A 72,089-nucleotide genomic window follows, 5' to 3' on the forward strand; every position below is an offset into this window, starting at 1 on the left:
CAAGTTGAGTGCGATGCTGGGCCTTGCGATGAGAGCGATGCCGTGCGTTGTGATCACAGCGATTCAGTACCACATCATGGGAACTTTGCTGTGACTACTACTGCTACTACCACTACACCTACCGTGGAAAGTGATGCTGTGGGTATCAAACCTGATGGATGCGAAAGGGATGCCACTCTTTACAGAACAGCTTATCACTTTACTGATTTTCATTGTCAATGTCATCCTCCTCGTGAAACCATGCAGCTAACACCTTACGGATGTCCTACAAAACTGAGCAAATTCCTGCGGATTTCACCATACCCTCGTCGAAATGAACATGTGAAAGACGAATATTCTTTCTCTGTGCGTTTGCCTGAATACTGCGTCTTTGAAAATCGATTCCAAACGTTCCAAGGAAAATGGCCTAAATATCTGGGAGGACTTATACCTGAAGAATTAGGCAGAGCCGGATTTTTCTTCTTAGGCGAAGGGGATAAAGTCAATTGCTTCATTTGCCGTGTGTCATTACACCAGTGGGAGCAGAAATATTCGGCTTACCTGGAACATGCTCGATGGTCTCCGCATTGTCACTACTAACCTTTAATAGGACTATAGTCATTGAAGTGGCATACCATGTCGTTTAAGAAACTAGCTTGGCTAGGAGTCAAACGTTGGACAGCACCGAGACAAATATTTAAACCCCATTTGAAAAACAATATTCAAGGATTATCAAACGAGCTGAAAGAGAAGATCCACATGGATGTTTGGCAGGGACTTGCCTGAGCAAAATCTCAAATGGTGACTGTAGAACGTTTGTGTCGAGAAATTCACAAGAGGAAAGTGAAAAAAGTCAACAAACTCGTCTCTGGATCAAGCCTGTGTTTATCCAATTATTCCGCTTTAGACCGTTCACATTAGAAGATTTTATTGACATTCTTGACCGTTACCCTGAATGGCAGTGGTCAGAAATTACTCACTATGTCCATTACTTTAGTTTAGTAGATTTTAAATAAATTAATACTGTCTGACATGATCATGGATACTTTACAAGAGAACATTCGTGGTTTGCCTGTGGAGTTGAGAGAACGCATTTACCGAGTGCTGGTCAAAATACAAGTTCAACGCAAAGAACAATTGTATCCGTCACGTCACCGATGTTAAATCACTGGTACCTGAATGCTATAAGAGAACTGATTCAGATGAAAGTGTTCCAGTGGTCAGACATTGTTAAACTGGACGTGGGTGGGAAGGATTGGTTTGTTGTGACTCATTCTCTTTACTACAAGATAAACGTACTGCAACGAATTCCTAAGGAAGGGTTAGAGGGTTAACAAAATAATTTGCACAACGTAAACTTAGTTCAAGAAGAAACTTCTGAACGGTGTGTTGTGATGTGCAAGTTAGTGACTATACCATTTTAATTCGCCACTTGTGCAGAAAGTACGCTTACTGTCTTCGACAAAAAGAGGTATAAAAAGGACTTACCATGCCACTAACTTTATCAGTGGTGATACAACAGATTCCGTTGAACTAAATCAATGAGAGTATTCAAACGGTGGAGGATTACCAACACCTATTACATGAATTGTGTCCATTGTATTGGGGTCTATGTGAGGTGTGTGTCTTAGTGATTTGCTTTCTTGGATTTCGTTTACTAGTCGATTCCTTGTGGACTCTTTACGAACAGTACTCACCACCAGATAAAACATGAAAGTGGTCCCTTCAAAGGATCACGACAGACTCATTTTGTTAAAAGCCTTGCGTTTTCATCTGGATACTTCTCGACATGTACGGGAATAAAAGGTTCGTCAACTTTTAGGTACTGAAGATGTGTACGACGATTTGTGTGTAGCTTGTGATTTACACCTTCACTGGACAGATGTACGTGACTGGAACAATTGGGGGTTCGAGGCTTGGACCAAAGAGGTGGCCAAAATATGCCCAAGAATTGTGATCCTCAATTCAAACGTCCAGTGAAAAAAGTAACTTTTAAGCCTGTATTAGTGACAGTCTCAGAAGAAACAGAACCAGAGACCGAGGAAAACCACTCCCTTCAGGAATTGACTGTCATCGCCGTTCCCGAAAGACCATTCCGGGAGGACACCTGTGTGACTGTACCCAATGTAGAGATTGTAAGAACATTCCACACTGTCCCTTGGACACCTTGGTTACCAAAACATGTTGTACAGAGACTTGCTTATATTCCACTTTGATCATTGTAATGTGTAATTTAATGATGTACTTGACCATTTGACTTTTATGTATTTTCGTCTTTCGTGTTGTTCTATTTTAAAAAATCAATAATCGTATCCTTAAAAAAGTATAAAAGCTCTTGTCTTGTCTGTCTTCGTGTCAAAAGTGACATTCCCTGCAATGCTATGGCTACCTTTACTGTCTCTGCTCCCTGTTCCTCCACTTTTAAAGTCATCGACGAACACTTATATCGTGCCAGTTGGGAGGACTTGTATCTTCACCATCCCTTTAACATGTTAGATGCTGGACCTAGCGGTTCAGGCGAAACCGAATTTGTCATACGTTTGATCGAACATAAAAATCATTTTATCGATCGTCCACCTCAACGGATTGTGTGGTGTTACAAAGAGTGACAATCGGCGTACAGTCTCTTGCGAGAAAGTAAAGGCCATTCCATCGTGTTTGTGGAAGGCATTCCTGGCGAAGACGACGGGATCGTGTCTGACCAGTCAATCCCATCTGGTCATTTTCGACGTCATGTTAGACATGTTAGAAGAAGACGAAGAAGAAATTAAACTGTGATATACGCGCAAAGGGCATCATCGTAATGCCAGTGTCATTTACATGACTCAAAATTTATTTCAACAAAGTAAAGCCAATCGTACCATCAGTCTCAACGCTCATTACGTGGTCTTGTTAAAAAGCCCTAGAGATAAATCGCAAGTGGAAGTCTTAGCCAAACAGTTAGGAACGCGTTGGCTGACTCATGCTTACGACGACGCTACTCAAACCCCACATCCCTATTTGCTCGTGGATTTACCCCCCTCCCCGATTATTTGCGATTTCATACCAATCTGTTTCACGACTGGTGCCAAGACGAAGGGACTGTCGTGTATACGTTCCCGTCGTCGACTTAACAACAAAAAATCTATAAAAAAACATCGGACACTTTGCGTCTGTCTCATAGAGCATCAACATGACGTCCCTTCAGTCTAATCTTCCCGTCAAATTGATTCGTGCCTAGTACGGCATCAGTTGCGAAGAAAATCCACAAATACATGCTCGTGTCTGACAAGTCAGTCTCAAAGAAGTCTTACGATGGTTTACGGTGACATAACGTCAATTACTACAAGGCATCATTCACATGCATCATCAAACTAAACGCTTTTTTGAGAGAAACAAAGTAGCCTGGACGCAACTGCGTCGACACTCAAACGAAAAAGCAAATAATTTTGAAACCTGGAGGTAGCCGTTCTCTAGGAGGTGTTATTATTCACTCATTCTTAAAATGGGATCCTAATGCCCCCAAAGTCCTCCCCAAGAAAAAAGCCATCCCCAAAAAGCCAAACGATCTCAAAAGAAGAAAAAGACCAGTGGTGGCAAGACCAGGTCACAACCCCTGAAATAAAGCCCACAGAAAAAGAAAACTCCGAGAAAGCAGTTTCTACCCGCAAGAGAAACCACGACATGCAGCAACGATGACCGTGTCTCCAGTAGCTTCAGGGTCTTCCACAATTTGACACCCGTTCTTCCTCAATTGATGAAACAATGGAAACCCGCGTCTCCAAGAACTTCTTTTCCAGCTGTGACACCTTCCTCCTCTTTAGCTTTAGTGTCAGCAGCTCACAAAGTACCTGCCCCCAAAATTAAAGTCCAAGAGAGATCGGGCATGTTATAGAGTCTACTGGATTTGTCCAAGCAAGAACTGTCCCGATTTAGTCATTTGCGAACCCCTCCACGACGTGCGATGCCTGTCATCAAGTTGATACGACGTAAGGACAATCAGTGGCGACGCATTCCAGTATAAAAAGACTGTGACAAAAGGATGGGTCTCGTTGCTTTTGTGCTCCTGAACACCCAAAGATGCCCCCCCCCCCCAAAGAAGCGCACACTGTCACCATCGTCGGTCTTTTGTCCAAAAAACAAAAGTAAACAGAAAAGGACAGTCTCGTCATACGACAAACCGCTTAGCCAAGCATCGATGTTACCCCTTGAAAAGACACAGTCGTCCAAAGAAAAAGAGGATCAACCGAAAGGGCGGATTCTCTGGCGATTTCAGAAAATACATCGTTACCTTTTTGACGAAGCGATAGTCAGAAAAAAAGATAAAAGTGTGTGTGCCAAGTCATCGACGACAGTGTATTTATCGTGTATGCCCTGAAACCGACAAATAAAGATGTTACCCCCAGACGACATTCCTCTTCTACCCCTAAAGGAAGGAAAAGGAAAGGATTGCCTCATCGTATTGCCAAATATTGGGGTATGTTGTCCGCCCTGTCCAAAGCCTCTCCACCCATGCGAAAATAAATCATTCAAATCGCCCGTGTGCGAATGTTGTTTGAATGTCTTGAAAGGTACGATACCTTTGTCTAAACAGCAGAAAAAAATGCTTACCGAATCATCGACAGGTTCTTCGCCAAATAGTCCAAAAGAAAATTCCCATTAGTAAAAAGAAAAAGATGTTGGTGCAACGCGGAGGATATTTACCTCTGTTAGGACTTCTTACCAAAGCAATAGTTGGACCTACGTTGGGACTCATAGGAAATGTTTTAGCCATGCTTCCAGGAAGATAAAAGGGATCTCTGTAGTCCAAGATCTCATATGTGACCACTGAAATCGATTGGAAGGACGAAAACTGACTTTAATGCTTTACAAACGATGGATGGAATACCATCGTTGGCAAGAACAACGGACCCCGCATTTACCTCCCAATCCTCATTTTTCCTAGATGTCCCAGTTACAGCACGAATTACAATCGTTGATGGATCTCAACGATTTTTCTGAAACGGAAAAGTTATAAAAGTACGGTCAACTATTGCAACAACTGCAACTCTTTCACCAGAAAGCTTTAGACGAAACAGCTCTGCCCACTCTGAACGATTTTAAGACCCTGATGAAAAGTCCATCATCACCACCACCACCACTATCAAAGCACAAAACAGACGCAGCGCCACGAATTCCTGAGGAAGAAGAGGTACGAGAGGTCTTTCAAACACCGTCAGCAACTCCCATTCCTAGTAAGATTTCAGCGTCCTTGTTGACCCCTTCCCCCACTCTCCATCGAGAAGAAATGAACGCATGGGTTAAAAAGACGATGACAAATGCTACTTCGACAGAAGTGAAAAAGACAGAAGAGAAACCAGAGGTCAACAAAGAAAAGAAGACCAAAGCCATATCATTGCCACCACCACCACTAACCTCGACTTCTACTCCCTTGGCACATCAGACACGTAAAGCCGTTTCCAAAACACCATTTCGCCCCATCCAAAGTAGCATCAGCGAAGAGTGGGTGATTTATTAAAAAATATAAAAGGCGTTAGGCAGAATTTATTACGATTCATCCCATCCTGCAGGTTACAGAGGAGTTAAGAAATTGCATCATGCTGCCAAAACCCGTCTGAAAAGTCTCCGTTTACCTCAAGTGCAACGATGGTTACAAGAACAAGCCAAGTACACTTTACACAAATAAACAGTAACACTAGAAACAGCGAAAACAACAAGCTTTGAAAAATATAACAAATAATTTATTTCCCCGGAAAATACTGTAAAAATGAAAAAATATGAGAACTTACTGTTTCGAGAATCAAATCCTAAAATAATACAAGAATAATCCACGAATAAAATTTGTGAAGTCCTAATATTGAAATGTTCTAATGAGTCCAAGTTCAAGTCCCGACGAAGAATCCAAGATGGAAGGCGATGACGTATGCTGTAGCCTGTACTATATTGACGTCTACAGTTCCTTGTACAAACACAATAATTTATCCTCCGATTTTGGAAATCCAATTTTTTTCTTCAAGAAATGTCCTTGTTCAAGAAAAGTCTGCATCAATACAATAATATTTCCAGAGAAACGAATTAATCTTTTAGAGTCCAAGTAATCTGAAGAAAAATTAACATATAACTCAAAAACTCAAAATCTTCAATGCTTCAATACTGGTCACAACAGAAGAAAGCAACTTGACATCAAGTGTTTAATAGCCAGGACTCTGAGATCTCTCTCTCTCTAAACATCACTTTTAATACTAGGTATTTCGGAATTTCGGAAATGTCTAATTGCGAAATAGAGGATGACGTGATCATGTTTACATGTAAAAGTCACATAGTTTCTGTATGTCCTTGATAAGAGCCAATCATTTTACTCCCAGAAAAAAAGTTGTTTACTTGACCCTCAATCAAGACCATGAACTATGTCAAACATAGAAACAAGAGTTTCTATTATTATGTATCTAAGGAAAAACTCAGGTCAAACTGAATTTTCTGGTAAATCTAAAATTCATAGTAAACAAAATTACATTACATTGACATGTAAAGAAAATAAAAAAGATTCCAAAACCCACAAACAATCAAATCAAACCAAGCCAATTAAATCAAATATAACTTAAATCAAATATATGTAACACCCAATAATACTTTGTGGTGTTACACGGCCAAATTACCTCAGGCCACCCCATTAAATCACGAAGACCATTGGGAAGTGGCTTTGGTGGAAATGATTCACCCTACACACATAAAAAAAATCACTAAAATGCAAGACACTTATCAGTTCGAAATCCTGAAGGCCCAATTGCAAGAAGAGACGAATAAAATCGGGTTTTCAGGTGACACAAAGCCAGCAAGCAATTCATCATTCAGTATCTACACGTTGAAAATTCCTTCAAGCTATTATTTTATCGGTGAACATTTGGGGAACAGAATTGCTGACAGGTTCGAAGTGGGGTTTGAAAAAGCATTAAACATAGCCTCCCAAAAAGTGTTAAGATTGAGTACCATAAAGTGGCATGTCGCCTATTGATGAAATTTCAGGATACCCGCACGTTGTCCATCAGGTTTAATGGTAGTTTGTTTGAAATTTTTGGGTGGACATCCACATATGGTAGCACACAATCTGAGCCCGGACATCAACAGTAATATGGATTTTTAGAGGGCTTTTGGATCCCCTGTAGAACTGAATGAAGGACTCAATTTGACCTTTGTGTACTCCGATGTGGTGGAGTACAACGTGGTGGAAAACACCTCCGTACCGTTACTGTGTGTCATTCCTTTTAAAGCGGATTCTACCACGGTCAATGACCAGGAAGGTGAAAATACCTATCACGTTCACCGCGAATTTGTACATCCTCACTCTTTATCCGCCAGTAAGTCGTATTTCGACATTTTTTACATTACTATAAAAGCAGATCTGGGACAAAATATTCCTATCCCCAAAGGAAAAGTCACGGTGAAAATCCATTTTAGAAAACGATTCTCTGACGAGTTGTAAGTCATGTATCCAGTGTACCGAGAAGTCGTTCGACAGCGAGGACATGATTTAGGAGACACGAGGATTGCACGCTTTGAAAGATGCCTCATTGACGCACGGCAAAACATTTCTCCGAAATGCCATCATTGACAAAGAAAATCCTAATGAAGCTTTCTTGAGAGCAGGCAAAAATGTCTTACTTCAACCGGGCAAAGACATTTTGGGTCGGCGAGAAACACCTATAAATGCTCTGGACGCTGCTGAGTCAGGCATTCCTCCTTCCCTGACGCCACAGCAAGGACAAGTCAGAAAGAGGCGACGAAGACACCCCACCAGTGGTTTTCACACTCATAAAGCTAGAAAGACTAAGAAAAGAAGAATTGCTCGAGACTTAGACGTTTTTGATTATTAAAAAAATCACAGAGAGAAAAAATGGTGCACCGATAGTTTTGCGTCTTTTCCAAGTAGATCTCTTTGCCATGCCACCCACCATGACGACGATGCAAGAATCCAGTGGGTCGCATTTCATCCCATCTCCTCTATCAAGGACTCAGCATCAACTTCCATTGAGTTTGAAATCAAAGGACAGCCCGAAGATTACATTGATCTGAATAGCAGTTGCATGTACTTGAAAGTGAAAGTGATCGACACATCGACGGACGGTCCCGGTATAAAGGACGAAGATAAAGTAGCTTCCTTCAATAATTTCACGCATTCCTTGTTCAGTGGAGTGGACTTGTACTTAAAAAACAAACTGGTCAATATCAGCGTGGACACTTAACCTTACCAAGCGTACCTGGAAAATCTCTTGACGCACGGAAAAGAAGCAAAAACACACAACTGGATGCTTGCGTGGTATGGAAACTTGACACGACATGCAAGTCTGACGATACCGATTTGATTACAGATAAAGAAACCAATCAGAATGTGGGATTCAACGCCCGACGAAGCAAAATCAAAGGAACCAACAAAACAATTAGAACCGATGGACCGTTTGCATTTAGACGTGTGGTTGCAAGAAAAGCATTTGCTGAACGAAGTGAATGTCCACCTGAGATGAATCGTAGCACTGCAGCTTTCCATTTGATACGTGATGCTGTCTATTACAAAACCATCATCCAAGACGCCAGGCTCTACGTGCGATGCGTGGAAGTGTTACCTTAAGTGGGAAACCACATTAATCACACTTTGAGCAGAACTACCGCTAAGTACCCGATACGACGCGTGGGAGTGAAAACTTTCACTATTTCCGCTGGACATCAATCCATGATTGAAGATCATCTGTTCCAAGGGCAGTTACACGAACGTTTGATCATTGGTATCATCGAATATATAGCCTTCAATGGAGCCTTCGAGGAAAACCCTTTTGAGTTTCAGCATTACAATGCGTCCAATATCGAAGTCAGTCGAGATGGCAAAACACTGTGTACCAGTCCTTTCAAACCTGACTTTAGTGACGAGACGAAAATTACTTGAGATCGTACTTGTCTCTGTACGAAGCCACGGGACAGTTAGAAACCAACACCTGTCACGGCATTACGTACGAGGATTATGCAGAAGCTTACATTTTGTGGGTCTCTGATTTCACCCCAGACCAAGGCAGCGACGAGGGGACGTTTCTACACTATATAATCCGACCAGATTCGTGTGGAACTTCAGTTTGCAAAGCCAGTACCCGTAAACAAAACGGTGAACGTCATCATGTATGCCAAAATCGATAATAATATAGAAATAAACAGTTTGAGAGAAATCATTCAAGACTATTAGAAACTATGGAGGCCTTGTAATCCGTCTTTAAATAGTGGAGAATCTATAAAATGGAATCGGAGGATACCGTGGACGCAGAACCCCAAGACAAAGATAAAGAGGACATAGTGATGAAGTTCAGATGGCCAGAACAAGAACAACATTTGGTTATTTGTTTTGCCAAATACCTGGCAGAGAAAATTACGGAATTGATCAAGAAAGATTGCTATGGAGGTCAAAACGATCATCCCAGTCAAATTCAAGACGATAAATATCTGATGCTGAGTCAAGAATAAAAATTGGACGAGTATCTGGACGAAGCTTGGAAGAAGCCGTGTTGCACCAGTGGTATAAAGACTTGCGTGATTGTCTTTTTAACCACAGTTTGTACACTGCTTCTTGGAATCCTGTGGTGTGTTGTAATGATGAACTGCCTCATCGCAAACCTCAAGACCATCAAGCTTATTTCATCAACACGAACGACAGTAATCTCCCAGGAACCCACTGGATAACCTTTTACTTTCCCCATCATGATTGTGTGGAGTATTTTGATTCTTATGGATTGCCATCTTTGGAAGACGACATCATCGACTTTATGAGAAGAAATGCCCAGAAAACACGATTCAATACTGTGAAATTACAAGGCACAGATTACATGGTGTATGGACAATATTGTGATTATTTTCTTCATCAACGCAGTCTTTGATATTTTTAGAACATTTAGTGACTTATTTTGATCGTCACTCTTCTAGAAACGATGACAAAGTTGATCGATGGTTTTGTGAGCAGTATAGTTATCTTTTGTCTTGGCTAGGAAACGTAGTGTACATCAATGGCCCAATGACTTCCATCAGTGGAAGTCTATCTTCACTTCACACAAAGTTGTCAGTCTTGTCAAAAATAATATTTTTGTGTTATTGATAATTGTTAATTGTTGGTTGTTATTTGAATAAAAATTTGTTTTTTGAAAAATGTGTATGTTGTTTGTTTTCAGTTTTTATGATGGTACATGCTCTTTGACTTCTCTGTATCCCTCACTCTCATATCAGCTATCATAGTGTTCTGACTCTAAACAGTGTATGGATGTTTTCTATCTTGTCCGCGCTGAACCATATAAAGTGGGGTAGTCTCCAGTCTGACCATACGTTGTTAACTCTTCCTTCTATGAAGATGTGCTCAAGACTAGCCAAGCTGAACGAAGCTTATGTGAATTTATATCGTGTCAGACAGAGCCCGATACCTAAGCCTGAAGAGATAGAGCATGTCAGAATGTTGAAAGTGACAGAAGACCTGATAGAAGAGCTCTTCGTCGAGGAAATTAAGGAAGAGAAAGAAGATTGGACCGAGAAATACAGACTTCAGAAGCAGAGAGAGAGAGAGAGGAAGGGAGGAAGAGAGAGAGAGAGAGAGAGAGAGAGAGAGAGAGAGAGAGAGAGAGAGAGAGAGAGAGAGAGAGAGAGAGAGAGAGAGAGATCAGCAGCAGCAACAGCAGGAACCAGACAGAGGATTTGTGGACTGTCGTGTAGGCAAGACAGAGTTCTCCTTGTATTTCCGAAGAAGCAGGCCATATCCTGTATGAAAGCCAGTCGCCAGACTGGGACACAATCTTAGACGATAAATATTGCCTATACTCCTCGTCCACAAAAAAACAGCCCTTTTCAGGGCTACTCCAATACTCTAGAAAAGAAATACTAATTCAATTACCAATTGTATGCTAGTAAGTTAACAAAATAGAATTGTGTCTATAAGCACTTCATTTCTTTGTTTTATGTCAAAAATAAATAGAAGCGTACCTATAAGCACTTCGTTTCCGTAGGTTGTAAAAATAGTCTGTATGTGTTGTTGTTTTTAGTTAGTGTTTGTAATTAAAAAGTGAGTAAGTGATTCTTTTAGGTCCGCACGTTCCATGTTTTGTTTGGGTGATCATATGAACCTTGTGATATTTGGTGTCAGTAGATGTTTTCCTTCACGTCTGCGCTTCACAAAAATAAAGCGAAATCGTTCGTCAGTCTGGCTACCCGTCGTCAACGAGACAACTAAAAGAAGATGAGCAGAATTTCAAAATTGATCGAACATCAGATGCACCTGGAGTATGCTGGTCATGGAGGCAATACAAGAGGAAGCAAAGCTTGAGGAAGAGGAAGAGAAGAAAAAGAAAGAAAATGAAGAAAGGATCCTGCCTCACCTCATTCTGAGGCCTCTGTGTGAGGTCAAACCTGAGGTGAGAACACCTCCACAGACAGTACCTGCACCACAGCCACATCAGCTACAATAACAGCTACCACCAGTCCCAAGAGCCATTATCCCCCAGACGGGAAACTGGAAAAATTAAGGAGGCCAAAACATCCACGAGTGTGGAATAGGAGCCGGGAACGAGTCTTTACTACCCCTCAAACGGCGGAGTGAGATAGTGAAGCCACTCAATCCCCGTCTGCGCTCCCAAAAACAACTGTGAATTGGGACAACGATTGAAGCCTCTGATGTGTTTGAGGTGCCCGGCCTGGGAGGTGCCAGCATTAAGCTGGCATCTGAAGTTCATTAAAAACAGCCCTTTTACCCAAATCTCTAGAAAAGAGACTATTCAAGTTGCCAATTTGCATGTGTGGAGTAGTGTGACTCTAAACACTCACTCCTTTTCTTATATATATATATATATATATATATATATATATATATATATATATATATATATATATATATATATATATATATATATATATATATATATATATATATATATATATATATATATATATATATATATATATATATATATATATATATATATATATATATATATATATATATATATATATATATATATATATGTGTGTGTGTGTGTGTGTGTGTGTGTGTGTGTGTATGACTGAGCGTACGTTTGTGAGGATGGTAGATATTGTGTTGTATGTAGTAGCGTATGATTTTGTGATATATGAGTGTTTTTTTTTTCCCTTTACTTCTGTGTGGATAGTAGAGTGTGCGCTTTTATGCGTTCACTTACGTTTGTGTGGATAGTATATAATAATATTTTCTTCTTCCCGTGTGTGGATAGTAGATATTAGGGTTTTTAATAGTATATTTTGGGTTAGTATGAGTGTGCGTACGTTGTGTGGATAGTATATTTAGATGTTTTAGTCTTCCTGTGTGTGGATAGTATATTTTGGGTTTGTATGAGTGTGACTACTTTGCGTGGATAGTATTTTTAGGATTTTTTCTCTTCCCGTGTGGATAGTAGATTTTGGGTTTGTATGAGTTAGCGTAAGTTTATGTGGATAGTAATTATTGTGGGTTTTTTCCTCTTCCCGCGCCTGGATAGTAGATTTTGGGTTTGTTTTTCCCTTTCCCCTGTGCGGCCAGTATATTTTGGGTTTCTGGATAGTATATAATAGTTTTTTCTTCTTCCCATGTGTGGATAGTAAATATTGTGGCTTTTAACCTTTCCCTTCTATGTGGATAGTAGATAATATGTGAAGTTATTGTAAGGGATGTTTTCCTTCACGTCCGTGCTTGACGAATATAAAGGGAAGCATTCATCATTCGCGCCATTATATTACAAATACCGGCTGGTGGCAATACAGTTCGTCGGAGTGGACCCTCAAGTGTGGTTTGGTGTGGGCCTGACAGAGTGGAGCCAACTGACCAACTCAAAAGCGCTGTAAGGAGAATGGCCAAACCGAATTTCAGTTACTGCCACACTCCGGATAGCTCCCTTCTTGGACTCTAGGTTGAAAATATCGAGCAACCATTTCATACTGCCGTTCAATATTACCTAAGTGAATTATACATTTTCCATTTTGGCTTGGAAACTATTTTCGATGAAATCTTTATCATTGATTCTAATTTGATCTTTTCGTTACCGCCATCAAAATTTACTCTAATTCTATTATGCGTGATACCAAAATGTATTAGTCATTCTGACTAAACTGAATGCCACACTTTAAGAATATTTAAGTAATCTTTGTACACTTAATTCCAACTTTGAATGTAATTATCACGAAATTTAGTAACATATTCAATTTGGTTAATTGCACAGGTGGCTTACACATTATTGGATGAATATTTACATGTCCATTAGTAGTATAACTGGACTAAATTTTAAAATCAATATCGAATCGAGTTTCGGGGCTTCACGACATCCATGTTCTGTTATGTAAAGTCAAATCTGATTGGGAGTTGAAATCTTCGGTTCGTTGATAACTTGTTAGTGCCAGTTATGTAAAGACAAATTTGATTGGGAGTTGAAAACTTTGGTTCGTTTCTTGCTTGTGCCTGTTATATATTGTCAAATCTAATTGGGAGTTGGGTCCTTTGGCTTGTTTTCTAACTTGTTCGTGTTGGTTATGTTAGGTCAAATTTTGATTGGGAGTTGAATTCTCTGGTTGGTTAACTCTGAACTTTGTGATTATTGTGGTGAAATAAAATGCTTAATTTTGTCTGATTGGTTACGTTTGTGAACTTTGTGATTATTGTGGTGAGACATTAAGTTTGCGTATTTTCCTGGGTTCCTTTCCACCTAGCCTCTGATGACAGCATATAAAAGCGGAACTGTCGTGGCTCCATTCCTACAATGCGGACCAATTGAAAATCTCGTCATTCGAGACTTAACCAGTCGCGAAAGCACTCGGTGCATATGCGACTTAAATTCTTTTTGATTGATTGATTGATTGATTCGCGCCATTCAACACTGAGTAAACCAAAATGTTTCAAACCGCCTTGACAACATGAAGAAGTTAAAAGACGTTCTAGACAATATGGGAATGATAGAGGAAATGTTATCAAAACTGGATGAAGATCATTACTCATATAGCCCCTATCGAGTGAAGATGGAAATCAACAACTTGATGAAGTGTAAGGAAATGTTGAGGGAGATAATAAAAGAAGAAAAGAAGGAGAAGGATGATGAAGAGGACAAAAGGAGGATAAAAGAATAGAATGAAAAAAAAATAGAAAATGAGAAGAGGAAGAAAGAGGAGGAAAAGGAGAAAGAGGAGGAGGAAAAAATGAGAAAAACACAAAAAGTGTAGGAGAGAAAATAATAAGCTGGTGGAGAAAAAGAAGGAATTAGAACAAGAAAACCAAAGGCCCTTTTTGGGGCTACTCATATGTCTCGAAAATATATTTATTCTCTTTGCCATATATGTGTTTGATGTTCATCAATCTACGTCAGACTCTGTATGTGTCTATGTCCTGCCAGTCCCACCCGGCCAAGCGTTCTAGGTTATTTCTCCGCTGTTTGGTCCGATTGAGGCCAGCCCCTTGCCACATTGTTGCCAATAGCCAGTACCGTGACGTCACCCTACCTGTTCCATTCCTATTGTCCCTATACAGTCCCAATACTTTTTTGTCCCTCTATAGTCCCACCCATGTTAAAATTCCCCTTGTCCCCAAACGTTCCCACGACCTTTTTGACTGCGATTTACATTGTCCCTAGGGTATCCCAAATAACTACTATTGTCTCATTTGAATAATTGATTTGGCATATATCCATTTAGCTCCTAGGACTTCGTTTCAAAAATATGAGTTTTAGCCAGCGCTTGGTGTAATTATGTTTGTTGGAAGTTCGTTTCATTGAAAGTATTATTGTTACACCCCCACCCCCAGTTTTCTGCTGTTTATTCCAAGAGAAAATCTCTATATCTTGCAATTTCAAAGTGACTAACTTAATTATTTTTCCTCTGTTTACCGTTTATACAACTGACAAAAACTTCACGCCATACAACAGGGGTCTCAAACTCTCACCCTGAGGGCCGCATGAGGGCGTTTTCGATGGCCAAGAGCCGCACCATATTTGTTTTCTGTTATCTCTCATGACACCTTGTGACGCCAATCATTTTGCGGGCCACATGATACGGCTTGGCGGGCCGCGTGTTTGAGGCCCCTGCCATAAAATGATTGCTAGGCGGTGTAAATACTCAATTGATGGAGACGACGTAATAGCGGCATTTCATAGAAAATTGGGAGAGGAGGGAGGGGGGACGAGGAGGCGATTGAATCAGTGCATGAAAACAGTGGACCATTACTAAGGTAGCATATAATATTTTAGCACGTTTTTTGACGATAACTGTTTTATTTGTCATCTGATAGACAGGTGCCGGAGAAAGCGTGTGTTCAGGGCGACTATCGCCAGCTTTTCAAAAAGGTCCGATCTTAACAGAGCTTCAACTTGCGCCGATTATCAGATCAAATGTTGGCACATTTTGACATTTTCTAAGAAACACTAAGTTCATAACAACTCCCATGATTTACGTTGTTTTGATTTTAAGTAATGATATTTTCCAACATAGTATGTACTCGTATCTTTCCGCATATATAACTCGTTCATTTTAACACACTTTGCTTTTGCCATAGAAATTCAGTCTAGTCTTGACATGCGAGTGAATTCTGTTTCCTAAAATAAACACACGATTTACATAAGTCAAGAATGTTATTACTATTATCTCTAATAATAGAACTGACGCAGGTTTTGAACGTGGTTTACGGCAGGGGTCTCAAACTCAAACCAGCCTGAGGGCCGCATGAGGGGATTTTCAATGGCCCGAGGGCCGCACCACCTTTGTTATCTCTCATGACACTTTGTGACACCAATCGTTTTGCGGGCCACAGGATACGGCTTGGCGGGCCGCGTGTTTGAGATCCCTACTCTACAGTCTTATAGCGAAACTTGCTCTTACTGAATCTTCGTTGCACTGACTAACATTGATAAAGAAACTTCTTTGTTTGCATAATGCTGATTTAAGTTGCATAACTTTATCCTCTCTAATTTTGCCCGCGTAAGCGTCATATTTCTCACGGTGCATTGTTTCGTAGTGCCGACGCACGTTATACTCCTTCGGAACAGCTGTTGTTTGTTGACAAACGAGACATTGAATTTTATCGCTGACCTCAGTGACAAAATATAAATCCTCCCATTTAACTTGAAAAACTCTCTTTTCGTCCGCGAGTTTTGTTTTTTTCGAAACAGAAGACATTTATACGGGCTTTTATGTTTATAAAAATGTAAAAACATCAACTCGATCACTTTACTAAAAAACCGGAACCGGAAGTCTGCATTAAGGGCGACAATTAATAGAAAGACTACGAATAAATAAATAAGTCAGAGTTTCTTATGGTTAAAATGGCGCTAACGTTAAAGTTCAAAAGGCGGCGAGAGTTAAAGAAATAAATGAATAGTCAATTTTTTGAAAATCCCAAATTGCGTCACGGGCCGCACAATATGCCCTTGCGGGCCGCGTGTTTGAGACCCCTGGTTTACGGACTTGTTATTTTGAGGAGGGAGATCGCGGGGTCGAACCCCTGCTGAGTCATAACAAAGACTTATAAAAATGGTACTAACAGTTGCCTAGAAATGAGAGGTTAGTATTAGGACTGGCCTACCTGGTGTCAGGATAACGTGACTGGGTGGGACATCATGCTATAAGCACGACGTCCCAGTGCTAGACATCACTATAAACTGCCACACTGCAGACATCGTAGCCATATTGTTAAAGTTAGGTTAAACACACACACACACACACACACACACACACACACTTCTGAGAATGTAAAAATGTAAACAAAATATGCACATATGCTATCTAATCAGCCACGCAAATTCATGTTCTTTTAAGATAAAAAAATTATTAGTTGGTGCTTTTAATTAATATTGTAATTCGCTATTTGGTTAATTTGTAGTAAACTAGTGCATTTATTCATGTGATATTCTAGATTTTGCAATTGTTGAATTGAATTGTAACTTTGGAAATTGGTTGCAGTGTGTAAAATTAGTTAATATGGATATTTGAATATTTGTGTACGCTTGTGGGAGTGTAATGTACAGAGATGTGCCTGATTGCTGTGCTATTGTTCAGTTTACTGAGATTAAGACAATGTATAAATATATATATATATATATATATATATATATATATATATATATATATATATATATATATATATAGAGAGAGAGAGAGAGAGAGAGAGAGAGAGAGAGAGTTTTGACGCAAATATTGATGCCTGTATGATTAAATAGTTGATACCGTGCTTTTATTACGACGTTCTTTACCATACAAGAGCGTATGGGTATTTCGATGTGCACGAATGCGTGACCGAAAAATATAATAGCCTTCATCTGATGATCGATTGTTGGTTTAGTGTGAGACGAGATGGCAATGGAATTACGCTAACGTCACTGTGTTTAGGGGACAGACTTCCGGTGTGGTTAGTCCAGAGTCTCTAGGAGAGAGACGGAATAGAGACTAGTGGAGATGTCGATTGTGGATCGAAGGCTAGTCGTAGAGCAGAGTCAAGGAGGAGGAGGAGAAATTGGAGAAGGCAGTCAAGGAGAAGAAGTTAGGAGCGAAGTCTGAAGGAGATAAGGAATTTGCGGGATAGGAGAGATACAGATGATTAGAAAACAAGGACAGGTGGAAAAGCGATTTCACAATATAAATCACAGGTCGAGAGGGAGAAGAGTGATTGGGAAATTATTATTTGAATATTGAATTGTATTAAACTGTTATTCTTTTGAATTTCATCTTTGTGTTCTCAATAATTTAACTGTCGGCATTGCTGGCTGGGGGCTCGGAACTCTACCTCTTTCTATCAATAATTTCGCTTCCTACAACATCGAGCCTAGGTGGGACTTCCATAGTAATTTAAAAAATATATTGGGAGCACCCCACCCCACCCCTACCAAACCCCACAATAATACGTGTGCAATAATGTATTCGTACAGAGCTCAGTACAATGTGCAGCAAGTGCAATGCTTCATTAATAAGATAGCCCTAGGCCTGGAGTGTGTCTTAATTTTATACATGCCTGTATTGCTCTAAGAGCTAAGTACCTAAGTGCAACTTGATTTTGTTAAACTGTGCAATAAACGTTGTTTGGTCTATTAGAATATTATATTGGACATAATCTACATAAGTCACTTGCCCTGATCTGTGTATAAGAATAATATTTTGCAACGCTGAAGGAACGTTTCGCTGTATATAAAGTATGAAATCGCTTATAAGTCGAATCCAAGTGCTAACTGCACAAACCCATATCTGTCGTCGCATGATACGCCGCAGATCCGAGTCACAGTAGTTTGTTATAGTATTAAATAGAAAAACAACGTCGTGATTTTCCCGTGCATTATCCGACAGCATATCAGGGTCAATGTTGTTTGCAGCTGAACTCTACGTATAAGCGAGTATAGACGGTACCCGATAACTATTGATTCACATAGGCGACTTCATAATTTTAATAAGTATACTGACATAAGCTGACGATTACCCTCAAAAGTCCCCGTCGAGCAAAATACCGTCAAATCACAGAAATCCCCTTCGAAAAAAAGTAAGATCAAACCCCAAAAGTCCCCCTCGAGATGAAATAGGGTCAAACCCCAAAAGTCCCCGTCGAGCACGGTCATACAGTGAATAAATCTGCTTGTACTAAAGTCCCTGTGGAGAATAAATACGATTTCACAATGAAAAGAGTTGCTTGTACCACAAAACGTAAATTTTTATTTTGTCAACATTACATGATCACTAGTCAAAACCCACTGGCTGTACCGGTTTTCTCAGTTAGGGAAATTCCCTGTTTCTTACACCTGAAAAATGATAATTTTCTCCCATTTGAGTCATGAGCCATTTGTATCTGATTACCTGTACGACTTAGAATATTAACCTACATGTTGTGTTTTGGACGGTTATTGAGTATAATTCAAGTCGTTTGACAAAGTTACGTAGACCGTGAAATCTTGGTCGAAGGTAATATGAAGCAATCATTTTGAATCATTAGTGGAGAAGAACCTGGATCACAGGAGATATGAAAGGTACATATTTAAATACATACATACATACATACATACATACATACATAGTGAATTGTGATCTTGTGGGGTTTAACGACATTTGTAGCTCAGGTAGGCCTATATTTGGTGGAGGATGAACCGATAGAAGAACCACCTACCCACCGGAAGCTAGTGACAATCTTTCTCACATATCTGCATTAGTCGAGCCAAAAGCGAGCGCCTTAGGCCACTCGGTCACCCGGGGACACGAAATACATATATATACATACAAACATTTTACCAAACTTCATTCACATACACACACGCACGAACGCACATACATACATAAACACACACACACACACACACACACACACACACACACACACACACACATACATACATGCATATATGTTTGAAAGTAAAGACTGACATATTAGGGTATTTTCGAATGCTCTTCAGATATATGGTCTATTTTCATACTTGTTCTTTCCTTTAATCTTGCATCTCTTTTTTTCCGGACATTGTACGAGGGAAAAATATTCTCACTGAAATCACTTATTAGAATCCAGTACCATCATAGAAAAAAGGATCAACGTTTGGATTAAAGTTGTTCAACCACTCTCACGTCTCTGCTATATACTTGGTCATTTAAATGCTTCATCTTCGGGCACAACGATACATGAGGTCAACACGGGTACAACGTAGCTACGCTGTTGTAGCCTCAACCATGATCGAGGTTTCGATCTGATCCTATACCTTACAATGGAGCAAATAAAACTAATGTCAAATAAAAAAGGTGACTATAGTTAAAATCTACTACCTCAGGAGAGTTATATGTTTCAGGAAGTTTGGCTAATGATAACGTTATTAAGATTATATCAGGTAAATTATATTGGATTGTTGACGCTAACCTGAACTTATCCACCATTACAGATATCACGAGATTCTCGCGGTAATTCGTTTTCCATATAAGGCTTGCTATGTCATATTTGGATATTATGTGATACATTATTCAGTGATACCATATTTACCAAGATCTATTTATTGGTTGAGTTAATATGGTAGACGATCCAAATGAACATATTGGATAAATAAGCTAAACCATATTTTACACGTATTTCTACAATTATGTGCAGCAGTATGGTATTAAATGAGATGAATATTTAATTTCTTTCAGGATATGTATCGGACATGTTCAAAGTTTTCTATAGTTGGCTGAAAATCGATGGGTGGGAATCACACTCGACTCCTCATAAGCTCAGAGTAGTACATTCTCTCCGAAGGAAGGTTACTAATATTAATACACGAGCACAACGATACTTGGGGTCAACAGCATTTATCCAGGCCATACGGATAGGCCAGTAGTGAACCTTTCGCATAACGGATCGGTCATTATTGTACTCTTTTTCTTAAAATCCACTAATGATAGCAACATTTTAATACCACACAGGTTGGTCTCATGTTCTCATGTTAGTACATAACTACACAAGAATTTGGGGATTTTGTTCATACATGGGTTTCTTCTTGTCTCATATGTGTAATCTTACTATGATCCCGGAAGCGCTTGGGTTGTTTTCACACAAGATTTACTATATATATATATATATATATATATATATATATATATATATATATATATATATATATATATATATATATATATATATATATATGGCGGACGATCCCAATGCGTGGCAGGGGGGTAGTGACTGATCGACGAGGATCAACGACACTGCCAGTCTCAAACCTGATAATGTCTACGTTTGGATCAAATTAAAATGTTGTCTGTATTGCGTATATATCAACCGTTTTCATCTAGCTTTTAAATCAAACAACTTTAATAATTACATGGTCGGTCCGTTTCTTAACGAACGAAAACACAAAAATTTTACACAGAAGCACAATGTTACCGTTGCTTTTTGTTTTTCCTTGCCTTGGCACCACAGTATCCACTCGCCCACAGTGTTCCTTAAACAGTGGTCTATCAGTATTTTAAAACCTCCAAGCTCAAACTGAAAGATTTTTAAGTCATCACTTTAATACGGCGTATAAGAAACTGTGCAGCGTTTCGCACATACGCACGCATGTATGGGCAGACTAGAGGGATCATTAATTCATTCCTCAGTCTTGGATAAGGCACATGATCAACACATTGTATCTTTCTTTCCACTGTAGAATCCCATGCTAGATACCCTCAAAGAAAATGGAATGTCGTTTCGGATGAGTGAAGCGGCAGCTACCTTGGATAAACGGAAAACTGACAACTTCAAGCTACCTTTGCGGCGTCTCTATTGATTTATAGCGCGTTTTAAAACGAGTACGAGCCTCAGGGATCACGTGATATGATACGCGCAACTCTTGCTGTAGTTTATTCACTGTTACTAGTTTTGGACAGGAAACATGAACGAACCTTCACTATCGTACGAAGATTATTTTTCAGTCATGAGAAAACTCAGTTTTGAAAATACGCTCTTCGGTTATTCTGAATTGATTGTAAATGCATCTATATGGAAGGGAAATACCGCCATAATTAAATGTATATCGTTCATCTATGTTGTAATCTCCTTTTTAAATAGAGAAAAAATATAGTTTCTAAGTATGTAGAAGGTACTTTCTGAGTTGTATCTTTACCTCTGCCAACATTTCTTTCTAAATTCGATAGCTGTAATATTTGAATACAGCAATATCATATCTTTAATTCTCTAAGAATCATTAAACTTGTATTACACGCGTCAGCATTCTGAACTGCGTTATCCCAACTCTAAATTTCCTCTCTGTATTATAGCACAGTGAAATTTGCCAGTGAGATCAATACATACTGCAAGTTGGTTCAGATGAAATCTAGGTTTTTATCTTTCACTCATTCATACAACGCATTTGAACCAGGAATGAAAGAAACCATCGCCTTTACCAACATTTTGAAGTTGTAATAGCTATTTGGAACAATGACCTTTTAACAGGAGAGAAGAGGTTTGAACTCACGAGTCACGATGAATCGGTTGCAACAAAGCGCAGCCAAAATGTTATACAAGCTGTGCGCTGTATGTTATTTCGCGAAACGCAAAGCGAGTACCGGGACCACTTCCGATTGTCTGTTTCAGCGCGACCGGCCAATCCAAGGGTCCGGTTAGGACCATATTCATGGCGCGAGGCTATTGCTAGAGTCAGGTTTACTACCAAGTGATAAGACTGTAACACAAATGTAATGTCCGCTTCCGTTTTAGACAGGTTGGAGTTCCTTGCGTGATGGCATCGACATGCTCTCATACGAGCGATTCTGCAACGAATTTAATGTGGACAAGATCACTGATGCAACAAGCAGACCTGTAACGAGGGTCCTGGTATGAATTATTACTATTCCCCTGCCCACAAGAGAACTTTTTCGGAAATGGTGGGTGTCACACTATCAATACCAAGCCGATACGAGTTGAAATCGGACAACTATCCACAGCAGGAATCTGGTGGAGATAATGGATGGGCAGCATTTATGTGTGATCTTAAGCAGGTCGGGGTGGAACAACTCATTAAGTGCATAATTTCTTACGTGTGTGCGATCTTGGATGCACACACAAAGATGTTCGGCTCACTAATACAGGAATTGAAGGCCTTCAATGTCCAGAAGCAGCACTTGGCCAACATGAAAGATATCAACACCTGCGTGGAAAACTCCTCGAACTGCTTCAGGAATACAAGGTATTCCTCGAATAACGGAAAAGGAGGCTTGACTATGCCCTCAGTGGCGGCCTTTACTTGATTCAATCTGACATGAAGCACATACTGCGGCCATAATAACAAGCTTAGCTTTGCCGACAACGCGTTGGTGATCCGATCCAACACTGATATCAATGCGACAAGAATGTCCGCATATGTGTCTGAACAAGTGCCCGCTCAACAGTCTCAATCTACGAAGCATGCAGCTCAACGACGGCTCAAACCGGCACCATACAAAAGGTGAAGGCGGTGAGGAAAAACAGAAGATTACGAAACCCATATACTGGTTATAGTCCTGCGTGGCATCGTTGTGTGTCTTTTCGCCATCTAGTTTCCAGTTTGCGGAATGCATCGTACTCTATTAGCGTTCGCAATGTCTGTGGCTGCTAATCTGAGAGCAGAAAACGGCAAAGAATGAGTCTGATATTGAAATCACAGGTACCACGAGGTTCCCCGCTGACTAGCATTGTTCGCTGTCCTTAGCAGGAAAGCAAGCGATCTCTGAAAAACGTATCGCCACACTGCGCCATGATCGGTAGAGCGTTTTCGCTTGCGAGCTTCTCGAAACCAAAGCTAAGGAACCCTTTCATTTCGTCGTCATTATCTTCCCTTCAGTTCACCTAATTCTGCGTACGATTTTCTGTGGGTCCCTGACATCAATATACGGTGATCTTTCTAGTCAACTTTGAGGGCTGCGATTTTGATGACCTGCTGTCTGCCTTTGCGAAAAAGTTTGATTGCATCACCACGCTTTTCTGCTGAACGACATACGGCAGAAGGAAAATGACCTTCACGAAACTCGACAATGTCAGACCCCATGCAGGAATCAACGTCTGGGTCATTACCCAGAAGAACAAAGGCATCGCCAAGGATGAAGAGTCGATTAGAGACGTGCTGCAAGAAAATAATGTCACTGTGCCCAAGCGTGGGACTAAGTTAAAATAGGTTAGGAAAGATATTGATGCGATTTGTTTGTGGTAAAGACTATGGCTTCACAAAGCTTACCTTATCAGACATGCTAACCTTTGGGACCTTAGCCAATCTTGCATGCCTGCTACTTAGGGCTACAAAAACATGATGGGGCTCAAAACAACCTTGCCTTGTACCTAATGTACATTCGAAAAGTAAGTACTTAAATCTTTAGGTGTTCGGATACAGCTTATATATTATGGCTATGATTTCTCTCAGTGAAACGACCATACTCCAATCTCTGAAACCATATTAGCCTGGGTGAACATCGCCGACACAGCTCAACTCCATCGAACATATATCTTCGCTTTTTAAAAATCTCCGGTAACCACTCTTGTGACAATAACATCGAAACAACCATAATATTGTTTGTTTGACACACTTTTTAAATCATAAGATAAAAAAATACTACTTATCTTTTTCACGCAAAAGGTGTCTACTAAATGCTGTTTCTTTTCAGATATCATATAGCCTCGAATAAAAAAATAAAATAAAACATGTCTTCACTTGGACATCACTTGATAGCAGACGTCGACCAGAGCGGCGGAATTCTGAGCCTGCCGAGTCACATTTATACTGATATATGTGACTGTCTCAACAAAAATGTGCCGTCTGCCAACTGGAGAGCGCTGATAGAACTCAGCTACCCAAGATATAAAGTAAGGTAAGTTCATACCTTTGAGATCGAAGATAAGAAATGTGCCTCAGTTTGTTATTGTAAATAAGGTTCTGCTTAGAGATATAGTATTACCGTGGGTTGATTTTTAGCACCCTTCATAAAAAGATTGCTTTTATAAATGTGTATAATATATACATATTACATTATCTCGAATCTGTGAACATAAATGCTTTCATGAAGGTACTAATTATTCTCGGTCGCAATATCATTCGAATATTTACAGATGGTGGGAACCCACACCACCCAAAATATGCAAACGATTGGAAAGTCACAGGCTCAGTGTCATCGACTCCTCAAAAGCGAGTGAATAATAGTTGGTATAGTAAATCAATAATATTTAAAAATAATAAAAAATATCTTATACAGATTGCGGACTTTAAACAAAATGGGACTAAAACCTACCATGTATCGATCTTTGTCATTTTCTGACGTATATCTGAAATGGATGTCTGCGCTATCTGCTAGATATAATAGGAGATGTGGGTGGTTAAAATCTTCAACTAGAAATTGGAGTTCTTAAAATATCGTATCCCAATTTATAGCTCTTAAAAGCATCACGCACAGTGAAAGTATAACACCAGTTGATAGTTCGACCCCACACCCTTGACAAGTAATATTACTAGTTTTGTATTCTTGTTGTTCTTGTTTGAAATTACAGCTTTATAGTTCAAGTGTCATGCTAAAAATCAGTCATCCTACCCTCTCTCTGCTGTTATATTCAAGATGCAAGGAGGATTTTAAGAAATGTGAATTTCTCTAGATGCCCTGACCCTAGAGGGCATAGACTCCAGACACGTACACATTTCTCAGCGGCATTGAAAGAGCAAAGAGAAAAACACACTTATTTAGAATATGCTTGTCTAAAGTAACAATTTAATAATAATAATAATAATAATAATAATAATAATAATAATAATAATGAGGACTTTGTATAGCGCCTAATCTTTAGAAGCTTTAAGCGCTTTACAACATTAGACAACACCTATAAGATAAAAAACATATAATGATATGATTACAAAAACAAACACCATGAAATTAGAAAACATAAAAAACATGCTGAGAATATTTAAGGTAGGCAACATTATTAGGTCTTTAAGTTTGTTCTTGCGAAACACATTTTTACCGGTAATATATAGCTATAAAATTATTAAATAAACACGATTTTCAACTACGCAAACGTTGCATAATACATAATAATGGTAAGAGACAAGACATATATAACATAATAAAAATGTAAGCAAGCAAAGCGCTTAAAAAGAAATAGCATTTTAAAGTGAATTTAGTGTTTAGGCATCTAAAACCATGAATAACAGATTAGAATGCTACCATTGATAAGAAATAGATTAAACCTTCAAAAACATAATAACATAAAAAGATTAATGAGTGTATCGGTCCATACATATATAATGTTGTCTTTATTTCAGCAATGATTTTATGAAGATGTTAGAGAGGGAGATGGACCCAGCGAACGAGCTGTTGATATACTATAGTACACGAGGGATGTCGATTGGTGAACTTCTAGATTTTCTTGACCAGCTCAAAGTGGACAAAGTACTTCGCCGTTTCAGAAGCTATGGTATATATCAAAGTCTATAATTGGGAACCAGTGACACTATATGAACCTTGTTACACAATGGTACAAATAACTTTGGGGTAGAGAAATAGAGCCAATCGGTTGGCCTTAACTTTCTCGGTCTCGCTTTCTTTGAGTAATGGTGAGCTCTCTTTAATTCATCCCACTTTTGCAGATGATGAAATAAAGGCCCTAAGATTTTGCTTTCATATTTCAAAATTCGTACACTGAAACCAAAGCCATCTATGGTAAAATGCGTGATGAATTATGCAGTAGTACAAAGTTGTGGGTAATTAGGAAAAATATGCAGCAACTGAAATGAAAAAGCAAATTATGTTATCTGCTCTATCCTTAAATAAAAGTGTCATTTGTAATTTATGTGGATTTCTGTTTCAGTTTTGAATACATTTTTACATATTTGTTTCTGTATTCAAGATCAAGTTTATGTTCTCGATGGAAAGAGTTTGCTAACGAAGTGGTCTGATTGTATTGACACGCATATGCAAGAGTATCTGGCACTCTAGCTTTGGTCATTTAGAAGGCCATTCTCTTTGACTTGGAATTGTTTACAACAAAATCGAAATTAAATAAATTGTATTTATGTAGTACGCTGTTCCGTCTTTCCCTTAACGGCAAGTGATAACAGTTCTTATCTCGCTGAAATGCAGATATTGTGAAGATGTTATTGGTTATTACTTACCATGTCACCTCTGTATTTCTTTTCATCAAGACAGAGGAAAAAATCCAAGGCTCCAATGTAATCAAACAGGCTAGATTGTTGTAACTCGTTCCGAGCAGGAAACGACTTGAATTAATAATTCTCTAACCAGCATGACAGTTTTCTTTCGCCATATTTAAAAACAAAAACTACTTCATATTGTCACGCATCCTCTTTTATTATCGCACTTTACGCTCTGTTTGTCTTGATTTCTGTCGTAGGAAACTGGACTGAATGTGTACTGAGATGAGAACTCCACTTCATGTTTTAGACCAAGCGTATATACAAAAAAGAAACCAAGAAATGGCACATAATTAGAGGTCTTGAAAACGAGCAAATGAGCATATTAATTTGCAAATTCTGACTTTAGAGCAAGCGTAGATGGAAAAGTACTTCCTATTAATGAAAATAGTTGCGGTTGCTTAGAAGTTAAATTTCCTTTTTCTAGAGCAGGATTATCTGTTAAAGAAGACTGCGCCAAAAAATAAATATTTGTTTGGGTAAAAGTAATGATGGAATACTTTAATAAATAGGAAATATGACTATTTCTTTCAAATTTGAACAACTATTTCAAACGCAGGTCTCCACCTCATGGTCGATGTAAAAAAAAAATATATCGCCAACAGTGATATCCCGCTTTGATTTTTCTGATTTGATATCAGGAATGGCAAATCTTCGAACATGCATATTGTGAAAGTAGTATGTTACTGGGTTGATATGCGAACGTGTCTGCTATGCATGAGTGCCTATTTAATCGTGTCTGTTCTGCGCGAATGCCTATTTAAGCGTGTCAGCTATACACGAATTCCTATTTAAGCGTGTCTGCTATGCACGAATGCCTATTTAAGCGTATCTGCTATGTACGAATGCCTATTTAAGCGACCTTGTTCATCTTTTATTGGAGATGTGTGTTTAGGGTATATGGTTGATACGTGCAGGCAAAGTGATGGGTGTCGTAACTGTCAGACCCGGTTTCGAATCTCAGTAGAGTATCAATTAAAATCATCTAACCTCTATCATAGTGTTCTTTCTCCATATTTAAAAAAAGTATCACATTATTACACATCCTTCTGTAGGATCTAGGAAGAGCACTTCCCGCTCTGTTTGGTGTACATTTGTAACTTTATATTAATAAACACCCACAGAATGCAGACATTTATTCCAAGAGGTTAAATTTCAGCAGGTACTTTGCTGAGTACGGAGACATGAATTCAAGCATGGAGGATGATGCGTCTCATCTCACACAGATATGCAATAATGTGCAATTTTTGTCCCATTTATATTCAGAAAATACGTGCCAAAAGCAAAATGGCCAACCACGTCTGTATATCTGCTATTAAAATCAGAAACTGCTAAGCTAGTGTCTGCATGAGGATTTCTGGTTTACAGAGGATTGTTTTCAGCCTCGTATAGCTATAAAAATGTACCTTAATATACTGAAAGCTACAACAAAACTTACCCCTTATATATTGACAGCTATTACAAACTGTACCTCTTATACATTGATAGCTTTAACAAAATGTACCCAATATATATTGAAAAACTAGAATACCACAGCAGATGTCAGTGAAGCCATGGACCCGAACCCAAAGACTTAATATAATGTCACTGAACATGGCAATTAAATCATTAACATAATTTTGACTTCATTCTCAGAGCCAATTGTTATACGAAAGGAACCAGTCGCGGAGGTGGACCTTTTGGAGACGGACAATCTTTGTCTGGAAGTGAAAGCGTCCGGGTTCCCGTACCCACGCTATCAGTGGTACTGGTGTGGAGATCAAATGAACAATTTTGTCCCTTTGAAAGGACAAACTGATGCTGTCCTTCACCTTACCAATATACGGTAGGTAAAACAAAGTTCGTATCTTTAGTGTATCACTACAGCTATAATTTTCGTTGATGAAAACATGATGGGCAAAGAATGTATGGTCATTTAGCCCTGATATTCGGACCGTATTTAACTAAAATGAGATTCTTGGATCTTTTTCTCATTGCTTGGTTGATAACAATGAATTTTTCGCTGAACATTCAACAGACTTCAAGAATTAAAATACCCCAAAAATTGTACGAACGGCATCCTGATGAAAAATAGTGCAGAAAGAGTAAACAAAATAACAAGTACCTTTATGGCTTTTAAGTTGGACATCAGGGAAAGTTTTATTTTTAAAAAAGAGTTGCGGAATTGTTCAAATATGAGATAATTCTGAAATTTTATCCAGATTCAAAACATTACACATTCCAGAGAAATTTGATACATTATGATTGTAGCTTAAATATTCTGTCGAAAATTCCTTGTTGCCCGACATGTAATAAGAGAGACATCTAAAACGGTCGTACAAGAAAGACAATTTCAGACCATAAATGAAATTGGAACCTGTAGTAGTTGTTTTTTTGGAGATGAATTGTGACCCCTCCGATTGGCAAAACTCGAATTAGAACGACGAGATCTGGGGATGAGTGAAGAGGTCGTTCTATGTCGGGCCACTTACAGAACTGTCTAATTGATTAAGGGGTTTCAATTTAAAGGTATGTTTGATTGTGATGCTTGATGTCCTCTCATCAGTCTTCGGTGGCAAATTTAGTTTGTCATGTCCTTCTACAGAAATATTGGAAACTTTGTTTGCAATACATTTTTTCTGCTTTTTGAATCAAAATGACAGTCTATTATCTGGGGCATTTAAAAGTTTTTCAGATTGGAGTCTCCTGGAAAATAGTTTCATATCTGTTTGTAAAATATCTTGCCTTCAGAACTTTTCCAATAGAATCTCGTCATTACTTAAATGTCTGCCAAATAATTTTGCACCATCACTGTCACGAACGGCGTTATTTTCATCGTCATAGATATCATCATCATCATCATCGTCGTCGTCGTCGTCGTAGTTGTAACAGTATAGTACAATGGTTTCCAACCTTTTCGAGTAATAGGATCCCTTCTTAATTTTAAAAATAAGTTTGCGCACCCCGACATACTACCAATTGTAATTTTAGGCTCCCTTGGAATAACCTCTCGGGGCCCCGTGGGTCTGCGGCCCACATGTTGGGAACCACTAGTCTAGTAGTAGAAGTAGTTGTAGTAGTTGTTGTTGTTGTTGTCGTTGCAAACACAGTCAACGTAGTTGCCGGCCCATCGTCATCATCGTCATCATGACCTTTACCTTTAGTTGTAGCAACAGTAGTAATTTCAGCATTGTCTTCTCCTACTCAGTATTATTATTATTATTATTACAGTAAACAAAATGCCGGTGGTTATAGCTGTCAGATATGGAACAGTACAGATCCCAAGATGTGTAGGCGAACCAGAACTACGATGGTCTGCATAAAAGACTCGAGACCACAATTGCCACCCAAGAAGCAGCCGTTTATTAATGTAGGAGACTACATCCGTGAGTAGGTCTTTTGCGTCCAAAGAATTATATGACCAAATATCAAATTATAGAATCACATAACTATTGTATGGCTGTTTTTAGTACGTGTAGATTTAATTATTCAGGCAATGTTGCTGAGAAGTTGTCTATCTAGGTAATACTCCTACAGTTGCTTCAAGCATTGCCATTTATACACTCAACTCTAAATTGATCATTAACAGTATCTAATGAATGTACTCATTCAGTCCTGGAATTTTCTTAGGATATTTCACAATACATGGCTTGGTTTGTTAAGCTTCCCCAAGGACACGCTAGAACTATCTTTGTTTCTGTTCGTCTTGCTCATTGGGGTACATCTCCGTGCATCATATGTAGTTTTCTTAGTAATATTTAGCCCAACCATCTACATTATCTTTAAAAAAGCAACGCATGCAATGAAAACAAACTTTGACATTGATTTGAATAGGTTTAGCTGACTTAACTTTATAAAAAATTAAGTTCAATATTTACCTTGACAAACCTGCAGCTTCTCTTTGTATTGTCGTCGCAACTAAGCCACGTTGAATAAATTGTAATTTTTTCACACATGAAAGTTGGTGGACAATGGTAGAGGCTGACGTGTGCACATAAGAGGGTTTCTTTTCAACTGATACAACGGAGAAGAAATCAAAACCAGGGAAAACCAGCCTGGCACATGCCGACTAAAACGTTTGTCATTTGCTGTTCCCCAACCCAGCGGTCAACCTATTACGGGGATAATAAAGAATTTATTTTTAAAAAAATTATTTTGACTGTGTTAAGAGAACAAGTTTGATGCATAGCCTCCTGTAACGATGGCTTCGACTACACTACAAACATTAGCTAAGCCTAATTATTATAAGATTGTATATTTATATAATATAACCATTTACATCGAAGGACTTTATCGTGCTAATCACAGCTGATTCGACTAAATGAATATATTGGGGGCTCGGGAATCGGCGAATGCAGATCAATTGCCTGTTTTGAAAATAATTTAATAATTTATGCTAATATATGCAAATTAGTATTCTTGCAGATTTATGAATTAAGGGTATTATCTTAGACAAATTATTCACTCATAATATTATAACCACAAAATAGTTCTCTTCAGTTAATACTTAGCTTGACTTTGTGCCGCAAAAATTAAGTGATGGTTTCTACTTAGATGTAGCTATTGCTCGGATTCTTTGCAACCTTATCTGTAGCATTAGACGTATGCAGCGCCTTGCAGATACTTCTATCGGCGTATATGTGGTTGGTGGTCATTCCATCGATTTATCTATAACAAAGATCTTTTTGTTGCACCCGTCATATTCCGTGGAGGATTCTTATTGTTTCCCATATCCTTTTGGTCCCTTCATGTCAAGTCGCTTAATTTTGTCTTCGCAGTTTCTTTTGAATGACTTAACTCATTTGATATAAAGCTATATATTAGGAAGACCTGACTCAAGTATAATGAAGGACATTTTATGACACAGCTGTAGCAAGCTATGACCATTGTTTGAATTTCAAAATGTCGCCTTTATTATCACATTGCCTAGCTAGGAGATATCTTAACATAAAAATGTACGTTGGTATACAATAATGCGTGAATTATTTGCGTAAAATGTAGTCTTGTTATTCTCTTCTTGATTAAATCGTATTTTCAGGTCAGTCATTTGGTACATCGCTTGAAAATCTGGCGCTTGTTACTCAAAAAGAAAAGGAGGAAAAGATATATCATGGTAGGTACTAGAACTTTGCATATAAGGTAGACTTACTATTTTCATCTTGGTGACTAGTATATTCAGGTCAGTCATCTGGTATTACGCCTGAAAGTCTGGTCCTTGTTGCTCAAAAAGAAAAAGAGGAAAAGACAAGATAAGGCACTATACATTTTCATAAATACACTTTTACTACCTAATATTTAAATAAGCATCGTCCAATTTCTTTGAAAATTGCAGTCAAATGGATCAATTATGCGTTGATTGATTTCTACATTTTGGATGTAACAATTCTGTATTCACTTATACATCTCAAGCGAATCTTACAGGTTTCTTATATTTTATTTTGTTATTATTATTTACTATTCGTTTTAATTGTCTTGTAGTTGGCGTAGTAACTGAAGGACCTTCTAACTTTCTGCTAACTGGAAGATTAGCTTCTTAATAGACTTGACACTAGTAATGATAGCACGGAGTTCAACTGCTTCCTTGGCTAAATTAAAACAATATCCTCTATCATTTTCAGTTCTTTTTTTGTAAGATCTATTAAAAGTTGAACGAGAAATAAGTTTTCTACCATTCATTATAGTATTGTTTTATTTTATTAAAATAAAATGTCTGTGACAAACGTTTAGTCTCGTTTACGTTTCTCTTCCAATTATAAAATCAGTGTGAAATCTATGTTTATGAGAGGGTCCTGAGTGGCCGAGTGGTTTAAAGCGCTCACCTTTACAGATCATTGCCCTGCCACATCTGTCTGCGTGGGTTTGAGTCTCGAGTTCGGAAAACGTGGCTATGTGAGAAAGCTTGCCAGTAGCTTCTCGTAGATCGGTGGTTCTATCCGGGGTTTCCCCTGGTTCTTCCTCCACCATTTATACTGGCCGCCATATATAGCCTATCTTGTGCTGAAAAATGGCGTTAAACCCTACAACAACAACCTTTTTATGACTGAGCATTTAGCCTCCGGTTGCAGATTTTCCGTACTCACGAGGAATTTGGTCAAGGTTGTTTTCTATGTTTTTCTTGTCTCTTTCCGAAGAATGACATTGAGATAGTATTACAGTTGAGCAATGTTTTATATCTTTTGTGCAATTTTAACAGTAGATGTATTCGGATAACTAACTGGATGTAATTGGTTCCTTGTATATAATGTAAATTATTTAAATATAACTAGTACTGTGATTTTAATCGGGTTTCTTTGTTCGTGACACAACAGTTTCATTCGGCTACTAATTATTAAAGATCCCTTATATCCTTTCCATTTTACTAGCATACATTTTTTACATTAATTTTGTGCTTCAAATTTCTTTTTCAATCTTTTTATATCTTTCTTGTCTCATAGCGATAACTCCTCTTCATAACATTTTCCATCAATATTCTCTCGTTTTGACGTATATATAAGAGGGTTTCATAACAACACTTTTTTTATTATGAAAATTTCTTCAGTTAAATAAAAAACGAGAGACATGTAGCAACAACTGACTTATATTTTGAGATCCAGACTTGATGGCCTATTTGGTTTTTAGTCGTCCCATATGCATCTTTATTAGATAGAAATATAAGTTTATCCAAACTTCTGATATATTTTCTTCCTTGCCTGCTTCACATTGCGACATGTATATATTTTGATGGAGTTTAAAAAAATAAATCTACCAATAACGTTTTGTAACATATCGACCCATTTCATGGTTTCAGTTTCAGTAGAATAAATCCTCGTTGTAGTCTATAAGAGTTCGATTAGCTCTTTCTACAATTGCTTTTGTGTCTGACTGAGTGGAAAAATACTTTGAAGTTTCTTTCTCAAATAATTTCTTTTCCATTTACATTATAAAATTCCATTCCTTTATCGAAATTGATTATTTTTCCTGGTTTTCTATATTTGGATATGTTTAAATAAAGGCATGATGTGTGTCTTCTCCAATTGTTTTATTTTTGCTTGCTTAGCCTAGGCGTATATTGAAAACATATAAATCAGTCCCAATGTGGAGTGTATTCAGTCTTCATACAGGCTTGAAATTATAGTCTTAATAAAAAATAAAATTCATACAGATAATGTATGCTGATGCATCAATAAAATCGCGTGTGTAACCCCTTCTCCTCCCATAAACGAAAAGAAATAATGATGCTGACAAAATATGATGACGAGTGTCAGCTATGCATACAAGCAACATAAAAGCTATGTATACAAGCAACATAAAAGCTATGCATACAAGCAACATAAAAGCATTGCTGAAATATGTTGAAGCACCATATCAAACAATGCAAAAAAGAGAAAAACAATCATGGGCTACAAAAAACAACAACAACAAAAAAAAAAAAGAAACCAAAAAAACCCCAAAACAAATAACAAACAAATGCAAAGAATACGCGGCCTTATCCCTGTGAGAAAGCTCTTTCTTTCCGTTGTATATCCACAGGGGAGGTGCTTCAAATTGTAAGATATACATTTTGGATGACTAATAATATAGTTATAAAAAAATGAGAGACTGGAAATGGCTTTTTATTCTATATTTATCGTGCGAGTTTGTACGTCAGAACTTCTTCGCACGCATGTTGTTCTTAGACAGTGCTATGGGTACCGGGTGGCCTGGGGTTTAATGTTATCAAAAATATTTTGCAAATATTTGTGCAAAATAATTTGAATTCTATTTTTAGTCAACAAAGTCTGCACAACTGCTCTTAACAAACTTTGCAAACATTAACAAAATGCGTCCATAAAATTAGTTTAAAAAATAATGTGATTCTTACGGAGGTATAGAATCAACGAAGGCTTATTTCACTACTTGCACCAAACAGAAAATGGAATTAAAACTGTATAGTGGATGAGTAATATTAACCCAAATAGTCTCTAAAATAAAGGTTACAACACTGCAATTTCATGGAATGATTACATTAGGTAAATGAATCTAACTCCTCACTATCGTTTCCAAGACCATTAGTAATATCAAAAATAAATGATTCCGGACAATAATTCACATATATAGTAAAATAACAAGCAGTTGCTTGAATGGAATAGAAGCCTTTTGGTATTTCTAAATATTGACTGTAGTAAGCAAAAACAGTTGTTCCGGTTCTAGCCCTTCAGGAACTAGGTCAGACAGACCTTTTTGCCAGTACCAATGTCCATGTTGGATCACTTGATGTTTATATGACCTGTTTCAGTACATCGACCTTGGAATTTATGAATGCAATCTTTCTAAGCATTAGACATGACTTGTGTCTAAAAATTATTGAAAATGTCTTGAAGTAAATTAAATGTCCCTAACAAAACTTATTATTAATATTAATAATAAGTTTTGTTAGGGACACTTATTATATATATATATATATATATATATATATATATATATATATATATATATATATATATATATATATATATATATATATATATATATATATATATATATATAGAGAGAGAGAGAGAGAGAGAGAGAGAGAGAGAGTATAAAAATATAAACGAAACAGCGGAAAGTGCTATCCCTGGATCCTACATGAGAATGATTGATAACATTAGCATAAGATTTTACTATTAATTCTTACTCTAATGAGATTCGAATGCGGGTCTACAGGTACAATACTCATTCCTGTGTCTAATTGTATTTCTTTTATAATAACCTCCACATCCATTGATTTGTTTCTGTTGTAGTAATCCGGACGGTTGATGTATTTAGATGAGAATTAACTCTTGTATCGATATGCCGTTTTGAGTGATACGCATGAATGTCTATACCAGCGAATATCCTTATTATTGGTGATGTTTGAATGGTAGAGATGGTATAGGGATTGGTGCTTGCTGCTAAGGAGATTGCTACCGTATATATATATATATATATATATATATATATATATATATATATATATATATATATATATATATATATATATATATATATATATATATATATATATATATATTTCTCGTTTAAGCCGCAGACAAAGTGGCCTTGTTGATTGGTAATGGCGATTACAGAAACGAGCAATGTTTAAAAGCACCCCAAAATGACGTGGTTGATTTCGCTAAAACGTTCAGATATCTAGGCTTCAAAGTTGTATCTTTGCTCAATTTGACAAAATATGAGATAGAGATGGCGGTGGAAGAACTTTGCTGTTTGCTAGGAGAAAATGTTTATGCCGTATTTTACTTCTGTGGCCATGGTTTCGAAGAATGTGGACGTTTGTTCCTCGTTCCGACCGACGCACCTGCCGACTACGGCACAGAAGACTGTATATGTGCAGATGCTTTGTTATATAGAATTCAGACGTGCGACCCAGCCCTTGTATTGATGATACTGGATACGTGCAGAACGCAGTCAGTATTACTTTCTAATCAGCCAGACTTAAATTAGTGGAGCTTTTTTATGAGTTCATACCATATTTGATAACAGTGCTCTGTACATACGCGAGAAAAGTAAATTCAATGCTTTTAGGATCTAGTTATGTTGAGAGAAGTATCTGAGATTACTCTTAATAGTTACATTAATAATAAGACTAGTTTATAATATGCGCCGTTATTGGCCGTTGTTCGAACGTTTCATATATCGTTAATCCCTCGTTACCTTATTCATATCGTGGTACTTGGTTTCAAGTCACACACCTTTATACAAAAATAACTACTGTCAGAAAAGTATTGTTACAAGATATTCATTGGATTAAATTTTGTTTACTTAACTGTCCGCAAGTTGATTAAATAAAAATAAAAATATAATAAACTTATCAAACAAAACTAGTAAATTGACGACATTTACATGTGTATAACCAAGAATTTTGTTTAGATTAATGATAATTATGTAACAGTTCACAAATGTTGCACAAAAAAGTAAAAATTGCAGAATGATAATTTTGGTAACGGACTGAATACAAATCTTCAGATTTAGCCCGGTTCATAACTGAAATTATTATATCATCTTGAATTTTAAAAGGATCGGGAAGACAGGGTGCAGTGATCAGATTGAATTCAGCGGCAGGGAATCGAAGCGAAGAGGAAACACTGTTATCTTATATGCGACGTAAGCTTAACATTTCGTCTGCTTTACTTTGGAGAGAAAGCCGTGGAAGTTAAAAATACTCTAAACGGCGCCTTTGTCCGAAAATAAGGGTCAAATTCATCGGTAGGTTTAATAAAAAATAACAAGCTGTAATCAAAAGACAGATGAAATTAATTTTTCACTTTTTAATTTTCATTCACTTCGTACGACAAGTAGGTGAGTGGGCAATTACTGAAAAAAATGTATGCTAACATTTTTCTTCTTCCTGTGTTTACGCGCTTATAAGACGAGTCCAAATACATAGCGAACAGGTCGGCATGTCTGAGTCTTGTTAATAGCAATCAGTAAAACGAACATCATAAACCCTGAGATGCAGGCGCATTATACTAAGGCAGATCAATATCTTTGTTGTTTAAAGTTTGACTCGACTTAAGCGCGAATATATACGGTATTTATTAGCTGCGAATTTATTTTGTAAGAATTCGGTGTCGTGTAAAAATCACATGTTTCTTGATCTTGGGGTTGCATTTGAAGATGTCAATAATTCTGAGATATAAAACCATATATATATATATATATATATATATATATATATATATATATATATATATATATATATATATATATATATATATATATATATATATATATATATATATATATATATATATATATCTATATATGTATATATATGTATATATCTATATATATATATATCTATATATATGTATGTATGTATGTATGTATGTATGTATATATATATATATATATATATATATATATATATATATATATATATATATATATATATATATATATATATATATATATATATATATATATATATATATATATATATATATATATATATATATATATATATATTGTCTTCCAAATAATTGTCTTTAATATCTGCAGGAGTGAAGGTCTCGAAGCTTTTGAAAATCCAAATGGTAATCACGGACTTCTTGTGACATCTCTGAACCCTATGCTTAAAGAAAAGAAAGGAATCGACGCAGTTTTATCAGAGTTCAAAGAAGGTATAATAGATTTTATTTTACTTATTTCAATTGTTTTTTCAGTGTTTATTTTCACGTCACAGTTTACTAGCACACATGCTGTTTCATCCTTTGCTTGAGAGAAGTAACAGTAGTAACAATTTCCCGGTCTTCAGGTCGAACCATATATGTGAAGGTTTTAAGTCAATTGCACAAGTTGTCTCACCTACAAACTAAAGCGAAAGTGCCATTCTTTTATTTCACTGCAGCATTCAGTCGTCAGGCCTCTGAACTTGGAGCTGTACAAATTCCGGAGCAAAGGTCTAATCTGACGGAGCCGAGACGCTCTTTGGCTGACACCATTTGTACAAAGGGATATACGGTAGCATTTAGACAGCGTTCACTTAGATGGCAAAGTGCTCACAGTAAGTCAATATAGCCTGAACAGTGCAAAACATACGAGTCCTCTATAAATAGCATTGCGTACTTTTCTGTGCCAAAACAGGTACCGGCAAGTTGTATTACTAAATTAAAATGACCGTAAATTTCCCGGAATTGACTTTCTTTCACGTCTGGCTGTTATTTGATGAAATACACGGGTAAGGCTCCTGCATTTCTTATTAAACGGCTTTATACTGCTCCCTCTATTTAACGATTAGCCATTTTAGTAAATTATAGTCCTTTGTCTTAATATCTTCCTCAGATTGTGGTTTCCAGCCTTGTATGTCTTTTTTCTTAGCAGCTTCAGTGTAACGTTTGTCTTGCTGTTAAATTGTTATTTTTCCCAAGTAGTTTCTTCCATGATTCAACATTAAAAATTTTGATATTAAACACATACACGTATAAGCGTCATTGATTGGTATAAAATATCTACGTGCATGGTTAGATTTAAATACGTTAGCAACGACTGCCATGTCTGCATATATCTCTCATTCGAGAGAGAAAAGTTATCTTTTTTTGTCTTCTCAAGAATTCATCCAGATATTTATTCCACTGACGAATTGAAATTATCGTATAGCGAAAGCAATTCTGTTTTACATCTGTTTTGAAGACTATTTAATCTAGGTAACTACCATAATATAGACTATATATCATTTATAGGTTGGATATTTTCTACTCATATTATTCTTCGTCCACATATAAAATGTTGAAACAAGTGTGTCTTTATATTACACTAGGTTTTCTTCACTTTAAGGCATTTTTTTTATTACTTTGAATGATTGGGATCTTGCTTATTTAATATCCACAAATAAGCCGCACATATAACATTCACACGCGAGTCTTATTTAATATCCACAAATAAGCCGCACATATAACATTCACACGCGAGTCTTTCTTCATATCCACAAATACGCCGCACATATAACATTCACACGCGAGTCTTATTTGTGGACATTAAATAAGCAAGAAATATAACATTGAATCTACAATCATCTAAAATACTTTGTTGAATCCCATAAAAATACTTCTAAAAAAATTTTAGAAAAGAATCCGAGAATTAGTAATTTGACATTCGTTGATTAAGTTATCTGTTTGAATATATTTGTATGATGATTTGTTTACGTAATTGTTTAGTCAGTACAAGTAATAGTTCGGTTTCCAAAAAATAGGATTAAACTTTAAATTTACAAACCAGTTTTTTGACATTCTTTTGTTACATTATCATGTAATACATTTTCTCTCGGACAAACGGTATTATCTTAAAGATAAAATGTATTTGGTGCAAGTGTTATATGCTGAACGTACGACTTAATGTTAATGTATCTCACAAATTTAATCACTAGTTGGGTTGCTGATTTGAAAGAAAAAAAAAATAAATTTGACCGAAAAACTTCAATAGTTATTGCTGCATAGAAATTTAATTTTGGGCTTTCAGGTTTACCAGAGAGAAAGATCCACGTTTTTGAAGCCATTGGAGTAAAGGTTGAGCTAGAGTTTGAATCAGATGTATCCAATATACTGCGCATAGTTCTTCGTGTCCTGGATAAAGCAGACACAGAAATATGCACTGCATTATTACAAAATTTTCCGCCTGTAAGTTACCATCTTTTCCTTTCTAATTTAAACATCCAATGTCTTGAACGGAGGAGCAGGAGGCGTGTTTCTGTTCTGTTAGCATGAAGCTTGCCGCTAAATTAAAATTTACAAATTAAAGTCATTAAGTTAAAGTTCTTTTCGGACTGTATTGAGAATAAGTACACAAACATCTTTCTTTTCTGTAAAAAATAGCTTTTAATTTCGCCCATGTTTTTGCTTGTTGATCTCGCATTCATTATTACCTCTTCTGTTGTTAAGAAAGATGATTATAATCCTGTGACAAAATGGTCATCTTTTCAGACTTTGGTAGTCCAGAGCGTCATAGAGCCCAATTCGCTAACTGGTTCTTTACAAACGAAGTACACAATTTTCGACTTACAGAGACTGAAGGTAAACTCTGGCAACATTCTGCATCTCGTTAACTTTGTTTGAGAGCTGATGAAATTTAATTTTATCAGAAATTTTTGCATGATCTGTACATTAAGGATAGATATAATTGCTTCATGAAGTTGTTATATTTTGGTTTTATTTTTTATTACTGAAAATTGAAATACATTCGCCAGATGCAATTGCATTTATAAATTGTCTCAAAAGAAAGAAAACATTAAAGCGAAGGATAAAATCTTCTTTGTATTGTTATTATAATGTCTTATTATTATGTTATGGTCTTGATAGAAAATACAGCAGCGCACACAAGTTCTACTTGAATTGCGACTGCCAACAAAACGAAAAAGGCAATAACCCTATGCATAAAGTAAATGTGGTTATATTTTTTTTATTAGGAAGGTAATCTTACCGTGAATGTGGCCATCAGATACAGGCAGCGGTATGCATCCACTAATATGGTCCAGGCTCATGAACTTAATTTGGGAAGACCTCTTATATCTGCTTTAGAAATGGGAAAAACTAACGTGGAAGCCTCGAGCGTGAGAGAACCCACCCAGAACGACGAAATGGACAGTATAACAAGCTCTGCGTCACTTGTTATCAATATTCGCTAGCACTAAAACATTGGGATTTGACTTTTCACTACTTGTCGTTTATCAGGCATTATTTTACATAATATTGAACAATTACGGAAACTCACACGCGATGTTTACAGCGATACGCGATTGGCTGTGATAATCTAAAATAAGTGTCATTTAAGTATTAGCTGAAATTATGGATAATAATGTTTGAAAGAGAAATAAGTAAAATTCATTAAAGAATTTTCAAGCTAACATGGTGTGAAATGTTTCCAAAATGACTCCGAAAACTTTAGAGATGCCAAATTTCTGTTTGAGGGAATGTAGACTGGTACTTTAAATTTTGGTGCTTTAAAACATTTTTTAAAGTGGCTGTGTGTGCGGAGAGAGCGGAAGCGCTCTCTCTCTCTCTCAAATTGTCTTAGTATTGCTTTGTGTTGTTTGATGGCTTCTTAATGATTTCATTCAACCATGACATTTTGAGTCTTTTGGATCTAACTGAGGACTTTGGAATGGATTCTTCTGCAATTTAATTTAATATACTTTTTGAAAGCTCAACAGGGTTATCTACGTTCCTGAAAATATCACTGTGGTATCTGCTGTTCGAAACAATTTTGAGCTTTTTCCAGCATCGTTTAATTTCCATTGTGAAACTGTTTGGTCAATGGCCGTGCCAATGTTTCGAAGAAAAATTGGAAACTGATCACTACTGTAAAGATCATCACGATCTTCCAACCATAATCAAATAATAGACGACGGGAACAAAAAGATCAGTGCAGGTATATGAGGCTGGCACTGGGTGTGAATATGTAGGAGATTTGATGTTATATATGCACAAAGTCATGTCTAAAAAATGAATTGTTCACGGTTTTTAAATTTTATCATGTACATCACTAAAAAGTCATAAAATGATATCAACATTTGAAATCTCTTAACAGACTAAAAGGAGTTGGTAACTTTTGAATGTAGATGTCTAGATCATTTGGGGCTAACTTAGAGCTTCTTGTGATATAGATGGAATAAAATGTAATCGCCCAATAAAGTGTGACACTTACAGCAACAGCTTGTAGGTTTATATTTAGATGAATGTGGTGGTGGGAAGATCTATTGTTAACTATAACAGAGACTGCAGCTCTTTCTATATTTTGAGAGCATGTTTAAACGCTGAGTAGCTCTTTAACATGATTTTAGTGTGCATCTGCAGGATAATGTTTATTTAGAATGTCATTATATCTGGTCTTTAATCATCGACAATTCCATTTTTTTCCCTTACAGAATAAATGCAAAACAGGTGAACAATTTGATCAGATAACGTGGGAAAAAGCGCTTTTTTATTTATTTATACGGGGGAAGTACAGGATGAAATGTTGCTTTTATGGTTTAGGAACAGATTCCTCTGCATCCACCTGTCTCAGTTCAGCAAACATATTATGCACCTTTAATCAGGCAATAGGACCATTTTGCATGAATATGAGAATTTATTTTAATTTTTTCCTTTGGCGTTTGAAACACTTGAAGTTGTTTGTGTTGAGCTAACTGTCGCTGATGGCGGTTTATAATATGGAACGTTAGATGGTTGTATCGAGTTAGGAGAATTTGTTTTACTTGAACATTGTCGTTCTTTCTTAAAAATTATTATTCAAAAGTTCTTTGAAGGCTGTGGCTTATTGGGCCAGTCGGGAGGCCTTTCTAACTGCAGATTAGAACACATGTGCAGCCCTGTCACTTGAATGTGTGGTTGCCTCATTGTTTAAGTGCCTCTTGTTGGACTGCTGGAGAGCACGAGTGATGATGATGTTTTTTAACCTCTTTACAACTTGTATGAAAACCGAAACAAACCTACTGGAAAATAACCAAAACCGTAATCTGACTCCGAGGAAGAACCATCAAAGTTGACATTCCACGTTTAATGGTTGCCGAGTCCCAGGACGAGACAAAACCGTTGTGCTAACTTTACCCGTTCTACAATGAGAAGACCATTTCTGGACTGGTCGGATTACCAAAGTCAATGAGGAAGCTGCGGTCAAGAGTTTTAAGAAAAAACGAAGTGGGTGAACGGTGGGATCAAGGGAAACATAAAAAAAATAATAGAAATAGTAGATATAAATAGAAGAGATACAAGAGACTGCCTGAGGCTTGGCTGACTTGCCGATTAATCATACTGGGATCTTCCGACAACACGTCTAGCTGAAGCGAAGGCTAAAGTAGTGTGTTATATTGGGACCTTCAGCCACTCCAACTCAACTACAAGGTATCCTCTCCTCCAACAACACGCATTTCAACGGCAAACGGGTTTCCTGCACTCATTCGCCTCTTACGACACGTAGAGAGGACGCAACATGTCTATTCTACAAACCTAAGAGAGAGAGAGAGAGAGAGAGAGAGAGAGAGAGAGAGAGAGAGAGAGAGAGCAACGTCATACTTATTTGAGAACCTGACCAGAGCCTTGTAGTATTTTGCAGAATGATATTTTTCGTACAGTTGAGAAGCCTTGAACCTCTGTCAGGTATAAAGACAGATCGACACTTAAATCAGAAATATAATGTGTCAATGAAGAAGACACAATAATGCAAGTGTCTATACAAGGAAAAAAGATGGAACACATGAAAGTCTAAGAGAAACGAGGTACTCAAAGATTTAGGTAAGATGTTCGCAAGTATTAAGCTGTGAAAATTGCAATTTTAGCCTTACAAATAACCTATCTTTTGGAATAAAAGTATAACAAAATCTGCTCGATATCATTGGTTAAATCAACAGCATTGAATTGCACATAGCTTTATATGAAATTTGCTTTCACAAACACATATACTTATGCATGCACGCCTGCATATATATATAAGTAGTAAATGGGGCCACATTAGGGACAATGGGACTTAGCATTAAAAACACCCCTGGGCCACTTTAGGGACAATGGAAGTTTAACATGGAGATAAACGCTGGGCCACTTTAGGGACAATGGGAATTTAACATAGAGTTTGGGTCTGTCTAGGGACAAGGGAAATTAACATGGGAATAGAGTTTGGGTTTGTCTAGGGACAAGGGGAATTGAATATGGGATTTTTTTAATTTTTTTTTTAGAAAAGTTTTTTTAAATTTAAATTTAAAAAAGGGTAGGCAATGGAAAGGCTATCTCTTTTCGAGAAATATGGCTGGCCCTGAAAAGGGCCTTTGGGTTTATGTTAATATTAATATTAACATAGATGGCATCTGTCACATCTTCTTCTTCTTCTTCTTAAACTCCTTCTAACTGCCGGTCCATACACAAGTACCCTCTTGAGACATCCTTGTCTTTCTATGTAAACTCTCCTCATCCATTGACTAGTATCTGTCCTATCAACAACAGTCCACTTGGACCTGACATACATGAGCATGTCCGTCCTAAACATCATGGAAGACACAAGGGTGGATGACTCAACTGTGGTCTACATCTTGAAGCGACGAGAATAGGTGAATCAATGCAGTGAACTGCGCTTATTTATAGGTGCAGGAAGGATTGAAACGGATTGAATTCATTCACCAATCCGAACACGCGTTACAAAATTCAGTCAGCTCGCATCCAATCCGAAGAGAGCAGTCTGTGACGTCACGTGGTCTATATAGATTCGTTAGCGCTTGTGTGCAGTCAATCTATGCGACAGTGATTCAACATGACGGAAACTCAGAAAACGATCCATTGGGGTGCACCAGCAGGGGAGACTGCACAAGGGAACCCGGACTTACTTTCAGAAGAGGTACATTGGGATTTTGTGGATTTTCTTACCTCGCAAGAATTTGTTCCGGAACCTTCGTTACCTTCTTCATTACCGCAAGTGGAGAATTTTAGACAGAGACAGAAAGAAGAATTGGAGAAATTTATGCAACGACAAAAGGAAGCGGAACAAGCTTTTCTCCTACAGCAACAGCAACAGCAACAAGAAGAGGTAAGAAAAAAACAACAGCAACAACAGCAAGAAGAAGTAGCAGCAAAGAAACAAGAGGGTGAAAATCAAACGGCTACGGTACTGTTGGACATTTTAGCGGAGTTAAGAAGTCTGAAACAAATGTATCAGACTTCTTTATCACGACCGAAGAGAATACGACCTTCCCGAGCTAAACACGCCAACCCTGTGACTAAGCCTATCGTACCACCCTTAGTGAATTCAACCCAATCATCAGAAGTAGGCCTCGGCCGTGGCAAAGGCTTAAGGTAGTTAAAGTTGATTGGTTAAACTCACCCCTACACCAAAATAAAAAGGCCCTTTTCAGGGCCACCCACATTTCTCGAAAAGAAATACAATTTCAATTGCCAATAACTCAAAAAAAACCAAATCAACAACCCATTTTTACCCTTATAGTACGTGTCTGTGTATGAGTGCGTGAGTGTAGCTTCTTATTTTAAAATCAAAACTCAAAAACACTTACCTTATATCATTCATGTATTCTTTTCTCCATTTTTTACAATCCAATTCACAATTCACCACAGAACACTTTAATTAAAAGTTCATTGACTTCTTCTTTCTCCTTGTTTAGTCTCTCTGTTTTTTGAATTTCTTCACCGTTTTTTCCTCATTTTCTTCCCTTCTTCTTTTCTTCTCCTGTTTCTTTGCTTCTTTTAAATAGAATTGTCTTCTTTCTTCCTCTGAAGAATCCCTCTCTTCTTTCGAAGAATCCCTCTCTTCTTCCGAAGAATCCCTCTCTTCTTCTGAAGAATCCTTCTTTTCTTCTGACTCCTCTTGTTTCTTTTTTGGGCAATCTGGAGACCAATGTCCTTTTTCTTTACAATAATAACAGGTATCTTGACTTTTGTCTTTTTTAGTCCCTGTTTTCTTTTCTTTTTTGACGGTCTGGACACTTTGAAGACCAATGCCCTTTCTTCTTACAGATATAGCAAGTATCTTGACTTTTATCTCGAAAGGAAGGAGAGTAGTCCGTCGGCTGGTCTGAAGAGAATTTTCTAATGACCCCTCGCAAAGCTCTGACGAAACGTTCCATCTGGTTAGTCTCTTCCATCGTTGTGCTCGGCTTGAGAGTGAAATGAATAGTGAAAGGACAAGACACACACCCTTTTATATACGCTGGTTTGTCATGACTATAAATTAGTCTATGGTGTTTAAACTTGAGTCATTTGACGTTTTGCACTCAAGATGAAACGATCCTATTCATTCGAGAAGAAAGAAGAAGAAGAAGAAAGTAAGAGGCAGAAACGTGATCTATCGCCTCGTACCAGGACTGAAATCTTGGCACAAATTCATGCCAGTGATTTTGAAGAGGACATGAGTGAACCAGAATCCGAACCCTCTAAACCAAGTTCATCACCCTTAGTCAACCCTGAAAAGTACTATTCCATTCGAGAGACGGAAAAGCGCTCCTCTAGAAAATTTAGAACCACGGCTTACACCTACACGGTGAAGTTTAAAGATTTCAAGGCCGACGTACCCTTGGAGAAAGCAGAAGGGTTTATCACCGAGATGTGGGATTCTTTGCTCACCGCACTCAAGCGACAATGTCAACCCAAAGAAGACGATCGCTTGACACTATCCATAGATCACGACGGTTTGAAATCCCCTGTTTGGATCGAGTTTAGCAGACCTGCAGAACTAACCCCTTCCAAAGTCATGGACAAGATTCAACACGTACAACAATCTAATGACCAGTTTGACATCACCGATGGTAAAGCCACACTGAAAATGGCTCACGTCTCTCTTCCTCAAGGGACAGGACGCAAAAAGATGTTATTGGTGGACGACCTTCGCAACAGCAAAAAGAGTCTCGTCCGAATTAACAACCCTCAAGACCAGATGTGTTTAGCCCGTGCCATCGTGGTGGGACGAACCTATGCCAACAAGAACGACACGGTAGAATGGAAAAGAACCTGGGAGAACATTCGAAAATCGAACCGAACCAAACAACGAAACGAAGCAGAACTCCTGTTGCAACAAGCTGGCCTGTCCAAAGACACACCCTGTGGCATTCCTGAGATGCAAAAATTGCAAGATGCCCTAGCTCCACGCTACACCTTGAAAGTGCACCCTCAAGAAATGCGCGGACCTCTGTTGTTTCGAGGCCAAGACTTTAAGGACGGAAAATACATTCATGTTTATCATCACGATGACCATTTCGATACCATTACCACCATCACCGGATTCCTGGGATACAGATATTACTGTGAGAAATGTGATTATGGTTATAACAATCGAGAACAACACAAGCATTGTGGATGGAAATGCCCAGGATGTTTGGCCTCTCCACCCTGTCTGAGTGAAGAACCAGTGCCTTGTTCGACTTGTCTGCGCACGTTTGTCAGCCCTACCTGTTACCAACAACATTTGAAAACACAAGGTTCACAGAAGAAATGCGCTTGTCAACTCCTGAGATTGTGCCCTACGTGTAGACAAGGCATACGTACCAACAGTACCAAGGCACACGTATGTCGAGGAAAGAAAAAATGTCACATTTGTCACGACATCGTCGACTTGGAACACCAATGCTACGTGCAAAAATACCAACCCCCACCAGAGAAAGAGGACGGTCACAAGAAGAAAAGCTATTTCATCTTTTTCGATTTCGAATGCATGCAAGAGACCGGCATTCACATTCCTAATTTCTGCGTGGCTCATCGAGCGTGCGAGAAGTGCATTCAAGAACCTATCTTCAGTCATTGCCCTCACTGCAGCAAGATTCCCGGAGGGCGTGAAAAAATCTTTCGGGGACCAAACACGTTAGCCGATTTTGCCCGATGGGTCTTAGACCCCATCGACAAGACGTGACGCCAAGAGGACATCGAACGTTACGGAGATTGTCATCGTCATGCCACGGTGATGGCTCACAATTTCTCCGGATACGATGGACAGTTTCTTTTGAGGTACTATACGGAACAAGGCACCGAACGTTCTAAAGTCACTTTGAACGGAGCCAAAATCATTTTCATGCAAGTGGGACAAGTGCAGTTTAAAGATTCGATGAGTTACTTGGCCATGCCTTTGAGCCGAATGCCTAAAACGTTTGAAATGACAGAAATGGCTAAAGGGTACTTTCCTCACTTTTTCAATACGGAAGTCAATCAACATGCCGTTCTACCCCATTTGCCTGAGGCTCACTATTACGACCCCGACAACATGCGTACCAAACAACGAGAAGCTTTCTACGCTTGGTACCAAGCTCACGCCTCGGACCCCTTCGACTTTCAGGAAGAAATGCTAAAGTATTGTCGTTCCGACGTGGACATTTTACGGCGTTGCTGTGGAAAATTTCGAGAACTGTTCATGGAACACGGAGGGGTCGATCCTTTGAAAGAAGCTTGCACCATTGCCAAAGCGTGTTCCTTAGTGTATCGACAACGATTCATGCCTGAAAAAACTGTGGCTGTCATCACTCCTCAAACGACCCACTTTGTCAAACGTCAATACTCGGTCAAAGCCCTACGTTGGTTACATTACTTGTGCGACAAGGAAGACAAGTGGATTCAGCATGCCCGCAACGGAGGAGGCGAAAAGACCATCGGAACGTATTCGGTCGATGGCTGGGACTTAGAAAACCCCAAGATCGTGTACGAGTTTAACGGTTGCTTATTTCACGGATGTCCCGTCTGTTACCCTGACCGTGGCACTAAAAATCAGTTTTTGCAACGAACCATGGAAGACTTGTACCAGGACACTTGTCAGCGACGCCTAAAGTTAGAACAGCAAGGATACCAAGTGGTGGAAATGTGGGAACACGAGTACGATCACCGTTTGAAAGCCGATCCCGAGTTTAAACGCCTCGTGGAAAGTTACCAGTTCATGGACCCGCTGAACCCGAGGGATAGTTTGTACGGAGGAAGGACCAATGCCACCTGTTTGCTGTACCAAGCCGACGAAGAGAAAGGAGAAGAAATCAAATACTTGGACGTGTGTTCGCTGTATCCCTACGTGTGCAAATATTGTCGCTTTCCCGTAGGGCACCCGCAATTGCTGACGGAACACATCGACCTGAAAAACATTCGACAATACGAAGGCTTGATCAAGTGTAAAGTTTTGCCTGCCACGAACCTATACCATCCAGTCTTACCTCACCATTGTCAAGGCAAACTGATGTTTCCCTTGTGCCGTACTTGTGCCGAAACGTGCAACCAAGATCAGCCTTGCCATCACACCCAGGAAGAACGGGCCTTGACGGGAACCTGGGTCAACATAGAATTGTTCAAAGCTCTGGACATGGGATACCAACTGTTAGAAGTGTACGAAATTTGCCACTTTCCCAAGACACAACAGTACCACAAGGGTGACCCTACTCAGAAAGGCATTTTCGCCGACTACGTGGATGCCTTTTTGAAACTGAAACAAGAAGCCAGCGGCTATCCTTCCTGGTGTCACACTCCCGAAGACCAAATACAATTCAAAGAGAAATACTACGAACAAGAAGGCATCTCTTTAGACCACATCGAAAAAAACGAAGGCAGGCGATCGTTTGCCAAAGTGATGTTAAATTGCTTGTGGGGTAAAATGGCACAACGATCGTGTTTACCCAAGACGGAATATTTGACAGAACCTTCCCGCTACTTCCAGATGATTCACGACAAAACCAAATACATGAAACACGTGGACGTCGTTCGAGAGGATTTGATCTTGGTCAATTACGAAGAAGATCTGGACTTTGTACAAGACGACCCTTTTGGAAATGTCATCATTGCGGCTTACGTGACAGCTCATGCTCGCTTAAAATTGTACGAAGCTTTAGAACTGTTAGAAGAACGCGTCCTGTACTTTGACACGGACAGTTGCATTTACATCCATCACCCGAGTCAACATCACCCTGACATCGAAGGAGACCGTTTAGGAGCCTGGACAGACGAACATCCCGACGACAAGATTCTAAGTTTCGTCAGTGGCGGTCCAAAAAATTACGGCTACGAATACCGGGACAAACAAGGAGAAGTGCACACGACGTGCAAAGTGAAAGGACTGACTCTGAATCATCTTACCATTCGAGTGGTCAACTTTGGGGTATTGAAAGAAGCCTTGCAATCGGGAGAGGATGGAAACTTTAAAGTGACCACCTATCAACCGAACAAGATTGTACGTTTATCCACTCACCACATCGTCAGTCGACCCTTGGAAAAAGTCTATCAAATTGTATACCAGAAGCGAGTGCGACTTCCCAATCACTTTACATTGCCGTACGGTCACGTCGGTATTGGTCTGTATATGAAAAGGAACCCTAGGCAAGATCGATAGTTCATTGTTCATTGAAGTAACTTACCATGTCGTTGACGAAGAAGAAACCAGATTGGTTAGGAGTCAAATGTTGGACATCACCGAGACCAGGGTTTTGAGGCTTGGACACAAGAGGTGGCCCAGTATGCACGAGAGTTATTCAAGGAAAAAAGTTACTTTTCAACCCGTGTTAGTGACGGTGCCAGAAGAACCCGTCACCCAGGACAGGACTGTCGTGGACAGGCCTGAAAGACCCTTTCGGGAGGACACTTATGTGACCTTACCCCCTACTATAGAACTGGTTAGAACTTTACCCAAAACATGTGGTTGTTGTACAGACACATGTTTTTATTCCACGTTCATGGTTATCATGTGCCTTTTATTCTTGTACTTAAGCCTTTGGCTTTTATGTATTTTTGTCTTTCGTATTCATGTTTGAAAAAAAACATTCAATAAACGTGATCTGAAAAAAAGTATATAAACTCTTGTCTTGTTTGTTTTTCGTGTCACAAGTGACATTTCTCACACTATGGCTACCTCTGCTGTCTCTGCTCCCTCTTCCTCTACTGTCAAAGTCATCGACGAACACTTAGATCGTGCCAGTTGGGAGGCTTTGTATTTTCGCCATCCCTTTAACATGCTCATTGCTGGACCTAGCGGTTCAGGCAAAACCGAATTCGTCAAACGTTTGATCGAACATAAACATCATTTGATCGATCGACCCCCTCAACGGATCGTGTGGTGTTACAAAGAGTGGCAATCGGCGTACAACCTCTTGCGAGAAAGTCAAGGCGATTCCATCGTGTTTGTGGAAGGCATTCCTAAAGAAGACGACGGCATCGTCTCTGACTCCCGTCAAACCCATTTGGTCATTTTCGACGACATGTTAGGAGAAGACGAAGAAGAAATTAAACTGTGGTTCACGCGCAAAGGGCATCACCGTAATGCCAGTGTCGTTTACATCACCCAAAATTTGTTTCAACAAAGTAAAGCCCATCGCACCATCAGTCTCAATGCGCATTACGTGGTCTTGTTTAAAAGCCCTTGAGATAAATCGCAAGTGCAAGTCTTAGCCAAACAGTTAGGAACGCCTTGGCTGACTCAGGCGTACGACGATGCCACTCAAACGCCACACGCCTATTTACTCGTCGATTTGAAACCTACGACTCCCGAGGATTTGCGATTTCGTACCCACTTGTTTCACCACTGGTGCCAAGACGGAGGGCCTGTCCTGTACACGTCTCCGTCCTCGACTTCATTTCACTCCACATAAAAAAATCTATAAAAACCTCAGACCCTTTTTCGTCTGTCTCACACAGTGTGAACATGACGTCCCTTCAGTCGCATCTTCCCGTCAAATTGATTCGTGCCTTGTATGGCATCATTCGAGAAAAAGATCCACAAACACGAGCTCGTGTCTTAGAAGCTAGTCTCAAAGAAGTCTTACGATGGTTCACGGTGACGGCACGTCAATTACTCCAAGGAATCATTCAGATTCCTCATCAAACCAAACGCTTTTTTGATCGAAACAAAGTCGCTTTGGTCCAACTGGCCGATCCCCGCATCGACACTCAAACCAAAAAACAAATCATTTTGAAACCTGGAGGGAGCGGTACTCTAGGAGGGGTCATCATTCGCTCACTCTTAAGATGGGATCCTAATGCCCCCAAAGTTATACCCAAGACAAAAGTCCAACGAAGCCCCAAGAAGAAAAAGACCAGGTCCCCAAGGAGAACTTCTCCAGTGGCAGGACCCTCCTCTGACCAGACACCACCACCCCGGAAAAAGAAAAGAAGCCCCCAGAAAAAGAAACAGAGAAAAAGTCCCCAGAAAAAGAAAAGTCCACAGAAAACTAGTCGCAAGAGAGGCACTTCGGCCAGGACGCAACCTTACACTCGCAAACCACGACCTGCCACGGCGGTGACTGCGTCTCCGGCAGCCTCACGTTTGTCCACTTCTCCGTTAATGACACCCAGAACTGAAGAGTACTTGGAGACGTTGATCACACCAAGAACTTCTCCGTTGATGACCCCCAAAAGAACTTCCCCAGTGGCAGGACCTTCCAATTTAGTGGCAGTGGCTGCTGCTCACAAAGTACCTTCTTCCAAAATCAAAGTTCAAGAAAGATCGGTCATGTTACAAAGTTTACTGGATTTGTCCAAGCAAGAACTGGCTCGATTTAGTCCGTTACGTACCCCTGCACAACGTGTCATGCCTGTCCTCAAACTAATACGACGTCAAGACAATCAGTGGCGACGCGTTCCAGTATAAAAAAGGCCTGTGACCAAGTCGGGGTATCAGTGTTTTTTTGGTGCTCCTGAAGACTCAAAGATGTCACCCTCCAGAAAACCCCAAGGAAAGAAAAGGAAAGGACTGCCACCACGTTTAGCCAAACATGGGGACATGTTATCTGTCCTGTCCAAAGCTTCTCCACCCCTACGAAAAAAACTCATTCAAACGGCCTCCAAAGAGGTCATCGATACCGTGTGCGAATGTTGTTTGAACGTTTTGAAAGGCACGATCCCTTTGTCCAAACACCAGAAACAATGCTTAGGCAAACATCGTCACGTTCTTCGCCAAATGGTTCAAAAGAAAATTCCCATTCGTCAAAAAAAGAAGATGTTAGTGCAACGTGGAGGTATTTTACCTATCTTGTTAGGCCCCATACTGAAAGGAGTCTTGGGAACCATGTTGGGAGGACTGGTGGGAGCAAGATAAAAAGGCCTCGGAAGTTCCAAGATCTCAGAATCGACCCCTGACAACCCAATGGAAGGACGAAAACTAGCTTTAGTGCCTTACAAACGATGGATGGAATGCCATCGGTGGCAAGAACAACACACCCCGCATTTACCTCCCAATCCCCATTTGAGCGAGATGTCCCAGTTACAACACGAATTGCAGTCCTTGATGGATCGCCAAGATTTGTCCGAAACAGAAAAATCGCAAAAGTACGGTCAACTCTTGCAACGACTGCAACTCTTTCACCAGAAAGCTTTAGACGAAACAGCTCTACCCACTCTGAAAGATTTTAAGACCTTGATGAAAAGTCCAGCACCATCACCAGTACCAGTACCAGTGACCAAGACAGAAAAAGGAAAAGAAGAAGAAGAAGAAGGGTTTCAAACTCCACCAGAAAAAGTACGCAAGTTAACAACACCACCTACCTCCAGAATTGGATGGATTAAAAAGATGATGGCCACCCCTTCTTCATCACAAGAGAAAAAGAAAGTGAAGACAGAAGTGAAGACAGAAGTGAAACAAGAACCGATATCCCCCGCTCAGACATCCTCCTCCTCTTCAACACCTATTGCCGGTCGCACACGCAAAGCATTGCAATCCAAGAAAATACCCCAAGAGAAAAAGAGTAGCATCCTCCAAGAGTGGGTGCCTTATTAACACACCAACCAACACAAAAAAATGGAAAAAGTCTTAGCCAGCATTTACTACGATCCCTCCCATCCTGCAGGTTACGCAGGAGTTCAAAAATTGTATCGTGCTGCCAAAACGCGACTGAAAAGTCTCCGTTTACCTCAAGTGCAACGATGGTTACAAGAACAAGCTACCTACACTTTACACAAACCCATTCGACGCAAGTTTGCCAGAAGTCGCACCCGAGTGGAAGGCATCGATCATCAATGGCAAGCCGATTTAGCCGATGTCTCTCATTTGGCCAGCTACAATCGTGGCTACAAATATTTGTTTTGTGTCATCGACGTCTTTTCCAAATTTGCCTGGGTCGTGCCCTTGACTTCCAAATCGAGCAACGAGTTAGTGCGAGCCCTGCAACGGGTGTTGAAACAAAGCGGTCGTCACCCTCTTCGATGGCAAACGGACAAAGGCACCGAATTTCTGAACCAAGCTTTCCAAAAAGAATTAAAGAAACGTGACATTCATTTTTTTACCACCGAGAATCCCGAAACCAAAGCCAGCATCGTGGAACGTTTTCAACGCACTTTGAAAGAACGCATGTGGAAATATTTTACGCATCACCACACTCTGAAGTACATCGACATCTTACCGCACCTGGTGCAAGCGTACAACCAATCTTACCATCGAAGCATCGGACGTGCCCCGCAAGACGTGACTCCCGACAACGAAGTGTTGGTGTTTGAGCGTCTGTTTGGTACGTCCCCGACGAGGGCTGTCCCAAAGAAAAGTGGAGAGTTGGCCGTAGGAGATTGGGTGCGCATTGGCAAAACCAAACGCACTTTTGACAAAGGTTACTTACCTAACTGGACGACCGAACTGTTTCGCGTCACTGGACGAGTGCATGGCCGTCATCCTGCCGTCTATAAATTGGAAGACATGAACGGAGAAGTGCTCAAAGGAACGTTTTATTTGCCCGAGTTACAACGTATCACCAAAAAAGAAGACGTGTACGACATCGAAAGCATTCTCGAACGCAGAACCCGTAAAGTGGGCAAACGACGTGTCAAAGAAGTCAAAGTACGTTGGAAAGGATATCCACCCAGTTTTGATTCTTGGATCGACGCTTCGCAAGTCATGGACTATAAAAAGAAGTGACCATCATGCCTTTTCACACAGACGCAGCTACGTCGACCACTCCTCCTTCACCCAGTTCTTCTGTGCAAGATTTACAAAAACAACCCTTGTGGGTGTGGTGTGGAGAACGTGTGCCTAAAACGCAAATCGTCTTTTTCTGCCAAATCTTCGTGGTGTATTGTGTCATCGGGGCAGCCATCGCCAATTTGAGTTTGCAACAAGGAGACAAACAATTGTGGACCATTTTATTGAGCAGTTGCATCGGTTACCTGCTTCCTAATCCCTCCCTGAAATTCACCTCGAACGGGAACCACGGGAACCTTGTGTCCAATGCCAGTGCCAGTCACCACTTCAACCACAACCAGAACCCCATTTTAGACGGAGACACGCCTCTGACGTCCACTAACCCCTCGGACAGCCACAGAACTCTGGAATTATGAGTCACCAAAGCCAATTTTACTTAACTTTACCCAGTGACAGTTCCATGGAGGTGTTTCCCAAGAACACGTTGTGCTGTTACACGGCCAAATTACCTCAGGCCATCCAGGTAGATCACGAAGCCCATTGGGAAGTGGCTTTAGTAGAAATGATTCACCCGACCCAAGTCCTCAATGTCCTTCCCAGTCAAAAGTTTTTTGATGTGGAAGTTCATGACGAGCAAATGCAACAGTGGATGGATAGCAATGTCAAATATGACAAGAAAACCCGTACGCAAAAGTACACCACCTATCACTTGTTCATTCCCCCAGGCTATTATTTTAGTGGTCAACATTTGGTCAGCACCATAGCCTCCAGGTTTAATGTCGTGTTTCTGAAAGCTTTGGAGCATGTCAACAAAAGTGTCACCATGGAGTACCACAAAGCAGCTCGTCGCTTCTTGATGAAATTTGAATGAAGTAAAATCCTGTCCATTTTATTTTGTCCTGAATTGTTTGACATGTTGGGCGGAGACATGGACATGAGAAAGGCCATGCTCAAGAGAAACGAATTACCCATCGTTTACGACAACGAGTCTTTTAGCAAGTTATTTCGTGCCCCGGTAGAACTGAACCAAGGACTGAATTTGATGTTCGTGTATTCCGATGTGGTGGAGTACAACGTGGTGGGACACACCTCCGTACCGTTACTGCGTGTCATTCCTTTCAAAGTGGATTCTGCCACGAACACTGACGAGGAAGGTGGAAACACTTACCACGTCCACCGCGAATTTGTACATCCTTACTATTTGCCTGTCAGTAAGTCGTATTTGGACACGGTCAACATTGCTATAAAAGGAGATCTGGGACAAAATATTCCATTCACCAAAGGAAAAGTCACGGTGAAACTCCATTTTCGAAAACGGTTCTCTCACGACTCGTAAATAAATCATGTATCCAGTGTACCGAGGGGTTGCTCGACAGCGAGGACACAGCTTAGGAGACATGTTAAAATCGGCCTTTCGTTCGGTGGCCCCGGTGTTGAAACCGATGGTGACACGCGGATTGCACGCCTTGAAAGATGCGGCACTGACGCAAGGCAAAGAATTTCTCCAAAATGTCATCATCGACAAATAAAACCCTAAAGAAGCCTTCATGAGGGCAGGCAAAAATGTCTTGCTGCAAACGGGCAAAGACATTTTAGGCCAACGAGAAACACCTATAAATGCCCTGCACGCTACCGAGTCAGGCATTCAGCAAGGACAAGGCAGAAAGAGACGACGAAGAAAACACCCTTTCACCAGACTTCAAGCGAGAAAGGCCAAGAAATGAAGAACCGTTCGAGACTTAGACGTTTTCGATTATTGAGAAAAGAGACAAAAAAATGATGCACCGAGAATCTTGCGCTTGTTCCAAGACGGAACTGGATCTGTTTGCCATGCCCCCCCACGATGATGACAATGCAAGAATCCCAGTGGGTGGAATTTCACCCCGTCTCCTCACTGACCGATTCCGCTCCCATCGAGTTTGAAATCAAAGGACAGCCCGAAGATTACATCGATCTGAATAGCAGTTACTTGTACCTGAAAGTCAAAATTCTAGATAAGACTGGAGGTGCTATAGACGATGAAGCAGTAGCTCCCGTCAACAATTTCATGCATTCCTTGTTCAGTGGAGTGGACTTGAACTTGAATAACAAACTGGTCAGTAGCAGCATGGATACTTACCCTTATCGTGCCTACCTGGAAAATCTCTTGACGTACGGAATAGATGCCAAGAACACTCATCTCAATGCCTGTGTGGTATGGGAAGCTGACGAACCTACCAAGTTTGAAATATTGGAAACTGATGAAAAGAAAGACAACAATGATGGATTTGTAGAACGAAGAAAGAGAATCACGGGAGCCGACACAAGTTTAGAACTGATGGATCGTTTGCATTTGGACATGTGGTTGCAAGAAAAGTATTTGCTGAACGTGGTGGATGTCCGCCTGAGACTGAATCGTAGCAGTGCCGCTTTCCATTTGATGGCTGATAGTGACGGTTACAAAATCAAAATCCTAGAAGCCAGACTCTACGTACGCCGTGTGGAAGTGTTACCTAAAGTGGGAAACGACATCAGTCAGACGTTGAGCAGAACGAATGCCAAGTATCCCATACGACGCGTGGAAGTGAAAACCTTCACCATTCCCAAGGGACAGCGATCCATGATCGAAGATCATCTGTTCCAAGGACAGTTACCCAAACGTTTGATCGTTGGTATCGTCGAGAATACAGCCTTCAACGGAGCTGCCGAAAAAAATCCTTTCTACTTTCAACACTTTGGCGTGTCCAAAATCGAAGTCAGTCGCGATGGCAAGACCTTGTGTACCCGACCTTTCGAACCTGACTTTACCAAGAAGAATTACTTGAGATCGTACTTGTCCCTGTACGAAGCCACCGGACAGTTAGGAACCAATACCAGTCACGGTATTACGTACGAGGATTATGCAGGAGGCTACGCTTTGTGGGCTTTCGATTTCACTCCAGACCAAGGCAGCGACGAGGGACATTTCCACCCTATAAAATCCGGCCAGATTCGTGTGGAAATTCAGTTTAAAGACCGAGACCCTGATGAAACGGTGAACGTCATCCTGTATGCAGAATTCGATAATACCATAGAAATCAACAGTTTGAGAGAAGTCATCCTAGATTACTAGAAACCATGAAAGACTGTTATCCTTCTTTACATAGTGGAGAAACTTTTAGTGTTGGATTATTGTTAAAAAATGTTAGAGTTGTTGTTGTTTAGTGTTAAGTGATTTTTGAATAAAAAATGTTGTGTTTTGAAAAAATTGTTTGATGTTATATTGATGGATTATTGTTAAAAATGTTAGAGTTGTTGTTTAGTGTTAAGTGATTTTTGAATAAAAGATGTTGTGTTTTGAAAAAAATGCCTTTGTCTTTTGTTTAGCTATAAGAATGTTTGATTGATGCTCTTTCATTTCTTACTATCCCTCTCATGACACTCACTAAACGTTGCGACTCAAAAACCGTGTGGGGGATGTTTTCCTTCACGTCCGCGCTTTGACTTTAAGAACCGGGGTTGTTTCCAGTCTAACCATCCATTGTCGACTCATCCTCCTACGAAGATGTGCTCCAAACTAGCTAAGCTCAACGAAGCCTACGTGAATTTGCATAGGGTCAGACACAGTCTGATACCGAAGCCAGAAGAAATAGAGAATGTGAGAATGTTAAAAATCACTGAAGACCTGATAGAAGAGCTCTTCAGAGAAGAAATGAACAGGGAAAAAGAAGAATGGACAGAGAAGTACAGACTTCAGAGACAGCAGTAACAGCAGCAACAACAACAACAGCAGCAGCAACCTGAAGCTGACAGAGGCTTTGTCGATTGTCGTATCGACACCAAAGAGTTCTTCTCTTTTCGAAGAAGCAGACCTATCGCCAGAAAGTCTATCCTCAGAGGACATCGCATTCTTAGAAATTAAAAAAGAATGCCATAGCAAACAAAAAACCAGCCCTTTTCAGGGCTACCCAATACTCTAGAAAAGAAATAACAATCCATTTGCCAATGTGTGTAGGTAGAGTAGTGTGAAAATAAACACTAACTCTTTTTTAAAAAAATGTGAGGGTATGTGTTTGTGTGTTTGTGTTTGTAAGTGGTTAAGTAAGTTGGTATGGATAGTAGATTAAAATGATGTCTTTTTTTTTTTGGTGTTTGAGGTGTAAATTTGGGGTTAGATTGGATTGCTTTGCGTATGTGGATAGTCTATTGAAGTGATTTATAAAAATTTTTAAAATAGTGATGGGTAGCATAAAAAGTGAGTGAGTGTTTCTTTTAGGTCCGCGCGTTGTTGTTTTTTGGTCATGATGTAGGTAAGATCAATTTTATGTTTTTAGGGGATGTTTTCCTTCACGTCCGCGCTTTCACTATAAATTGAAACTCGTTCGGCAGTCCAACTACCCTTGTTGATTGATCAACACCAAAAATGAACACGAGACTGGAGAAACTGTTGGAACTTCATGTGCATCTGGAATATGCCAGGCGCATATTAAATGAACTGGCCGCGGAAGCCATTGTGGAGGAGGGAAGGATAAGAGAGGAGGAGGAAAGAAGAAACAAAGAAGAGGAGGAGAGAAGATATAAAGAAGAAGAGGAAAGAAGATACAAAGAGGAGGAGAGAAGATACAAAGAAGAGGAGGAGGAGGAGGAGGAAAAGGAGAGAAGAAGAAGAAATTTCAGAATCCCAGAAACCGAAAATTGGGATTCTGAAGCCACATATCCTGCCTCTGCTCTCTCCCCCCAAAAGGTAAAAAGTAACTGGGGGATAAGATGTGTATGCGGCGCCAGGCTTGGAAGGTGCCACCATTAACCAGGCGTCCATGAAGTTCCAAAAAAAAACAGCCCTTTTCAGGGCTACCCAATACTCTAGAAAAGAAATAACCATCAATTTGCCAATGTGTAGGTAGAGTAGTGTGAATATAAACACTAACTCTTTTCTAAGATAGTGTGAGGGTATGTGTTTGTGTGTTGGTGCTTGTAAGAGCTAAGGTATGTTTGTGTGAATAGTAGATTATGGGTTTCTTTATTGTTTCTTAGCGTATGTGAAGAGTATAGTTAGGGTTTTGTAACCGCTCACGTACGATTGTGTGGATAGTAGATTATGGATTTTGTTTATTGTTTCTTAGCGTATGTGAAGAGTATAGTTAGGGTTTTGTAACCGCTCACGTACGATTGTGTGGATAGTAGATTATGGATTTTGTTTATTGTTTCTTAGCGTATGTGGAGAGCATAGTTTGGGTTTTGTAACCGCTCACGTACGATTGTGTGGATAGTAGATTATGGATTTTGTTTATTGTTTCTTAGCGTATGTGGAGAGTATAGTTTGGGTTTTGTAACCGCTCACGTACGATTGTGTGGATAGTAGATTATGGATTTTGTTTATTGTTTCTTAGCGTATGTGGAGAGTATAGTTTGGGTTTTGTAACCGCTCACGTACGATTGTGTGGATAGTAGATTATGGATTTTGTTTATTGTTTCTTAGCGTATGTGGAGAGTATAGTTTGGGTTTTGTAACCGCTCACGTACGATTGTGTGGATAGTAGATTATGGATTTTGTTTATTGTTTCTTAGCGTATGTGAAGAGTATAGTTAGGGTTTTGTAACCGCTCACGTACGATTGTGTGGATAGTAGATTATGGATTTTGTTTATTGTTTCTTAGCGTATGTGGAGAGCATAGTTTGGGTTTTGTAACCGCTCACGTACGATTGTGTGGATAGTAGATTATGGATTTTGTTTATTGTTTCTTAGCGTATGTGGAGAGTATAGTTTGGGTTTTGTAACCGCTCACGTACGATTGTGTGGATAGTAGATTATGGATTTTGTTTATTGTTTCTTAGCGTATGTGGAGAGTATAGTTTGGGTTTTGTAACCGCTCACGTACGATTGTGTGGATAGTAGATTATGGATTTTGTTTATTGTTTCTTAGCGTATGTGGAGAGTATAGTTTGGGTTTTGTAACCGCTCACGTACGATTGTGTGGATAGTAGATTATGGATTTTGTTTATTGTTTCTTAGCGTATGTGGAGAGTATAGTTTGGGTTTTATTATATGAAATGAGAAAAGTAGGGGGATGTTTTCCTTCACGTCCGCGCTTTCACTATAAGAACCCACAGTATTCGTCGTTCAAACCATTCTACAAAGAAGATGGCTTCTAACCAAATGGACAAAATACAAACATTGCAAGACGTTTTAGACAACTTAGGAATGATGGAACAGATGTTAATAAGACTCGTTGAAGACCATTATTCCTATAGTCCCCATCGTGTAAAGATGGAAATTAATAACTTAAAAAAGGTAAAGGACAAGATAAGTGGTGTCATGAAAGAGATAAAGGAGGAGAAGGAGGATGAAGAGGAAAGAATAAGAATAAGCAAATGGAACGAAAAAATTGAAAAAGAAGAAGAAAATGAGAAGAGGAAGAAAGAAGAGGAGGAAGAGAAGAAGAAAGAAGAGCAGGAGAAAAAAAGAAAGAGAAGAAGAGAAAGAGTGTAGGAGATAAAATAAGAACTTGGTGGAGAAAAAGAAGAAATTAGAAGCAGAAGAAGAAGAAGAAGAAAACCCAAAGGCCCTTTTCAGGGCCAGCCATATTTCTCGAAAAGAGATAGCCTTTCCATTGCCTACCCTTTTTTAAATTTAAATTTAAATTTAAATTTAAAAAAACTTTAAAAAAAAATAAAAAAATCCCATATTCAATTCCCCTTGTCCCTAGACAAACCCAAACTCTATTCCCATGTTAATTTCCCTTGTCCCTAGACAGACCCAAACTCTATGTTAAATTCCCATTGTCCCTAAAGTGGCCCAGCGTTTTTCTCCATGTTAAATTTCCATTGTCCCTAAAGTGGCCCAGGGGTGTTTTTAATGCTAAGTCCCATTGTCCCTAATGGGGCCCCATTTACTACTTATATATATATATATATATATATATATATATATATATATATATATATATATATATATATATATATATATATATATATATATATGCCACAGAAAAGATCACTTTTAGATATATCGGTTTCATCGATGCATACCTTCGCATTCATCTGTATTTATAAACACACGTGAAATGAAAGGTAACATCTAGCGAGAGAATAAATTTCCCATGATTCTCCTGTGACGAAAGTTTTATTCGTCATCTCTGACAACATTTCAATCGTGCTTCATGAGATAGATATTCAGATATTTAAAGAATTAAACCAGACTCACTAACAATGTACAGTTTACTGTTTTTATGGTCGAATGCACTATCTTCCAATTTTCCCTGATAATTGTGCACAGGATCATGCTGTAGGACAGCTATCTCAACTACAGACTTGACCAATCCTGACAGAGGGAAACCAATGCTAGAGAAACTAATACTGATATAAGCCCCAGTCTATAATGGTAAGCAAGTTGAGTAAGTTTTGTGACTTAATGAACTCCACAATTGATGGGATCTACAATAAACTCCTTTCCCAAGGTGTGAATAAATCTGCATTATATTATCGTATTTTTCTTTCGTTTCATTTGTTTTGTCTTCTTTTCATATGGAGTTGTCGTGTCATAATCGTGGCATAGCCATTAGCTAGCCGTACACGCGGTTGATTCGTTGCATGTTCCAATCCATCCAGATCTGCCTCTGAAGGCTGCCGCGGCGTGTCTCTAAACTAGGCGCTTTATTCCAGCTGACACGGTAATAAATAATATTTCATGTGCTTACCTGCTGTTATATGTGAATTAATCAATCAAGCAATCTTTTTAATTTTCCGATAACGCCACGTTGCAACTGTGCTGGTGACTGATTTAAATGAACATTTAGTTGCAGTTCCTTGACTCCTTTTCTAGTCCGAGTGAGCAAACATATTCGATTGTAATCAGTAAGCATTGTGATTAATTTGTCGAAAGATCTACCTTTGTACTGAAACGTATGTGTTTCTAAATCTCTTTAAGAATCAGGCAATGCAACAACGATATTTCTATGTTCGCTGTTATTTTTATGACCAAACTTTATTTTGATTTTGATAAACGCAGCAATTTCAAGATTGTTTACCTCTTCTTTTTTTTAATCAAAGAGTGTTGCTCAACCATATTATTTGAGTAGCTGGCGACGTGTCAAGAGGGTTCTAAATTTCGAGTCCTCCCTGCCTATGGTATAACATATTCATATGATGTAGCAAAATGCCTAGATGGACGGTGATTAAGAAAATTAATCTTGGAGTTGACAACTCCACGATCGATGTACTTTTTCTACTAGATTTCAGGCCAACCGTATCTAGAACCTAAACAGTAAGGTACGATATTTCCAAAGGCGGTAGTTTTAGTTAGTGGCTGAATCAAGGTGTAATTTGTTCATCTACCTTTTTTTGTCTTTAAATGGTAAGACATGAAATTTGCGTGAAATTTCATTCTCAACGTATTTTGTCAGTTACATATTTTCGGCATCCGTTTATGTATTCCACTGAAACATTAAGAGAATATTACCATGTCGAAATTCGGTTCTCCAGTATGTTATGTATTTCTATCTTCCCGGCGTAATCGCAAATCTTTATTATCATAACGACAATCGAGGACGAAATATTGCGTTACGCGTAAAACTTTTTTTAAAAAAAACCCCAACCAATTCCGATGAATTACCAGCTGAAGAAGCTGTTACCAGAAAACAATCTATACCTTATGTATGGCCGAATTAACTATAGGAATGTAATTGAAGAAAAGTAGCTTCCATGAGTAAACTAGTACAAAACTGCCGTTAACATACATACACACGCTTGTAAACAGACACACCAATAATGTCAATTTGTTATGCTACCTGACCTATACTCTATTCAAGGCACTTACGGTGCTTCTGTATCTTTCGTATTGTCTATATAAAATGCACCATAAACAACATCCTCGCGTCTGTGTCTAGGTAGAAGAAAAATCTTGTAGAGTCTTCGGGCAGATTAGTATATATCATTTCGAATACAGAAGGGTGACATATCAATTAATAAAATACGTTGTTTCCCTTAAATAAGCGAAACTAGTACCTCTCTGCTGTCTATTGCAGCAATACTATGAAAACTAATAGAGGTTGTTTCAAATCTGGTTGACAGATCTGACTGACACCCAGTATTCGTGTTGGGCCGGGAAGCGGGTAGCTTGCAGCTTGAATTTGGATGTGACCGATTTGACTGACCCCCACTATTCGTGTTGATACGGACAGCGTGTAGCTTACAGCTTGAGTCTTGATGTGGCCTGGAGATAGCAAACAATATCTTCTGAGTTTGCATTAGGTTTTGCCTCTTTGCAGACAATATATGTGAAAGTATACCTATTACTATTTGCACCAGAGAATTAAAATTTCGGCTGTTTTTCTGCCGCTGCAAAACATCAAGAAAAGATTTCTGTTTTTACATTAGCAGGTGATATATTCATGAAAAGTTTCGGACCTGGAATGGACTTCTAAAAGATTATAAACGAATTCCATTATACTGAAGATATCTGTTGTGTGTCCTTCCAATCTGGCCTTACCGTGGTCTTCATATAGCTAGCACTTTGGACTCGTATCGAAAATGGATTAAAAGGCCGCGGAATATTTTCTATAAACATTTCATATACCAAGCTGCCATTTCCTTAGACAGATTCGACAGCATATGTCTTGACTACAATCTCCGACACTAGTCCAGACGAACATGCTGGTCTACTTTTTCATCGATAACATTGTTCGGTGATAAATATAGCGACTAACTTAAATTAAAAGTCAAGGAAAAATATATGGAGCAGATAATTTCAAGGACAATGGTTTTCAGCTAGAACAAGACCTGGCAATGCAAATTTGAAATCAATTGATAGTTGTGCTACGGTAGGCAACACACTACTTTGAGTAACGTGTAAAGCAACAAGACTTAAAAAAAGTTTCAATGTATTCTCCATCACATACGTATAACAGTTTTGTAGACAATATCTTATCGTTTCCTTATCATACAAATGACAGATGTTTTTGGCGTTGCAGGGAGTCGTGTGTCTCTCATCTTCAGACTTATTTTCGAGATGAATTTTTGAAGTTCTTTGTTACCTTTTTTTCATGTGATCGTTTCTGTTGCAAATATACAAGAAGGTCGTTAAAAGAAATAGATCGTTCCGGTGGCCTAAGTAGATAGAGCGTCCGCCTTTGATGCCGGAGGTCGCGGGTACGACCCCCGGATGAGACATATCAAAGACTTATAAAAAGGTTACAAGCAGCTGCCTCGCTTGGCGCTCAGCATTAACTGGTCGGATTGGTATCAGGATCATGTGACTGGGTGAGAAAATCATGCTACATGTCTGCGGCATTTTGCACTAGTGCTAAATATCATTATAAACTGCCACACTGCAGACGTTAAAAATCTAAATCACACACATACACACACATTGAAAGAAAGAACTTTGCACAAACAAATATATTTATCTAATGTAACGTTTTAGGTAAAATGTAAAGTCATGTACCAGTTGTTGTTTCCTATTTATTACCAAGGTTACCATATAAACCGCTAAAATGTTTATGTTTTTTTTTTTCGAGTTTAACTTTACCTAGTTAGTAGACATCTATCTCTCTAGGTATTATACACTATTTTAGTGCGTTGTATACATCGGAGCTAGATACATATGGTCACGAGCGTGACTATTGATAGACTTTTAGTTCTATTAATACTCAAGACTAGAATCGTAGTTCTACTTGACGTAAACGAATGGCCAATTCCTTTGAACATCGCAGGGTCTAGATATCGAAGCAATGAGATAAATGCCATTTTATCTTGCTATAAATACATAACAATCCAAAGTACACGTACAAGAAGCAGCCACAAATAGTTGCCCACTTTCAGAAACTTCTATATGTATTTATGCTCCTTGAAAAAGCTTTGAAAATTTATTGACACAAAAGATTGAATATGGTTAGGTAAAAAAAGATGTCCTCCAATTCAATATTGTATGTGTGAGTATATTGCTAATGCAACTATGCTTATGTATTAGAATCATAAGGCATCAGAGACGGTTAATTATGTACACATTTCAACACAGATGTCAATGTCAATTCAACTGTACACAAGATTCACATTTGACATTGACATTCAAATAGACCACATAATATGATAGAAACCTAAATTTGTCTGTCATAATTTTCTGTTCTACAAGTTCAAGAATACTAGCACGAGTATTTCCCTATCACATGCATGTCTGATTATGGATGGTTACTCAAAGTTTCATTAACGCTGGAAGTTTTGACTGTGGGGTCTAATTTATGGCCACCTACTGCAAGCTAGTAGGCATATCCAAGATCAGGTGGTCTGAAGAACCAACAAATAGAACATAATAGACCAAATCGTCTTTTGCTTAGTGCGCAGACACTGGTCAGGAGAGTTCAAAATAGATCTCCATTTCATGTGACAGTAAATGCCGGTCTAATCTCACGAGGAAGGTCCCGTACCAGAACGTGACTGTCGCTATTTATGTACAAATATGGACCTAGAAGAAATCGTAAAGAATTGGTACCACAGACACACAATATTTTACTTTGAGTACAAGCTAAACAAAATTAATAATTACAAATTCTCCCTTCTTAAAATGTTTTACAAATATAATGTTTAGTTGATTCAATGTGTATTTTTTTCTTCTGCCGTTAAAGAGCGACAACGCGACTGCAGAAAAGTTTTGGATGTTTATGTTTTTGGTTTTGGTTTATACTTTCGCGCTGAGCGCCATTTCCGTGTATGAAAAGCTTTAGCTGTTTCGTTTACATTTTTGGATTGTCACGTCACTTTTCCATCGGCGTACCAACTGCTTTGTTCTACTCGTTATGCACAACATTCCTGGATAAAGTACCGTGGCAAAATGAATTACATAACGTTTCCACAGTTTGATGGATGTTATTATCGTTGTCATTTTTGGTAACATCTACATTTATAAGGTTTCGTATCCTTGTTAAATGAATAGTAAAAAAGCCTTGAGAAAAATAATTTTTATGTATAGAAGTATTAGCTAATCTGTAAGTCACGAACTTGTGGAAAATAATCCGCGAAAACAGTAACAAACGCACTTGACTGTTCTATTTTAGGTATTGTGAAAATAAAACCAATCTATGAAGTACATGTATAACTTCACGCCTTCAACGCCACTCGAAGATAATAATACTGCACTGAGGTCACTAACGAAAATGACCAAACGTAGATAATCGACAGAAAATTGTGTAACTACATGGTCAAAGGGTCTGGACTCATTGACCCAGCGATAACAGTTATAGGTGTATAACATATATATTCAACGATTATTCTATTTATAAGTGAATATAATATATGCTTATCATTTAAGGTCATTTACGCTTGCAGTTTGAATCTTTTAATGTTACTGATTTCCATAGAATTATCTCTGTAAATACCAATATAAACATGAACTTCAGAGGAATAATATGACAATAGATCAAAAGGAAAGATCATAATCCAGTGTTGTTATTGCCCGATGTCAAACTAGATGTCTGATTATGACGTTTTTCTCCCTTTCTTAAGGTAATACTTTGGATCTCTACTCAGGTTTCACAGTGGTCATCCGAAAATGTATCCATTCTCTTTTATTTCCACTTCTGTTTAGTCCTCACATTTGTTTCTACATATGTATTATGTCGGATTAGGAAAGTGACATCACAGCTTTACAACTAAGTTCATATCAACTTATTCATGAACTTGTATGCAATTCATAAAACTTGTTGAGCACCGGATTCATGCTGAACTCAGTGCATACAAATCATAGTCACATTCAAGCAAACACCTTAAAACCTTTTTTATTTACAGTATCGGAATCTGTGAGCCTGTGTCATTTTCTTCCATTAATTTGTGCTCCCGCCAGTAACCCGTGTGGGTGACTCTTTTATTTTTCGGTACATGCACGCCTGGTGTGTCTGGTTTCCCTTTAGTTTATTAGACATTTTGCAGTATCTTCTACTACCTATATGCATTATCACCCGAAGAAAGTCCTAAATATGTACTAGATAAAAAGAACGCATAAGCACAGGTTCCGAAACAGTGAAACTTGCACAACAAAATGTTTGGAAAAAAATGACCAAACAGGTAGTGGCATTTAGAAATTGGCTGGTTATATTTTACCAGTTATGATATATCCAAGTCTAAAGTTTGATCGCACACTTGCTTTTGATATATCAGTGTCTGTCGTCTGATCTCAGACTTTACTAAGGAGATAGTCATGTCTAAAATTTGATATCAGTCCTACTTCTTAGGTATCCATTTCATACGTCTGTTCTCAGACTTAAACGTTTAATGAATGTGAAGCCTCATCTTTCCATGGTATACTTTTTGAATCATTATATTTCATTTTTATTAGCACTTTGTTACTGAAATGACGACAGCACATTTTTTCGCTGTGCTTCACCTTGTACTTAGTGTCGGTCACTATCTAATCTTTGAGCTGACAACTTCACTTTCACGTAGACCACATTGGCCTCACGTTTTGCACTTTCTTTAGAATGTGGTCGTCATGAGTTTTTGAACTTTGATGACAGTAACTTATTTAATGCGAACATTGGCAGATAACGTTTTGTAAGCCTTATTTCTGACCACATCGGGCAATAGTTGGATTCCTCAATACCACAAAAGACGTGTGATTTTGGCAGATCGTTTCGTCCAGTATATGTAAGGAGATATTCACCGGCGACTATTAGAAAGAGGGGATTTAGATGCTTAGTTTCTGACCATTTTGTTAAATGCACGCTGGATATTGTTTTTTCGTCTTTTTCTCATTGACATCAAAAGGATTGATATTTGAGGATAGGATGTTATTAAAAAATACTTAATGCGGTTTCCACTAATGTCTATATTAGAAGACGTGATTTGTTTCAATAATGTTACATGGCATGAGACGATATGCAATACGGTGTCCCTCGATAATGTTAAATGGCATGATACGATATGCAATACGGTGTCCCTCAATAAATGTTTGATAGTCAACAGTTTTCCAGGCTTATGAGAATAGTATTATACTGAGTGAAGCGAATTAGGACATTATTAGGTTGTGGAAAATAAATAAAACTTTTCTTTATTGAGCTGTTTTGTAATCGCGCACCCTGAGTCACCCTCCTTTCCATCCTTTGTTTATTTTTATAATTCTAGGCTACTCACGTTTCTTTCCTCCACCCCTCAATCCTTTTTTATTTTTGTCAAACATCAGTACTCTACCCACCGCTAGATGTAAATAATTCCTAATGCATCACTTCTACCGTAACCCACAAAATAAGTAATCCACCCTCATATAACGCAATTTCTTTTGAAAAAAAAAACATTGGACCACAATCCTTCAATGTTTTTTTTAAAAAAAAAACACTAGGCCGCCAATCGTAAAACTCTACCACCAATCCTCAAAAGTAAAACAAGAAAGACAAAAATAAACAATACAGCACCAACCTTCACAATTTAACAAAAACACTATGTCGCCAGCTCTCAAAAGTTTAAAAACCTTTGTGCACCAATCCTTTAAAATGAAAAACACCACACTCACTAAACCTTAAAATTAAAACATCAAACCAACAACTCTAAAAATGAAAATAAACAAACATACCAGGCTAAAAAAAAAACTAAATTGAAATAAATTAGACAACACTAAGCCATCAACCCTAACAATCTTTGTCAAAATATCATTATCTATTATTAAAATTATTAAACTGTTTCATTTGCAAATTCAAAATATCCCAACGTATCTGAAGCTTTTTGTTTCACAAGCCTTACGGTTGCCCTTACAAGTCTGTAACTTCTAACTAAAACATATATAAAATAAAATCTATGTAGCACCGTCAGAACGATATTTTTGTATACTTTATATTTTGCAGAGATATACTATATCAGTTACTTTATTAGTTAGTAACCTTATTCAGTTCAATAGATCCACTTTTAATAGGTTCGGTGTGCAGTCAATGGCTCTCAGTAAATATATATCGTTGGAAATAATAAATTCTAATTTACGACAATCAGGCACATACGATAATGCATATTTGCAAATGAGTAATTGGTTTGAGTTTATTTACCTTAAGTGTATGAACTTTATAATATGTAATAGAATCCAGTGATTGAACGAGTTAGTAACTTCAGTAATTATATCAGCTGCATATTTAGCATGTAGCCATTCTTATAAATTTCAAAATCTTATTCATTTATACTAATTTTGAATTGACTGCTTCCACTGCATCATCATAACCCATTAATTCTCGTTTTTCTTTAGTATTGAACAGTTTATTAACCTTCCTTCTAGGGTACATATCTTATTTCCTTTTTTTCTTCATTACTCTGAACAATCCATTTTCTATGTTTAACTGTTACGTAATTCTATGGCAGTATATGATACTTCCTCTTAAAAATTTCTTTCATTATAAAATAAATGTATGTGTTTTTATAATTGTATATACTGGCTTTCAGGTTAAGTTCTTTTAAATGTATTCATCTTTAGTTGATTGCCCGTTGGGTTTGTTTAGCTGCTCAGAAGGTTATTATATCTGTAATCAATTTGGTTGATACCATATTATTTCCTTTCTTTGTGCAGCCTAATGAATAAAAAAGTTACTTTCACTTCTTTGCTTAGCTACACAGTTAGGTGCTAACGTTATATTTAGGGTTTTGTTATTCGGAATTTGGTATCACATTTTAGCCCATTTCTTGTTTGAACATTGTTTTTTCCTTAATAAATACATTAGGTTTAGTTAAGAATATACTGTGTATCATATATCTCAAAGCTATGTTACATCAATTCCTTGCATTCGTCAAATACCTTTGCATGCAATTGCTGAAATTTACGTTGAGGAGTATCAAATCCTTCAGCTGGAAATTTTTCTATACTGGGATTATCGGTGCCAAGGTTTTCATCTGGCATTCATAATCATCAGAAAAAGTTCATCGCAAATATTATTATCAAACTCTCAGCCAAAGCAGCCTTAAGACATGTCCTCATTTATAGCTGGATGAGAAACAAATTTGGGAAAAGAATTATGTTTCTAAGAAGTTACTGACAAACAAAGACAAAGACCCGATGTAAATAAAACCTTCTTTCACGGCAAAGCTTACTTGCATGGTGATGAAGAAGAATGCAAATGGAAATCCAAGATTAGTACAACAGAGGGCAAATGCAAAGATATAATTGATAAATGTATAACCCACAAGAAATTTAACGAAATGGATTAAAACGATATAAAGAAAACATACGAAACATTATTAGATCGGCTAAAATATTAAAGTCATTGTCAGATATAATAATACTTCAAATAACATCTTTATAAGTGAATTTCTGACAATTTGTAACTTAATTGATTATAAACAGATTTGAAAGTAGATTACATAACAATAAGACCTAGAAGCGTTATTGGGTTTTTATCTATTACGGATTAGTTAGAATACGATTAGCAGCTTCAGCTTTAAATGCTAGCGTGATAATTTTTAAACATTTTAATTTTGAAAAATCAACACTGGAGAGTGAAACGAATGCTATGCAAATCACAAAGATGAAACTAAAACACTAACACTTTTAATGAATAAGATACATCATGCTAAAATATAATATTTAAAATCTTATCAATATTAAGGTTAATAACTTTGAAATCTGAAACTTTGTTCTTCAGTTTATTTCTTTCTTTCTTTGTTTACTTTTTACATTATGTTATTTTATTTCTTTCTATTTTTACCAATTAACATATACCTTGAGTTTGACCAAGGAAAGAATATATTTTTGTATAGTTGTGGCCCAGGATAGAAAAGTTAAACAAGAAAAACATAAAAACATGAACAATATTTAGCCATAGGTTTGTTGGATGAATATTTTGAATCAGGTAATGGTACGGAACATTCAGGCATCAATTTTCTTACCTAAAATATTGATTTTATTATTTCGTGTATACTATTATCTGATAAGTTCCATTAGGACATTCGACATCTTGGTGTGACCATCATTATGTCCCATTTAACTTACTTTGCACAATTTGATTCACACTGCGTTATTTATCTATTAATTGAATCATTATTACATAAGTTTACCTGTAATTACCTAAAATGTTTAGTGGTTTACCTGTAAACACAAATTAACAGTCTTATGACCGAAAATCGGAGGCGCTTGATTACCATTTCACTTAGTTTTACATGTTATGTATATTTGGTTTAATTTATATTTTATTTAGTTTAATTGTTTGTAAGTTTTAAAATACCTTTATTTTAATTTCATTACTTGTCAAAGTAATGTAATCTTGTTTACTTGATCTGGCCTTTTTTCCAGAAAATTCAGTTTGACTTTACTCTTTTCATAAACACCTTATAATAAAAACATTGTGTCTATTTTCGATTTGGTTCCCGACCTTGATTCAGAAATCACTGAGACATGGAAACAACTTTCTATTTTTATTTTATTCTCGGAGTAAAATGATTGGTTTTATCAAGGTCATAATGGGAATACGTGACTTTAGATGTAAACAGCCTCTATTTCGCAATTCTTGGTTTTCCTAAATTGCGCAGTAGTTAGAGTTTTAGAGAGATATTTCTCAGTTTGGGCTTGAAACACTTGATGTCTAGGTGTTCGTTGTGACCAGTTTGGAGTTACATTTTAATTTTTATTTAAATTATTTGGATTCTAAAAGATTCCTGCTTTTTCCTGGACATATTTGAGCGCTCATATAGAATTCCTGGACGAAGAAATCTCTTTAAATTTACATTCTGTATCCTGGAAAGCATGAACGTTTTGGAGATAACAAAATATTTAATTATCAAAAGAAATGAAAAATATCTTATGCTAGTGTACTTTAAGTTGATTCCAATCCA

At 38.3% G+C, this 72,089-nt stretch overlaps 1 protein-coding gene across 2 annotated transcripts; it reads left to right on the forward strand.

Annotated features, from left to right (window-relative positions):
• Positions 1-15,104: 15,104 nt before the first annotated feature.
• On the forward strand, positions 15,105-41,710 carry LOC149770866 (mucosa-associated lymphoid tissue lymphoma translocation protein 1-like). 2 transcript variants are annotated; one of them, XM_089949015.1, is made up of 13 exons: positions 15,105-15,187; positions 24,061-24,264; positions 25,704-25,855; positions 28,227-28,416; positions 29,802-29,956; positions 31,609-31,683; positions 35,593-35,974; positions 36,585-36,671; positions 37,569-37,690; positions 37,918-38,073; positions 39,525-39,682; positions 39,986-40,075; positions 40,468-41,710. In XM_089949015.1, the coding sequence occupies exons 2-13, from the start codon at positions 24,098-24,100 to the stop codon at positions 40,684-40,686; spliced, it is 1,953 nt and encodes a 650-aa protein (XP_089805141.1). In that variant the 5' UTR covers positions 15,105-15,187; positions 24,061-24,097; the 3' UTR covers positions 40,687-41,710. The 2 variants fall into 2 exon arrangements, with proteins under 2 accessions (XP_089805141.1, XP_089805139.1); XM_089949013.1 differs by lacking the exon at positions 15,105-15,187 and adding an exon at positions 18,781-18,959.
• The last annotated feature ends 30,379 nt before the right edge of the window (positions 41,711-72,089 follow it).

The sequence above is a fragment of the Sinohyriopsis cumingii genome, unplaced genomic scaffold, assembly GCF_028554795.1.
Source record: "Sinohyriopsis cumingii isolate HCF-2022 unplaced genomic scaffold, ASM2855479v2 utg002232l, whole genome shotgun sequence".
Taxonomy (NCBI): Eukaryota; Metazoa; Mollusca; class Bivalvia; order Unionida; family Unionidae; genus Sinohyriopsis; species Sinohyriopsis cumingii.

Coding starts and splice junctions, on each gene's coding strand:
- LOC149770866 (XM_089949015.1), top strand. CDS start 24,098: ATGTCTTCACTTGGACATCACTTGATAGCAGACGTCGACCAGAGCGGC. Junction 28,417..29,801: donor CTTCACCTTACCAATATACG/GTAGGTAAAACA, acceptor TTATTATTACAG/TAAACAAAATGCCGGTGGTT. Junction 36,672..37,568: donor ACTGTTATCTTATATGCGAC/GTAAGCTTAACA, acceptor TAATATCTGCAG/GAGTGAAGGTCTCGAAGCTT.